The sequence below is a fragment of the Nycticebus coucang genome, chromosome 9 (genome assembly GCF_027406575.1).
Source record: "Nycticebus coucang isolate mNycCou1 chromosome 9, mNycCou1.pri, whole genome shotgun sequence".
Classification (NCBI taxonomy): domain Eukaryota; kingdom Metazoa; phylum Chordata; class Mammalia; order Primates; family Lorisidae; genus Nycticebus; species Nycticebus coucang.
Genome location: NC_069788.1, coordinates 46334757 through 46401758, shown reverse-complemented (window position 1 = coordinate 46401758; position 67002 = coordinate 46334757). Strand labels below are relative to the sequence as shown.

The 67002-nt window shown below is 51.6% G+C and overlaps 5 protein-coding genes and 1 pseudogene across 20 annotated transcripts; 4 read left to right on the top strand and 2 right to left on the bottom strand.

Annotated features, from left to right (window-relative positions):
• LOC128594679 (centrosomal protein CEP57L1-like) overlaps positions 1-158 on the top strand; it is a 957-nt pseudogene extending 799 nt beyond the window's left edge.
• Positions 159-11415: 11257 nt separating this feature from the next.
• On the bottom strand, positions 11416-40731 carry COL11A2 (collagen type XI alpha 2 chain). Of its 11 annotated transcripts, XM_053603208.1 has the most exons (66): positions 40440-40731; positions 37349-37498; positions 37005-37215; positions 36406-36568; positions 34710-34901; positions 33850-33927; positions 33143-33205; positions 32353-32532; positions 29835-29894; positions 29692-29733; positions 29218-29280; positions 28822-28896; positions 28173-28259; positions 27884-27940; positions 27659-27712; positions 27511-27564; positions 27365-27418; positions 27130-27183; positions 26912-26965; positions 26786-26830; positions 26606-26659; positions 26191-26235; positions 25920-25973; positions 25674-25718; positions 25485-25538; positions 25210-25254; positions 24986-25039; positions 24831-24875; positions 24572-24625; positions 24155-24262; positions 23191-23244; positions 22845-22898; positions 22695-22739; positions 22552-22605; positions 22393-22437; positions 22202-22255; positions 22051-22104; positions 21787-21840; positions 21272-21379; positions 21040-21129; positions 20838-20891; positions 20498-20605; positions 20253-20360; positions 20096-20149; positions 19946-19999; positions 19665-19772; positions 19391-19444; positions 19191-19244; positions 18915-18968; positions 18689-18742; positions 18270-18377; positions 17860-17913; positions 17596-17649; positions 17408-17461; positions 16823-16876; positions 16177-16284; positions 16015-16068; positions 15876-15929; positions 15583-15690; positions 15392-15445; positions 15078-15113; positions 14836-14889; positions 14453-14720; positions 13760-13872; positions 13174-13380; positions 11417-12765 (listed from the first exon to the last, which is right to left on the bottom strand). In XM_053603208.1, exons 1-66 carry the CDS (start codon positions 40519-40521, stop codon positions 12625-12627), a joined length of 5211 nt encoding a protein of 1736 aa, XP_053459183.1. In that variant the 5' UTR covers positions 40522-40731; the 3' UTR covers positions 11417-12624. The 11 variants fall into 11 exon arrangements, 7 of the variants coding, with proteins under 7 accessions (XP_053459182.1, XP_053459183.1, XP_053459184.1 ...); XM_053603207.1 differs by lacking the exons at positions 32353-32532; positions 33143-33205 and adding an exon at positions 33448-33699 and having other exon boundaries at positions 11416-12765; XM_053603209.1 differs by lacking the exons at positions 32353-32532; positions 33143-33205.
• A 1097-nt stretch (positions 40732-41828) lies between these two features.
• RXRB (retinoid X receptor beta) lies at positions 41829-49282 on the bottom strand. 4 transcript variants are annotated; one of them, XM_053602023.1, is made up of 10 exons: positions 48793-49282; positions 47842-48086; positions 47173-47329; positions 46532-46711; positions 45200-45372; positions 44121-44250; positions 43813-43945; positions 43607-43710; positions 43174-43279; positions 41829-43064 (listed from the first exon to the last, which is right to left on the bottom strand). In XM_053602023.1, the coding sequence occupies exons 1-10, from the start codon at positions 49019-49021 to the stop codon at positions 42917-42919; spliced, it is 1605 nt and encodes a 534-aa protein (XP_053457998.1). In that variant the 5' UTR covers positions 49022-49282; the 3' UTR covers positions 41829-42916. The 4 variants fall into 4 exon arrangements, with proteins under 4 accessions (XP_053457998.1, XP_053457999.1, XP_053458000.1 ...); XM_053602024.1 differs by having other exon boundaries at positions 43607-43698; XM_053602025.1 differs by lacking the exon at positions 47842-48086.
• A 63-nt stretch (positions 49283-49345) lies between these two features.
• Positions 49346-52995, top strand: SLC39A7 (solute carrier family 39 member 7). Of its 2 annotated transcripts, XM_053602028.1 has the most exons (8): positions 49346-49483; positions 49799-50213; positions 50303-50471; positions 50644-50697; positions 50824-50982; positions 51118-51258; positions 51450-51646; positions 52099-52995. In XM_053602028.1, the coding sequence occupies exons 2-8, from the start codon at positions 49803-49805 to the stop codon at positions 52369-52371; spliced, it is 1404 nt and encodes a 467-aa protein (XP_053458003.1). In that variant the 5' UTR covers positions 49346-49483; positions 49799-49802; the 3' UTR covers positions 52372-52995. The 2 variants fall into 2 exon arrangements, with proteins under 2 accessions (XP_053458003.1, XP_053458004.1); XM_053602029.1 differs by lacking the exon at positions 49346-49483 and having other exon boundaries at positions 49894-49945; positions 50319-50471; positions 52099-52779.
• HSD17B8 (hydroxysteroid 17-beta dehydrogenase 8) lies at positions 52989-55355 on the top strand. Of its 2 annotated transcripts, XM_053602030.1 has the most exons (9): positions 52989-53282; positions 53457-53674; positions 53773-53889; positions 53997-54089; positions 54182-54267; positions 54376-54460; positions 54668-54710; positions 54890-54964; positions 55163-55355. In XM_053602030.1, the coding sequence occupies exons 1-9, from the start codon at positions 52997-52999 to the stop codon at positions 55177-55179; spliced, it is 1020 nt and encodes a 339-aa protein (XP_053458005.1). In that variant the 5' UTR covers positions 52989-52996; the 3' UTR covers positions 55180-55355. The 2 variants fall into 2 exon arrangements, with proteins under 2 accessions (XP_053458005.1, XP_053458006.1); XM_053602031.1 differs by lacking the exon at positions 53997-54089.
• A 1285-nt stretch (positions 55356-56640) lies between these two features.
• RING1 (ring finger protein 1) lies at positions 56641-60931 on the top strand. The gene is made up of 7 exons (XM_053602022.1): positions 56641-57148; positions 57259-57390; positions 58163-58323; positions 58419-58634; positions 59369-59758; positions 59939-60212; positions 60520-60931. The coding sequence occupies exons 2-7, from the start codon at positions 57313-57315 to the stop codon at positions 60619-60621; spliced, it is 1221 nt and encodes a 406-aa protein (XP_053457997.1). The 5' UTR covers positions 56641-57148; positions 57259-57312; the 3' UTR covers positions 60622-60931.
• The last annotated feature ends 6071 nt before the right edge of the window (positions 60932-67002 follow it).

Sequence of the window (67002 nt, the reverse complement as noted above, 5' to 3'; positions counted from 1 at the left end):
GAAAAAGACTTACAACTCAGAAAACTGCTGAGGACAGGATTAAACATTTAGAGGAAAAACTCAAGGAAGAAGAACATCAGCATAAGCTATTTCAAAACAAAGCTTCTGAGCTTCAAACTGGACTTTGGCCTCCCAAAGTGCTGAGATTACAGATGTGAGCCTCTATGCCTGGCCTACATTTCTTTTTTCAAAACAGAAAAAAAAATTAACTTCTAGGTTGAAGAAAATATCTTAATATATAATATTGCTTGTATACCAATACAGTCATAAATATGATTTTGAAATGTTTTTGGAAGGAAAAAAATCCAGAAAGTCAGAAGTACACAGTGTTCACAGAAGTATAATGCAGCCCTGGATGTAACAGTCATGAAAGTTTATGTGCTGAACATCAAAGCATCAAAATGAAAAGTGGCAAAGATGCTGGCCTCCAAAGTTAAAGATCTCATGACATCATGGCCAAACAGCTGAGCATGCCTTTGGGTTGCCCATTAGGGAGGGGGTGAGTGGAGGAGAGCAAATGTGGTTATGAAGAGACTGGATGGATCAGGGGGGTCTAATGTATACAAAGAGGTCTGTTTAGAGGGAAAGGTTGCAGACACGTCCTGGGTGTCTCAGTGATCCCACATTATCTAGGCACAATGTTCCCAATACCCCTCAACTTCCTACATATCTGTTTATTGGCACACCGGGCCCTCAGCCATAAATAATTGGTTCTCAGGAGATAAATGACCCAACCTAGGCCAACCAGATTGTTGCTTCACAGGGCTGAACTGCGGAGCCCAGTGACATAAAGGTTGAGATCAGTGGTGTTCATGGTCACACTCTAGGGACAAAGTCCATGAACCCTTGAGGTCCCCAGAACTGGTCTTCCTATGAGGTCAACCCTTCCTTCAAATCCTGGGAAACCCCAATATTTTTACAATAAATTCTCTTGGGGGCCTAAACTGTTCTGAATCAGATTTTGATACTTGTAACAAAAAAAATTAAGCTACAGAGGCGGAGCAAGATGGCAGCCGAGTAACAGCTTCCTTGCATCTGGGCACCGTGAGTCTGGGGAGATAGGACTCCAGGCATCTCTGGCTGGTGGGAACTGCCTATCATCACTCCTATGAAGATACAGGGAGTCAGCGAGAGACTTCTGGACCCCAAGAGGAGGACTAAAACAGTGGAAAACCGGCAAGTGGTCGCGTGTGTTCAATCCGAAACCCGCCCACAACTGTAAGTTCAGTAGCAGCGAGACTGCAAACCAGAAAGGCCTTACCTGTGAACTGTTTTGATGTCCTTGGACTTGGCACTGAGTTGAACTGCCTTGGGGAAGGCCTGAGCGGGAGTGCGGAGAACTTTGGCTGTTGCCTAGGGCCCCAGTCTGAGCCGCTGAGCCAGACGGAGCTAATAGTGTTTGGCGGTGGGTCACACGGATCCACTGTCAGTGATCTGCCCCGGCAAGCTCCGCCCTCAGGGTCGCAGAGCTAGAAATGGGTGGGAGCTGGTAACCCAGCAACCAAGTAGCCTAAGGGTGGGGTTTGAGCCGCCTTGCAGCCCTAACCCTCAGGGGCAGAGTGAGACCGGTTTTGGCACACTGAGTAAGTGGATAGCCACTTCAGCAGCGATTCCAGCGAGAAATCTGGAAAAGCTTCTGCTCAGCAAGTTTACAAGTTCAAAGTGCCTTTTAAGTAGGCTGAAGAGAGATTTAGGGTGTCTACCTGCTGGGGTTTGAGAAATCAGGAGCCTCCAGTCGTATCAGAACTGGGACTAACATCTCATACCCCAGAAGACCACGTGTTGCCCAGACAATATTCAATAATATATACAAACTGCTTTGTTTTTGGTTGTGTATTTTTTTCTTCTTTTTTTTTTGGTTTGGTTGGTTTTTTTTGTTTGTTTATTTTGACGTTGCTGATGTTCTTTTGTTTTTTTAATTTCAATCTTTTCCACACAGATCCCTTTTTCTTTCTCAATTTTCCTAGTTTAATTATAATTTCCCATTGCTGCCTTTTTTAATAACTTCAACTTCATTTTTGCTAGTGTTTCTACCGATATAATTTGGTTTTTCACCCAATTTTATCCCCATAAAGTTTTCTGTTTGCTTCTTTTGGTTTGATTTATAGCATTTTTGTCTTTCCTCTCTACTTGGTGGAGGTGGGGTACTGTGTCTGATCAGGTTAGCAAAGAGCTGCTGACCTCAAGGGAACCACGCAACTGGGCACCCCCAGAAGGTGGGGTTTTTTAAGATTGTGTCAAAGTACCCTACTGTACACCTATATTGCCCTGTCTCCCTCTTTCTGTGCCTCTCTTCTTTTTGTCAATATTCCTTATACCCACCCCCTCTCCTTTCTCTATCTTTCTTTTTTTCTTATCACTCGGTCCCCCTTTCTTTCATCCCCTTTTTTTGCTCTTCAACCTTCTCACCCTTCTGGTCCTGTAACCCTTAGTCCACAGGCACAAGAACTTAAAGAGCAAGAGGAAGTGAAAGGAAAATTAGGGCAAGGAAACAGATAAAAGAAATCACTCATGAGGAAGAATCAGCAGAAAACTCCAGGCAACATGAAGAACCAGTCTAGAACAACCCCACCAAGGGACCATGAGGTAGCTACTGCAGATGATTCCACCAGTATAGAAATGTTAGGAATGACAGAAAGGGAATTTAGAATACACATGTTGAAAACAATGAAAGAAATGATGGAAACAATGAAGGAAATTGCTAATAAAGTGGAAAATAACCAAAAAGAAATCCAAAAACAGAATCAAATAAGAGATGAATGATATGAAGAATATAAAAAGGATATAGCAGACCTGAAGGAACTGAAACAGTCAATTAGGGAACTTAAAGATACAATGGAAAGTATCAGCAACAGGTTAGACCATGCAGAAGAAAGAATTTCAGAGGTAGAAGACAAAGTTCTTGAGATAACTCAGACAGTAAAAGAGGCAGAAAAGAAGAGAGAGAAAGCAGAACGTTCACTGTCAGAATTATGGGACTTTATGAAGCGTTCCAACATACGAGTTATAGGAATTCCAGAAGGGGAAGAAGAATGCCCCAGAGGAATGGAAGCCATACTAGAGAATATTATAAAAGAAAATTTCCCAAACATCACCAAAGAGTCTGACACACTGCTTTCAGAGGGATATCGGACCCCAGGTCGCCTCAACTCTAACCGAGCTTCTCCAAGACACATTGTGATGAACCTGTCCAAAGTCAAGACAAAAGAAAAGATTCTGCAAGCTGCCAGGAGTAAGCGCCAGTTGACCTACAGGGGCAAATCCATCAGAGTTACCGCAGACTTCTCTAATGAAACTTTCCAAGCAAGAAGACAATGGTCATCTACCTTTAATCTACTTAAACAGAACAATTTTCAGCCCAGAATTCTGTACCCTGCTAAGCTAAGCTTCAAAATTGACGGAGAAATCAAATCATTTACGGATATACAAACATTGAGGAAATTCGCCACAACAAGACCAGCTCTACAGGAAATACTTCAACCTGTTCTGCACACTGACCACCACAATGGATCAGCAGCAAAGTAAGAACTCAGAAATCAAAGGACAAAACCTAACCTCCACACTGATGCAAAAGATACAACTAAGCAATGGACTCTCACCAAATAAGACGAATAGAATACTACCACACTTATCAATCATCTCAATAAATGTTAATGGCTTGAATTCCCCACTGAAGAGACATAGATTGGCTGACTGGATTAAAAAACACAAGCCATCCATTTGCTGTCTGCAAGAAACACACCTGGCCTCAAAAGACAAATTAAAGCTCCGAGTCAAGGGTTGGAAGACAATTTTTCAGGCAAACGGAATTCAGAAGAAAAGAGGAGTTGCAATCTTATTTTCAGATACATGTGGATTTAAAGCAACTAAAGTCAAAAAAGACAAAGATGGTCACTTTATATTGGTCAAGGGAAAACTACAACAAGAAGACATTTCCATTCTAAATATTTATGCACCCAATTTAAAAGCTCCCAGATTCTTGAAGCACACCTTACTCAGTCTGAGCAATATGATATCTGATAATACCATCATAACAGGGGACTTTAACACACCTCTTACAGAGCTGGACAGATCCTCTAAACAGAAATTAAACAAAGATGTAAGTGATTTAAATGAGACCCTAGAACAACTATGCTTGATAGATGCATATAGAACACTCCACCCCAAAGATAAAGAATATACATTCTTCTCATCACCCCATGGAACATTCTCCAAAATTGATCATATCCTGGGACACAAAACAAATATCAACAGAATCAAAAGAATTGAAATTTTACCTTGTATCTTTTCAGACCATAAGGCACTAAAGGTGGAACTCAACTCTAACAAAAATGCTCAACCCCACCCAAAGGCATGGAAATTAAATAATCTTCTGTTGAATAACAGATGGGTGAAGGAAGAAATAAAACAGGAAATCACTAACTTCCTTGAGCATAACAACAATGAAGACACAAGCTACCAAAACCTGTGGGATACTGCAAAAGCAGTTTTGAGAGGAAAATTCATCGCTTTAGATGCCTACATTCGAAAAACAGAAAGAGAGCACATCAACAATCTCACAAGAGATCTTATGGAATTGGAAAAAGAAGAACAATCTAAGCCTAAACTCAGTAGAAGAAAAGAAATATCCAAAATCAAATCAGAGATCAATGAAATTGAAAACAAAAGAATCATTCAGAAAATTAATGAAACAAGGAGTTGGTTTTTTGAAAAAATAAATAAAATAGATAAACCATTAGCCAGACTAACTAGAAATAGAAAAGTAAAATCTCTAATAACCTCAATCAGAAACGATAAATAACAACTGATCCCACAGAGATACAAGAGATCATCTCTGAATACTACCAGAAACTCTATGCCCAGAAATTTGACAATGTGAAGGAAATGGATCAATATTTGGAATCACACCCTCTCCCTAGACTTAGCCAGGAAGAAATAGACCTCCTGAACAGACCAATTTCAAGCACTGAGATCAAAGAAACAATAAAAAAGCTTCCAACTAAAAAATGCCCTGGTCCAGATGGCTTCACTCCAGAATTCTATCAAACCTTCAAGGAAGAGCTTATTCCTGTACTGCAGAAATTATTCCAAAAAACTGAGGAAGAAGGAATCTTCCCCAACACATTCTATGAAGCAAACATCACCCTGATACCAAAACCAGGAAAAGACCCAAACAAAAAGGAGAATTTCAGACCAATCTCACTCATGAACATAGACGCAAAAATTCTCAACAAAATCCTAGCCAAAAGATTACAGCTTATCATCAAAAAAGTCATTCATCATGATCAAGTAGGCTTCATCCCAGGGATGCAAGGCTGGTTTAACATACGCAAGTCTATAAACGTTATCCACCATATTAACAGAGGCAAAAATAAAGATCACATGATCCTCTCAATAGATGCAGAAAAAGCATTTGATAAAATCCAGCATCCTTTTCTAATTAGAACTCTGAAGAGTATAGGCATAGGTGGCACATTTCTAAAACTGATTGAAGCTATCTATGACAAACCCACAGCCAATATTTTACTGAATGGAATAAAACTGAAAGCTTTTCCTCTTAGAACTGGAACCAGACAAGGTTGTCCTCTGTCACCTTTACTATTCAACGTAGTGCTGGAAGTTCTAGCCAATACAATTAGGCAAGACAAGGAAATAAAGGGAATCCAAATGGGAGCAGAGGAGGTCAAACTCTCCCTCTTTGCTGACGACATGATCTTATACTTAGAGAACCCCAAAGACTCAACCACAAGACTCCTAGAAGTCATCAAAAAATACAGTAATGTTTCAGGATATAAAATCAATGTCCACAAGTCAGTAGCCTTTGTATACACCAATAACAGTCAAGATGAGAAGCTAATTAAGGACACAACTCCCTTCACCATAGTTTCAAAGAAAATGAAATACCTAGGAATATACCTAACGAAGGAGGTGAAGGACCTCTATAAAGAAAACTATGAAATCCTCAGAAAGGAAATAGCAGAGGATATTAACAAATGGAAGAACATACCATGCTCATGGATGGGAAGAATCAACATTGTTAAAATGTCTATACTTCCCAAAGCTATCTATCTATTCAATGCCATTCCTATCAAAGTACCTACATCGTACTTTCAAGATTTGGAAAAAATGATTCTGCGTTTTGTATGGAACCGGAAAAAAACCCGTATAGCTAAGGCAGTTCTCTGTAACAAAAATAAAGCTGGGGGCATCAGCATACCAGATTTTAGTCTGTACTACAAAGCCATAGTGCTCAAGACAGCATGGTACTGGCACAAAAACAGAGACATAGACACTTGGAATGGAATTGAACACCAAGAAATGAAACTAACATCTTACAACCACCTAATCTTTGATAAACCAAACAAGAACATACCTTGGGGGAAAGACTCCCTATTCAATAAATGGTGTTGGGAGAACTGGATGTCTACATGTAAAAGACTGAAACTGGACCCACACCTTTCCCCACTCACAAAAATTGATTCAAGATGGATAAAGGACTTAAATTTAAGGCATGAAACAATAAAAATCCTCATAGAAAGCATAGGAAAAACACTGGAAGATATTGGCCTGGGGGAAGACTTCATGAAGAAGACTGCCATGGCAATTGCAACAACAACAAAAATAAACAAATGGGACTTCATTAAACTGAAAAGTTTCTGTACAGCTAAGGACACAATAACCAAAGCAAAGAGACAACCTACACAATGGGAAAGGATATTTGCATATTTTCAATCAGACAAAAGCTTGATAACCAGGATCTATAGAGAACTCAAATTAATCCACATGAAAAAAGCCAACAATCCCATATACCAATGGGCAAGAGAGATGAATAGAACTTTCTCTAAAGATGACAGACGAATGGCTAACAAACACATGAAAAAATGTTCATCATCTCTATATATTAGAGAAATGCAAATCAAAACAACCCTGAGATATCATCTAACCCCAGTGAGAATGGCCCACATCACAAAATCTCAAAACTGCAGATGCTGGCGTGGATGTGGAGAGAAGGGAACACTTTTACACTGCTGGTGGGACTGCAAACTAGTACAACCTTTCTGGAAGGAAGTATGGAGAAACCTCAAAGCACTCAAGCTAGACCTCCCATTCGATCCTGCAATCCCATTACTGGGCATCTACCCAGAAGGAAAAAAATCCTTTTATCATAAGGACACTTGTACTAGACTGTTTATGGCAGCTCAATTTACCATTGCCAAAATGTGGAAACAGCCTAAATGCCCACCAACCCAGGAATGGATTAACAAGCTGTGGTATATGTATACCATGGAATACTATTCAGCTATTAAAAAAAAATGGAGACTTTACATCCTTCATATTAACCTGGATGGAAGTGGAAGACATTATTCTTAGTAAAGCATCACAAAAATGGAGAAGCATGAATCCTATGTACTCAATCTTGATATGAGGACAATTAATGACAATTAAGTTTATGGGGGGGGGAAGCAGAAAGAGGGATGGAGGGAGGAGGGTGGGGCCTTAGTGTGTGTCACACTTTATGGGGGCAAGACATGATTGCAAGAGGGACTTTACCTAACAATTGCAATCAGTGTAACTGGCTTATTGTACCCTCAATGAATCCCCAACAATAAAAAAAAAAATTAAGCTACAAGAGGGACTCTACCTAACAAATTCAAATATTTTGACCTGGTTATTTGTACCTTCACATTAACCTAAAATTTAAAAAAAATAAGTATGAAATCTTGACAGCACTAAGATCAGAAGTGCAAAGTGAAAACAACTACTATGTCAACGCAAAGAGACAGAATCAAGGTGGCTGACTGGTCCCCTCCTCTCTCTTTGCAGAACAAAGGCTATGATTAAAGGGGGAATTAGTCCCTTAAGAGCAAGTAGTATCCCACTTTGCAGAAGAGGAAACTGATGCTGCAGTTAAATGTACAATCAGTTAGAAGCAAACACCCCAGGTAAGCTAAAGGAAGGAGGAGCCCTTGAAAGAACCAGAGAGGCCTCCTGCCAGCTGGCATACGTGCTACCCTTGGCCCTAAGTCTGCTCAAACTTAGACCACCTGCCACTCAGACTTTTTGTCTAGTCCCTCTGTCCACGAGGCCTCAATTAAACACAGTGCTATTTCCCATCTTCTCCCTAACCTAACATCTCTGAAACGCGTTTGCTGGTTTTCAGTTTTTGTTTGTTTGGTTTGTTTCCACAGATTTGCAGTTCTAAAAGTAAGAAAAACGTACAGGTATTACTAAAAATAGCCATAACTGAAAACTTGCAGAGTTATGAGAAATCTGTACCAACACTGGTATTAGGGGTATGCTTTATTTAGTGAGGAGAATTGGCCCACTACCTGATCCAGCAATCCTGCCCAGACCTTGACGAGATGTGAGCACATTGGAATACATCACCATGACATCATGGCCAAACAGCTGAACATGACTTTGGGTTGCCTATTAGGGAGGGGGTGAGTGGAAGAGACCAAATGTGGTTATGAAGAGACTGGATGGATCTGGGGGTCTAATGTATACAAAGAGGTTTGTTTAGAGGGACTGCCAGAGTCTCTGTGGAGTCCAAGCCCTTTACAGGTGAAGTGAGATGCCATAGTATCCAATATGGCTTTTATCTGTTTTACTTTGTAAAACCATCCACCTATGTCTTAAGAATCAAAAGACCTTTGACCTGGAAGGAAGATGTTACTAACCGAAAGAGAGGCCAGAGCAAAGTAAACCAAATTAAGTGACATGCTCCTACCTCCTCAGGGGAGGCGGTGTGGAGTGCCAGCTCTCACTGCAGCTGAGAAAGGCTGTCACTCTACTGTCCTGGCTGTTTGGCCGTGGCCCTAAAAGAGGAGCCCCTATAGATGTCCCTGGTTTTCATTCAAGGGCTGGTGGGACAGGGTCTTCACTACGGAGATGGCAGTCTGCTAGCAGCACCAGTTCCCATGAAACTACCCTGAACATGAGAAAAAAGATATCAGAAAGCAAACTGCAAGCACCCAAGGGTGACTTCAGGTTGGAGTTAAGAAATACAACCAGGCCTGTGTGAGTAACCCTCTGTGAACCGTACAGCTGGCCACAAAGAAGTTCAGGTGTGGCCCTGATACTCCCTGATAACCACACTCACCCTGCAGAAATGAGGCCTATACAACCACAAAAGTGGGTGGCCACCCCCTACTGCACTGGAACTTCTTTCTGAGGCAGCTAGAGCCTTATTTTGATGGACTCCCTTCTCTATCTCATCTTCACCCCTGGTCCTTCATAGCTACAGATCCCAAACACAACACAGTCAAGGGAGGGGAGAGAACAGACACAGCCTGTGGCCTTCTGGGACACATGGTGCTCCCACGTACAGTGATCTGAGCGGTCTCTAAGTTATTTTCATTTTATTCCACAAGTTATTTTTTGACCATAAATCACAGGTGCTAAAAAATATCAGCCGAAAGCTGAGAAGTCCAAGGGTGTGACAGGTCAGAGGACCCATCCCCACAGAATTTCCTCTGTGCATCACCTCACTGCCTTCCTGATCCCAAACCCTGTCCTCAGCCACCTAGCAAGAGCACAATTCCATCACATCACTTGCTTTCTGACACCATTAGTGACTCCCTCTTACTTCTGGTGTTCAAGTTAAACTCCTCCCAGAGGAGGTCAAAACTTTTCAGAACTTAACTCCTCCAACAAACCCAAAGTGTTCCCCAAAGCCCCTGCCTCTCTCTTCTTATCTCCCCCCTCCCATGCAGAAGCATCGGTTGCCCTCAGCCATTGGGCTTCGCCAGCGGCCACATGCCAGGGTACTGCCCACACCCAGTCCAGCTCGGGGGTGGGGGTGAGGGGGGTGGGGGGAGTGGGGGGGGGTGTAGTCAGCTGCAAGGAGACGGCTGTGGTCCTGCAATCCTCGGCAGCAGCTTGGCACAGAATCGTTCACAGAACTGTTAGTTAGGATGGCTACATGACACATGACATAGTTAAATAGGCTTTTGTGGATTGGCCTGGGGACCTAACCGCCGTATATAAGCGTTATTTGAATGACTGTATGGCATTGTTTCCATGGAGAAAAGCCCTCTGAGCTCAAAGCATCCGACCAAATAACCTTTGGGGAACTCCCCCTTGTGCTCTAGAGGGGCCTCTGTGGGTTTGGTTCCAACAGCAGAGGGAACACCTGAGAAAACCTTGGCGTGGCTGGGACTGGGTGCGGGCGAGGAGGGTGCGGAGCCTCTATTTAAGTCTGATCTTCTCTGGATGTGAAACCTGCGAGGGAGATAAGGGGTGTGTGAAGCTCTCGGGCCTCGGAAATTGATGTGAAGGGCATGGATGATCCCAGAGAGACGAGATCGGGGGCTTCCTCCTCCATTCGTCCTCCTTCTGGTGTGTGTGGGGGTGGTGGGCAGTGGGGTGTACGAGAGCTCAGCGGGTGACGAAGGAGAGGCAGCGCTGAGGCTGGTCTAAGGGGCCGGGGTGGCTCCGTCTGCGGGTGTCGCCAGGGTCTGGGCGCCGGCACCAGGGGGCAGCAGAGGCGGAGAGAAGCGCGGCCCCCAGCTGCCCTCGCGGGGGAGGCGTTCGCCTGCCAGCCGGCCGGGCGGAGCTGAGCTCCGAGAAGCCCAGGGGACGGCTTCCAGCGATGGAGAGTTAGCTCCGACGCCCAGGATTTTGTCCTTGGGGGGACTGTTAAGGCGGCGCCATCCGGGATCCGCCCAGAAAGAAGTACGGGAAGAAGGGCGTGGGCGCTGCCTACCCGGGCTGGGGGTGCGAGGGCAAGGCGGCCCCGGCGGGTCCCAGTAGCTCCAGGGGATTGCGGACGGGAAACCCGGACTCGGGTATAGCGGCCCCTCCTCGCCTCCGCAGCCAGGCGCCCTGCGAGGGAGGGGCGTCCCGGTTGGAATGAGGCCCTGGGACAAGTTTTCATCTACCGCTGGACGGGGGAGCCAGGCACTGCTGTGTGACGAGGCCAGCTAGGGAGGCCCGGATATCCTGCCGAGTCGAGGACAGAAGGCCTGACTGGGACACCCGACCTGGAGGGGAAGGGAGCGGCTGAGTAAGCCAGGAGAGAAGAAGCGTGGGACGCAGGGGGACTGAGCTTCCGACCCAACACAAAGCCTCCAAGTATATACACGCGACCACAGGCGTTATGGAGGGTCTAGCCACAGCCCTGGCATTTTACCACAGGACATCGCAAGCCTGGGAGAGGGATAAGATGATCAGGAGTACAGGTGGAGTAAACATTGTCTTGGAAGTGGGCCTCAGTTTCCAGATTTGCAAAGTGTACACTAGGCCATCTAAGGCTCCTTCCAGCTCTGAAATCCTAAAGTTGGGCGGGGGTAGGAGAGGTGAAGGCTGTATCCCAGGTGGAAGAGAGGGCAGGCACACCCACACCCAGAAGCAGTCCCACACCTGTGTTGGAATCCTGGACCAGAGGGGCACTAAGCCCCCACCTCATGTCCCTGGGGCATCTGCCTCTGCTTTCTTTTCTGTACTTTGTCACTCAGGCTTTATAAATTCTGGGCCCTGACACCCCACCTGAACAAGTCCTCCAGGGCATTGGGATTAAACCATCCATTTCTGGTTAACAGCTCAGCTGGGAAAATGGAGCACTGGATGAGGGTAAGAGCATTGAAATAACAACACAAGCACCAACACATATGCCCAGGGCAGAGACACCGCATTATTTAAACATCGGTCAGAATGGACACTGGGCATAGGATCCTGGGAGTCCCTTCCATCCAAATGCCAGAAATTAATCCTTTAATTGCAGGATCAAGGAAGGTGAGGGCACAAAGGAGAGGGACTGGAGTGGCCAGGATGGCAATGAGATAGATACTCGGGGGACTCAGGCCCATAGTGATTTATCAGCCAATATGGAAGAATTTTAATATTTCAACAATCTGCTGGATACAAGTCCTGCACACACTCCACACTGTTCCATTTCTTCCCTGGGGGAGAGGCCTGGTCCTCAAATAGCAGACAGCGCCTGCCAGACCCAGACCAAGTGAAAGATGACAGCAGTTATGTGGGCCAGGGAGCCAACACCTGGTAAGTAGAGGTGAGAAAGCCCCTCCCTGGGCAGAAAGAGTCAGAGCCCTGAGGCAAAGGAGACCATATGTTCTGACGTTCACAGTGGGTGCTACAGGTGGCCTGTGAGGGAGGTGGGGTTTAGCCTGGGATCCCCCACATATAGTCACTGAGGAAAGCCCTGAGGCAAGGCTGGGGTGCCCAGGCCCACCCCGGGAGACCTCTGTCTCCAACTTCTGCTGATTTTTATTGACATTTCTCTTTATCTTTCTTTGTCATTTTGTTTTCCACTCTTTAAATAATTAATATAATTACTTTTAAATACAAAATACACAGTGTCCTTTCTCTTCTCTTCCACTTGTTTGGGGTGATTGGGAGGTGAGTTTTAAATAAGGGTCTCCGGTCTCTAACAGGTCACAGGCTCCAGGTTGGAGGCCCAAAAGCCCCAGATGCCACCCCTCCCCTGGGGTGTCCTGGCACCCACTTCACCCATTCCCTGGCCTGCCCCTGACTGGGGGCTCTTGTCACCCAGGCCCATTGTCCCCTAGATGGTGAGGAGGCCTCTTGGGAGGTGGCAGAGATGGATGCTGGAGGATTCCAGGTGGGCCTGCTTCCGATGGACAGGATCAGACAGAGACAGTCCTAGCCCATGAAGCAGACAGGCCCAAGCAGCACTCCTCCCCGTCGTGGGGGGACCCCCAGGTCTGAGAAGGAGGCATCCAGCACTGGCAGCTGTTCCAGCACAGGTGTCCGCACCTCCAGCACCGTTCGGCCTTGCTGTGTCTTGAGGGGGAGACAGGAGAGGAAGGAGTGAGTGTGGTAGAGGCCTCACCTCTGAGTGCCTTGACTCCATCAGTGTGACTTGGGATGTATGTCACTCCATAAATGTGTGTGTTCATACTCCATGTATCTCTGCTGGGCACCTATGTGTCAATTTGTGCGTATGCCTATATGACTCACCCTGTGTGATGCTGGGGTAGGCACAGATGAACCCCACACAGCTCACATAAGTCTGGTTCCCATCCTTCCTAACCTCCTCACCTCTTTTGAGCGCCCTTGGGCATATCTGACACCAGAAGGCTGGAATCCTCCCTGCACTTCCTGGATGGGCTGCCCAAGGGGGTCTTCCCATGTCCTTCCTCTAGCCTGAGTCTGGGACCTGCCTGCCACCCAGCTCTTCCTGGTTCCTACCTGGCAGCCATCTCTGAACTCCTTGACATAGGGGCTGGTTTCTGGGCTCAGCTCATCCTCATTGGCTCCCCGGAGTCTCAGGGGACCATCACGAGCTGCTCCAGAGCATGGGTAGGACACATCCTGGTGTGCTGAGACACTCAGCAGCCGCAGGAAAGTGAGCTGGACCACACCCACTGGGGAGCCCTCTGAATCCACGTAAGAGAACTGGAAGGAGAGAGAGAGCTGGGGTCAGGGGGAGACAGACATGGGCGAGGAGCATCTATAGCACCAAGGCAGCTGAGGCAGGGCCATGTGCAGGGAATAGTAGGAAAGGGCTGAGGGATAGATGAGGGCCAAGTGTGAGCCAGGGAAATGGGTGTAAAGGAAGGCAAACTTTTGTTTTGGGTTGTCATGAGAAGGAGACAAAGTGAACATCAAAGGACTGGTGAGAAAGAAAGGAAGGAGCCAAGGAATGGAGAAGGGTCAGCAGACTCTGGGAGAGGGCGGAGCAGCCAGGGGACTTGTCACATACACTTAGAAACCATGGGTCTCTGAGGGCATACACTATGGGCCAGGGGAAGGGCAGTCAGGGGCCGGTTCTCACCTGTGTGATGTCATCCCTAGGAGTTACACAGGTTTCTCCTCCTGCGGTGAAGTTGCAGAATACCCGGAAGGCATCCCGAGCACAGCCCTGGTTGGGATCAACCCAGTACTCTCCTGTTAGATAAGGCAGAAGGAAAGTCAAGGCCACCAGGTCCCAGGTTCCAGGATGCTCTCCACCCTGACATTCCCTCTCTCCCACTCCAACGGTTCCACACCCCCAGCCCTCCCTACCATGCTCTCTGTCTCCCAGGCCTCCTCTTCTCCCACCCAGAGCACCATAACTCATTCCACCTTACTGCATCCCAGCCTGACTGTGTACCCTGGTCCCTACAGTAACCCCAGGCTCCTCTGACTGGAGGAGGTACGAGTGTGGACATCCCCACACTGGAGATAATGTGTGGTTGGAGGTGCTCATACAGATTCATCTGTGTAGATACCAATAAGTGTGTACACATGTGTATGTTTATCTGCTCCTGTAGACACTGGGCTGATAACAAGCTGGTACACACTGGCAGGCCCACATCACTTGCTAAAATATTGAAATTCTTCTGACCCAGTTGGTAAACAGCCACTGTTCCAAGCCCTCAACCCTTACCCCACACCCAACACCTTGTCTAAGACTCCCTTAGCACTCATATTGTTTGTTCAATGCCTATGCTGTGGGTAAGATTGTTATATCCCCTGAGGAGCTGACCATCAGGCAGCTCCGGGTGGCATAGCTTCAGGTCCTGGCAGGTGCGAGCAGGGCTGTCCTGGGTTCCTATTGGCCGCCTCATTTGTTCAATCTCCTCCCGAAGGGAGTCCAGTGAGCCAAAGATCTCCTCCAGACCTCCAGGACTGCCTGGGCCCCCCCTGGTTGGCACGGCCTCATCTTCCTGCATCAGGCGACTTCCATCCACAGAGCGTCGCGTCTTCTTAGGCATCTGGATGGGCAGTGGCTGGATCACCTCACCTGGCGGGCCCTGCATGGAGGGACAGGTAGAGAGGGCAAAAGATGATGTTGGTATGGGGGTGAAGCAGAGAAACACCAGAGCGGAAAGGGACTGTTAGAGAAGCAGGCCCTGTCTCTTAACTCACCGGGTGTCCTGGAGGACCCTGGACTCCCTTCTCTCCCTTGGGTCCAGCTGGGCCCTGAAAAAGGAGTAAATGCAGTCTTAGAGGGGTCAAGAGGTCAAGCATGGGATCAAGATCCCAGCATGGTCAAATCAGTCTCTTGGCTCAGAATGAGGGGCTCCACAGGGGGAGTCTATTCGCCCTGGAGAGACAGTGTCAAGTCCAGCTGGGGGAAGCAAAGGTCAGAACTGCTGGCAGTCACTCACTGTGGCTCCTTTGGCTCCTTTGGGGCCAGCTGGTCCCTATGAAATAAGGAACAAGAAGAAGATGGTCACTGCAGAGGAAAGATGGAATTCAAAGGAATGGAGAGGCAGGGTCTGGAGGGCAGGCATGAGGAAACATGGGGACATTTGGGAAGCCCTGGAAGTGTGGGGAGGAAACACTGGGGGTGGAGGATGAAAGAGGATACTGAAGACTATGTTTGTGAGTCTGGCAGTGGCCATAGAAGTCACTGGGAGGTCACAGGGTGGGGAGCAGTGGGGTTTATGGGACTTAGTGGAGGAACAGATGAGGTACTCACAGGGAGGCCGGGGGCCCCTCCAGGGCCAATGGGGCCTGATGCCCCAGGGATACCCTAGGAAAGGAAGGGACCTGTTTAACTGGGTCATCCTCCCCACCCCTCCCAAGCATCTATTCCCTCTTCCACAGCTGAGTCAGAATCTACCCCTCCCCACCCCAAGATGAACCCTCACCCTCAGGCTCTCTACTCACCGTCTCCCCCTTCTGCCCAGGGGAACCCTGAGGGCCAGGAAGTCCCCGATCTCCCTTCTCTCCCTGCTCCCCTGGAGGTCCAATCAGTCCTATGAGACCTGGGTGACCCTAGAGAAGGGAACAGGTGGTCAGGTGCAGAGAGGAGTCACAGGGGTGGGGATAAGGGCTAAGGTCTGTGAGTGCCTCTCACTGAGCAAGGACCAGAGGCCTGAGCAGACCCCAGGCCTGGGGTCCCCACAGGTTTCTGGGAGTGAGGGTGATAGAAGTTGCCTGGCCTCATGTCTGTCACTCACCTTCTCTCCCTTGGCTCCAGCATCGCCCCGGAGACCAAGAAGCCCTGGGGGTCCCTGTAAGGAGATAGGAAGTCATTCTGTCCAAGTGAAGAGGTACTAAGTTCTCAACCTGTCAACCAGCCCAATCCTAGTCACTCACCATAGGACCTGGGGGTCCAGCCTGGCCTGTGGCTCCAGGACGGCCTTGCTGACCCTGCATATTGGAAGGGACCACAGGGGTCAGGAGGTATATCCCCACACCACACCCTTTCTGTCCCTTCAACCCCCACTCCAATCACAGCCCTTCCCTGCCATGACTCACCACTGAGCCTGGAAGGCCCCTCAGACCATCAGGGCCAGGTTTCCCCGCTGGGCCTGCAGGACCCACAGGGCCTGTCTTCCCCGGGGCACCCACAGCACCAGGGTCCCCCTGAAACACACATAAGGATCATGTCCTGGCTCCGCCCCCGTAGCACAGTGGTTATAGCATCAACCACATACACGGAGGCTGGCAGGTTCGAACCCAGCCCAGGCCAGCTAAACAACAATGACAACTGCAACAAAAAAATAGCTGGGCGTTGTGGCGGGCGCCTGTAGTCCCAGCTACTTGGGAGGCTGAGGCAAGAGAATCGCTTAAGCCCCAGAGTTTGAGGTTGCTGTGAGCTGTGAAGCCATAGCACTCTACTGAGGGCGACATAGTGAGACTGTCTCAAAAAAAAAAAAGGATCATGTCCTAAAGGGCAGAGCAGGAGCATGGCTGGGAGCATAGGGTCAAAGGTGGCAGGGGTAAGGCAGGGAGGAGGGGCCAAACCCTAGGAGCCCCTGGAGCAGGAATAAGTATAGGGTACCTTGTGCCCCAAACGGGCTGAACATGGGAATAGTGTCCATGGGGTAGGCATCTAGAGAGGGAGGAATCTGAGGGGCGGGATAATGGAAGAAGGCGGTACCCAGGGCAGCCTCTCCCTCACCTTCACTCCTTTCTCTCCCTGTCGCCCCTCTGGACCTGGTGCACCAGCAGGACCCTGCAGAGGCAGAAAGCAAGAGAAGATGAGGCAGTGGACAGTCAGGCTCAACTCTCCCCCCTACCCCATCCTCCAGTAGACACACACACAAGTGCACACACAGACGCAGAAACATTAAGGACAGGTACAGCTGGACCAGTTATTGAAATATTGAGTAGTTTTGTACATTTAGTGAAGAACCACTTGGCCACACCCCACCTAGCAGCACACCTCCTGCCACAGCAACTAAAAGGTTAACCCTGGTCCAGCAGGGGCCCTCCAGAAAGACCAGCCAGCCCCCTCCTGCAGTGTCCACTCTGGTAGGTAAACATCACCACCTCTGGCAAGAACATGCATTCCAAAACCCAGGAACAAGCATCCCCTAGATACACTGCACACTTACAAACCCACCTGCTCCTACACACAAAAACCCCATCCAAGGACAACACAGACATCAGGCATCTCCCTCCCTATGCCACCAGCCATTGCCAAATCTCCCACCACACTGCCCAGCAAGTGCCTCCCAAGGTTCCTGGTGTCTGCTTTACTTACCCGCTTTCCAAGTGGCCCAGGGGGTCCATTCTCCCCAGTAGGACCAGGGGATCCCTGGAAAGAGGAATTGGGATGACTGGGTGTTTAGCCTCCAGACAAGGGACCCCCCTTCAGGAGTGGGGCACAGATGCAGTATAGGGTCTCAAGGTTTGGGTTCAGTGGGAGCAGCAAAGTCCCTGGTCACTCACAGGCTGTCCTGGCTCACCATCCTCTCCACGATCACCCTTAGCACCATCCTGACCCTGTAGGGATGAAACAAGGTCAGAAGTTGGCCCCCAATCTGAGTGGCATCACCCCTAAAACTCCCAATCTTTCGATCCTCCTGCAGCCCTGCCATACCCGCAGCTTCCCAGCACCCAAGCCCACCAGCCACACAGTGTATACCTCTGTCCAGAGGTCCTCCACAGACACCCCACCCTCTTTGCTGCTTCTCCTTCCTGGGTAAGACTCACCCGAGGGCCACTTTCTCCAGGGGGTCCAGGGTCACCAGGAAAACCGACAGGACCCTGATCCAGAGGGGGAACAAAGGTTACAGTCAGAGCCCCCTAAATCTACCCAACAGACTCCCACAGGCACATGTCACACTCTCCCTCTCTACAGACAGTGCCCACTGGCACCTCCGAGGAAGAGGGTCTCTTGCAACTCTACTCCCCCACCCCCGCCTTGAGCACTCGCTCATGTTCTCTCTGGATCATAGACCCCATGCATCCCTGCCAGGAGACCCCATTCCCAGAGCCTCCCTCCCAGGTATCCCCCACCCAGGGGTTCCCCACACTCCAAGATTCTCCCTCACACACACCCATATTCCCAGGTATCTCATTCCCAGGACCCTCCTCAGCTCCCCCAAACCCTGTAAACTCACAGGATTCCCTTTAGGGCCATCATCACCCGTGGGGCCTTTAGGCCCTGGTGGTCCCGCCTCTCCTGGCTGTCCCGACTCTCCTTTCTCCCCACGCTCCCCACGAGGACCCTGCAGAACAAGTGGAGGATATAAATGGTCCTGGGGGGTCTTGAAGATCAGGATGCAGCCTCTGCTTCCAAGACACCTTCAGCCTCCCCCACTCCTCTCAGGGACAATGGGATACACACAGAAAGTCAATCTATGGAGGAGTCCCCTGGCCCCTCTGCCCTTCAAGGAGAGCGTAAGGCTCACTCAGACACAGCAATCAGGTGTTGCAGAGACTCCTGGCTGCAGAGGAATTTCAGCTCAAGGAGGTCCCAGGAGGTGGGATGAGAGGAGTGAAAGGGATTAGGGGCTAGGGTCTCAGAGCTGTCACTCACTTTGACACCTGGCTCGCCCTGGACCCCTGGAGATCCTGACTCTCCTGGCTCCCCCTGCAAAAAGATTAAGGTCAAATACTTCCTTCTTTAAAAAAAAGAAACACACAACAAAAACCCCTGTATTCCACACATCTCATTCTCTTTTGTACCCTCAACCAAAATTTGCAGAAATCCAACCCTCATCCCCTACCCCCAAGACTGGCCCATTCACCCCCTTTCCAGTTACCTTCTCTCCAGGGGGACCCAGGTTCCCAACACCTCCTGGGGGACCTTGTGGGCCCTGGAAGAGGAACAAAAATAGGGTCATTGCTTGTGAGAAGGGGCCATTCCAGGTGCAGAGGCCTGGATGAGGACCCAAGGCCACAGCAGTGAGACAGTAGGAGGCCTTCCAGGGGCTGCTCTTGACACCTGAGATGAGACTGGAGTTTATGGTCTGGGAAAAGGGAGGCAAAGGGTTAGACACATAGACCTAAAGGGAAGGACAAGGGCTGAGATGACTCACATCAGCACCATTGGGTCCAGCTGGGCCTCGAGGTCCTGGGGGGCCAGGTGGTCCCTGGGGAAAACAGATACATCAGATATGAGGAAGGGAAAGGAGAGACTGAAAGAGCGCTATGGATAGACATGAATGGTGGAGGGAGGAGCAGCAGTGGTCTGGGGTGTGGGTTGGAGGCTGGCTGAGGGCAGTAGGGTCACACTCACCATAGGACCCACATCTCCTGTTTCTCCCTTTTCCCCAGAGGGGCCCGGCAAACCCTGTATAAGTATACAAAGCACAGATCCTGATGACCAACTCACCCAAAGAATGGCCCCAGGCAGACAAAGCCCCACATCCCCTCTCCTGAGACCCAGAAACTCCCCGGTCCTCTACCTCCTCCTCCCCAGGCCTCATCACTAGGCTGCTGGCAAGATTTGGAGCAAACAGCAGCCCACCCTGAACCCACCTCTCAGCCCCTGTCTTCGCCTCCTAACTCACCTGTAGGCCAATGGGTCCTGGAGGCCCATTGAATCCTCTTGTTCCTTCATCACCTTTGGCTCCAAAGTGTCCCTGGGGCCCCCGAGCTCCGGGCTCCCCATCTGCTCCCTGGAGGGAGGAAGCAGGGACAAGGACACAGAAATGGATCATGAATCAGGTGTTCTCTACCCACAAGCACCAGGCCCAGAGCCCCTACTTCCACCCTCAACCCCAAGGGCAGAGGGGAACTGAAGTCAGACTAGCGCCACCAGAGCCTCAATGTGGGCAGAGGGGTCACTCACCGCTGCTCCAGGCTGCCCCACAGGACCAATGGGTCCAGGGGGTCCAGGAGGACCCTGAGAGAGAAAGGAGAGTCAGAGACACCAAGACAAAGAGATACCATGTGAAAACGAGGTTAAAGGCCAGATGACATGAAGGTCATGGGCACTTACATGTTCTCCTTTGTTCCCTTTGGTGCCCTTCTGTCCAGGGTCCCCCACTTCACCCTAGGAGGAGAAGGTAGATGAGATATGACAGGAGCCAGGCTCATTCCCAGATAAGCCACCTCTTTCTGGAGAGAAGATTGCTCAGGGCATGTGGGTCCCTCACCTTGTCTCCATCCTCTCCGGCCACACCTGGGGGCCCAGCAGGACCAGGAAGTCCCACAGGACCCTGTACCCCATCACGGCCAGTTGGACCAATGGGGCCCTTCTCACCCTGTGGGATATGATAAAGGAGTCATGGCCTGGAGACAACCCTCACGCTCAGACACCAAGCCAGAAATCCTTAGTAGCTCATCACCTTGGTTCACAGAGTCCTCCCCAGTATCCCTTCCCTAGAGCCCCCATACTCACAGGTACACCTTTCTCTCCAGCTGCTCCAGGAGGACCCTGAGGGCCTGGGCGCCCTGGGGGTCCAATGGGTCCCCCGGATCCCGCTGTACCTCGCTCCCCAGGGGAGCCCTGAGAGAAGAGATGGAGTCAGACTCCCAGGGAGGATACCCCAGCCCACCGTACCACCCCTAACCACAATTCCCAGGAGAAGAGCCCCCAATCAAATGCATTATGGCTGACCCTAGACTCCCTCTGCCAGTCCCCATCCCTGCCTAATCTGGATGCCATGCCCACACTTCCTTTCCCAACCTCTTTCCCCGTTCTTTCCTACTACCACCCCAGACAGGGAACCCAGACTCACTGCGGGGCCTGGAGGGCCAGCTGGACCTTCATTCCCCTTCAAACCAGGTCCACCCTGGGAACCAGAGATTTGGGAAACATGGGACTTCACAGGTACAAGAAGGATGATGGGAGATGAGCTCAGAGAGGGCAATTGGGGGTGACACAGAGGAGGCCAGGATGCTTGGTGACTTGTTACAGGCAGGGGTTTGGGAGTCACTCACAGCAGTGCCTGGCAGGCCTCTCTCCCCGGGGAAGCCCCTCAGACCAGCAGGCCCATCCTTTCCTGGGGCCCCAGAGGGACCAGGGTCACCCTGAAAGGAGAGGAAGGGTGATGAGTCACAACCATGCTCCCAAATTGGAGATGCCTAGTCCTCCTCAAATCCCCAACTACCCACTCTTTCAGCACCCCAACCCCAGTTCCCCAAGTCCCCCTCTGCCCAGCCCCTTACTGACCTTTGTTCCTTCTTTTCCAGCTGGCCCGGTCAGTCCCTGCTCTCCAGGGGGGCCTGGGGGGCCCGGGTGACCTCTCTCCCCCATAGGGCCGGTTTCTCCTGCTGCTCCCTAGAAAAAGGCAGAGGCCTCACTCTCGGACCCTTCATCCCACTTTCTGCCAAAAGAGCCCTAAAATTTTGGCCATCCTAAAATACCCATCTTGAACCCCTTTATCCCTGCCCCAAAATGCCTGGATGCTCTCCTGGCTGTCACTGGGTTTCTCCTCCCCAGTGTACGGTAACTGCACCACCTTGTGTCCCTGTGGGAACTGCCTCTTCTTGGAAACAAGACAGTGAGAGAGGGCCCAGGAAATAGACTGACCCCTTTTCAGGACCCCTGTCCCAAATCCAGCTGCCACCATTGACCCCAGCCCCAGGGGTCTGAGTCAGGCAAAACAGGGCAGGGAAAAGAGAAAAGAGGGGCAGACAGCATAACTCCAGGGTCTGGGGTCCATTCTCTTCTGGCGATAGACCTACCTGAGGTCCCACCACTCCTGGGGGGCCAGGGGGGCCAGTCTTCCCTTGGAAACCCTGAGAGAAGAAGAGAGGAGAATGCAGTGAGAGCAGGCTGGACACTGTGGGCAGATCTCATACTCCTAGAGGAGGGGGCAGGTCACACTGAGCCCTGGGCTATAGAACTGAGCAGCTCCCCTGTCAGGATGCCCCCGTGGGCCTTCCATGCAGTTCTAGAGTTTGAGGGAATGGGTAGCCCAAGAATGAATAGCCAGGGGTCTCACTTACCACTTCTCCTCTTTGGCCTGGGTGTCCCGGAAGTCCATCCTTCCCAGGGGGGCCCTATGAGAAGTACAGATGTCAGGAGAACTCTAGGCTGGAAAGGGGCATAGGGAAGGACTCAGAACCAGAGTGGCTCAGATCTCAGAGGTCAACTTACCGGGGGTCCTTTGGGGCCAGGAAATCCATTGGGACCCTGAGGTCCAGGGAGACCCTAAGGACAGAGATGAGTTGAGTGAGGGGAATGGGCCAGTGCTGGGCAGGGGACACAGCCTCCTCCCTGAGGTGAGACGGGAGATGCCTCCACCCAGGCTCCCTGGGGAGCACTAAGGGGAGACTTGCCACACTCACCCTTTCTCCAGGGGGCCCATGGGGTCCATCACCACCAGATGTTCCCTGTGGGAGGAAACAGAGTCAAAGAGTAGGGGGAGCTGCCTTCTAGCTATCCCCAAGGTCAGAGGGGTGAAAGGGAGCTCAGCAAGCAGATGGAGTCATGCAGAGGCCACTAACCTTAGCTCCAGACTTTCCTGTGGCACCTCGGGGTCCTCGCTGACCCCGTGGACCCTAGAGAGAGAGAGGAGGGGAGTGGTCAGAAAAACCTAAATGCACCCCTTTAGATTTTAGCCTCCTCTTTCACTACCCCTTGCACTCACCGTGGGACCCCGTTCTCCTCGAGGCCCTGGTTTTCCTGACAGGCCCTGGTGGAAAGGAAATAGAGAATGTCATCTAGGGCTTCACTCCCCACAGAGACCCTCCAGAGCCCCCAGCTCTTCCCTCCACCAGATGCTCCCTTCCCAGCTTACCCGGGCTCCTTTCTCTCCACTGGCTCCAGGAAAGCCAGGAAATCCCAGAGACCCCTGGTGTGGATAGGGAAGGATGGAAATTGAGAAGTCATGAAAGAGGAGGGGTCAGGAAGGGCCAACGGGGATCAGAAGGAATCACGGACGCAGTGGCTTGGGTGGCATGGGCTCTGTCAATAACTAGATGGACAAACTACTGCTGCTCTCTTAGCCTCTGCTTCCTGGTCTGTAGAATGGGGGTCAGCTAAATTCTCTTTAGGGTCTTCTACTGCTCTACTAGCCTGTGTTCCTGGAATCAGGAGTCAGGAAAGGGGAAAGGAGGAGGAGCACCAACAGAACATCGCATCACCTTGGGACCTTGGCGTCCAGGGTAGCCAGGCAGACCAGGAACACCCAGCTTGCCCTGTGGAGACAGGGAGCCATCAGGAGAGAGGAGAGCCACTGTTACCATTCCATCCCTAGAGATCCTTGGCCTCAGAGATAACAGCAACATGCCCCACAAACCCCAGCCTCTGACCTCCTCTACACCCAGGATGTCTGGCTTTCATAGTCTCTCCTTAACGGTGGAATTCCCCAACTCTAGTGCTGGGATATCACCTCCTTCATGTCTGTAGCTCCATCTATTCCTTCAAAGTGAATATGATCCTGCTGCTGCCCACCTGTCAACCTCAGCATGGCCCCCCACTCCACTAAGACCAGTGCCCCTGCAGCACACCACCCCAATCCCACGCATGCGCCCTCCTCCTGGCGCTCCCAGGCAGCTATGCAGCCATGCTGGAAGCAAAGACTTTGCAGCTGGACCGCCTGGGCTCGAACCCCGACCCTGCCCTTCACTGGCTATGTGATTAACATGCATCTTGACATCCTCAGGCCTCTGCAAAACCTCACCTGCAAAACAGGACAATTATATGCCCGCCTCACAGCCCTGATAGAAGGAATTAGTGTCCGGCACATGCCACGCACTTGGTGAGAGTCAACTCTGGAGATTGCAGACCTCACTGGCTTAGACTCTCTCCCTTCTCAGAACTCCTGCTCCTCTCAGTCTGGACACAGTTTCACTCTGCCTCACACCCACAATTACCTTACATGCTTCTTCTCTACCAAACACTTCATGACAGGGAATTTTCCTTGACTGTTTACATATCCCCTGGCAATCTGTCAGCAGCCAGGAGATGCTGCATACAGAGAGGAGCATAATGAATGCACGCTGTCTTTGACTGACTCTGACTTCAGTAGTGGGCATCCCCATGCCCACTCTGACCCCAGTGTCTACGTCTCCTGGGACCCAGGCACAGATTCCCCCATTCCATCACCTTCTCACCCATGAGCCCAGGGGGCCCAGGGTCTCCAGTGGGTCCAGTGCGTCCCTTTGGCCCCTCAGGACCATCTTCTCCCCTAGACCCAGGAACTCCAATCTCGCCCTGAGTGAAAGTGTAGGAGAAGTAAGTTTTGGGGACTGAATACAGAGTCTGGGCCAGAGGAGAAGCAGGCATCAGTGAGGCTAAGTAGAGATGTCAGGGTCCCAGAAGCTACTACAGGACAGAGAGCCCACAGGGGCAGTGTGGGACAGGCAGTGGGGCTGTTATCCTGCTGGGATCAGGCTCCCAATGGAGCACAGCACCAGAGTTGGGGAGTCCAGGGTCTCAGGGCAATAAGCTGGCAATTGGGGGCTCCAAAGTAAAGGATCATTAAGAAGCAGAGCTGGGAACCAGTATGGGGTTTCTACTCACCCTGTCACCTTTCACGCCTATGTCACCTTTGAACCCAGGAAAGCCATCCTCGCCCTGAGAAAGACGGAGGTAAGAGAACACCACAGATGACAGAATGTTGGGCTTTCAAAGGAAGGGTTTCAGAGAACATGGGTAAGGGTGGGCTGGGGATCTGAAGGGCAGCATGGGTAGGCTGGAGGGAAGTGTGTGAGAAGAGGAGATGGCAGGAAGGTCATGCAGGCAGGATGGAGGTGCTGGGATGCAGGGGCACGGTGCTCACCTTCTCACCCTTATGACCCTTTAGACCCCGAATTCCATCCACACCCTAGAATGATAGGGGGACAGAGGCAGAGTGATCAGGGGGTGGAGTGGTGGGAGGACAGAACTCCCAAGACCTCATCTTGCTCGCTGGACCACAGCCTAGTAGTTGGTTACCTTGACACCTCGAGGTCCTGGGTATCCTAGAGGACCCTGAGGTCCAGACGGACCCTGGGAGAAGAAATAGAGTGTCAGTGTGGAGGGCCCCAGAGTGAAGAAATGGAAGTAATGACACTGGAGTCTGGGTAGGGTTACAGGGCACAGGGATTGAGAGTATTACGGTAAGGAAATCCCAAGGACTCAGAGGCCGCAGAGTCTGGGGGAGATGTGGGAGATCTCACCTGATTTCCTTTGGTTCCAGGGGGACCTTCCTTCCCGGGGTGACCCTAGGGGTAGGCGACAGAGAAAGTGACTACTTGCCCCTACACCCCTCCCTACACTTCTCCAACTCAAATTCCCTGTGACCTAATAAAGCTAACTGAACATGGGCAGACACCACCAGTGAACTTTTAGTGCCAGGGACACAGTGGATGAATGGTCATTGAGGGAGCTTAGAGGCTGTGCATAGGGGTAGAGGACTGAGGGGAACTGGATTAAGAAGTAGGGACTCACTCACCGGGGGTCCATCTGAGCCAGGCATGCCAGGGAGCCCTGGTTTCCCTCGAGGACCCTACAGGAAGATGAGGAGGCTCCAGGTCACCAGAGGGGTCATGTCTGGACACAGCTGAGGTCCCAGCAGACATTTAGGGCGCTCCCTACACCCACCACCCAAGCCCCTTGTCTCTCAAACCACTTACTCACTTACCTTCTCTCCATGAGGACCGATGGCACCCTGGGGCCCCGGAAGACCCTACACATAGAGAGAAAGGTCTCAGGAGCCTCCATTCTGTCCCATAGAGAGAGTACGTGAACCATCCCCTTCTGCCCATTCAGAGCATGAGCAATGAGAACCTGAGATCCTTAATTTCCTGATGCCGTCTGGGGTCTGACCCATTGTGGAAGCCCAGGGGAAGTCACTAAAGTTGGGGAGGGGGTGGGCAGGACCACTTACCTGGGTCCCAGGAGTGCCCTGTTGTCCAGGAGGTCCTGGCTCTCCTTGGGGTCCCTAGAAACAAGTGGCCAGGCAGGGGTCAGAGGAGATGGGGGCAGGTGTGATGGGAGTAGATCTGTGGAGTGAGGGGAGGACAGAGAGTGAAGTCCCAGTAGATCAGCCAAGAGGGTAAAGTGGAAAGTAGGCAAACGGTTAACATGGTGGTGGACAGGACCCTGGCAGGGACCTTAGGGATGGAGATCAGGGTGGAGTCTCTATTCCCATCACTCACCAAGCTCCCTTTGGGGCCTTGAGGACCATCCATGCCTCGGACGCCCTGAAACATGAGAGGGGTGTGAGCAATCCCTGGAGGGACTTATGGTTCTGAGAGTCCCAGCTATTTCAGAAGTGGGATGATCAGACCTCCAGTTCATCCCAAACCAAACCTAAGCAAACATAGCCAGCCCAGATCTGCAGGGTGTGGGTTTATAGGGTTTTGTTTTGTTTTCCTTGAGGATTTTATTTTTCTTTTGGCTATGTTTAGGGCCTTTGGTGCACTGCACCACATGGCCCTCCCAGTGCATCTGGGGGCAAAGGCCGAGCAAGGCAGGGCTACATGGAGACCAGGGAGGGGGGCAGGTGAGGAGGGAAGACAGTTGGGGAGGTCAAGCAGTCACATCAGGGTTGGAAGTCAGGAAGTCACTTACTGGGGGTCCAGGAATACCAGGTGGGCCTTTCGGGCCAAGGAGACCTCGAGGACCCTGCATTCAGGGTAAGCAGAGAAGATAACATGGATGGGTTAGAGAAAAATGTGTCCCTTTAATGTCCACAAACCACTACTGCTTCTCCAGAGCCCACTCCTCCAAACCAACCCCCTGGACACTCACCGACTCTCCAGGCAGCCCACGAGGCCCAATCTCTCCATCGTCTCCCTGGAGGAGAAAGACATGGTGAAATGGCTTTGCCTTCTACACTTCTCTTGCACCCAGCCCTGTGCTTGCCACAACACTTACCCGTGCTCCATCCTCACCAGGGGGCCCTGGAAGGCCCTGGGCACCAGTATCCCCCTGGAAAATAGGGAACAGGGAAGAGGGGCCTCAGAGCCTCCCAACACAGGCAGACACAGGCCCTCTTCAATTCACAGAGCTCCTACAGACCCCCAAGCCTCCCTTCCTTGCTTCACCTTCCTCCACAGATCTACTCCCATCACATCTGCTCCCAATCTACTTACTCTGTGTCCCTTCTCCCCAGGTAGCCCTGGGAGTCCATCAAAACCTCGGTCACCCTAGGAGGAAAAGGGGAAACCAGAGTGAAGGCCTGGCCCCTTCCCACCTCAGCCCTCCCTACAGAGTTCTGAATGGAAAGGGAATGCATCCTGGGTGATCCCAGGGAACATCATCATTCTCAGGCAACAAATGAGCACAGGTGGGACTGAGAGACACAGGTATCAGAGAGGGGCCTACTACCTTCACTCCAGGTTCTCCAGGCATCCCTCGGGCTCCATCAGCACCTGCTCTGCCCTGGAAGTGCAAGGGAAGCAAGGGAGAGCCAGAAAGAGGTGAAGTCTTCCATGTTCCATGCCCCTCTCCCTCAATACCCCTAGAGGACTCACCCTTTGCCCAGCTTTGCCAGGAGGGCCTGCAAGGCCCTGAGGTCCTCTGGGCCCCTGTGAGGGAAAAGTCAGGCAGGGTTAATGGGCATAGACAACAGGAGGCACTGGGCAGTGGATTGAGAATGGGGCTGGGGAAGGGGGTGGTCACCTGAGGTCCTAGGTCTCCAGATTCTCCTTTCAGGCCAGGGCTTCCAGGTTGTCCCTAGTGGAAAGAAGAGAGGATGGCCATGGTGAAAGACACTCCCAACAGTGACCTCAGAGACCTCCCCCAAAGAAGCAAAACAACTTTCATTTTGGCCCCTTTCCGGAAATATCCATACCTATTCCCCCATACAAATAAAGGATCCTCTGCCCCAATACCCTACACACTCACCAAGGGTCCAGGGCGACCTGTGTATCCCATGGGGCCAGGGGGTCCACGGAGTGCCAGCTAGGGCATCAGGGAAACAGTAGAGCTGAGGGAGAGACAGCCAGAAAGGCCCCAGGCCCAGCACACCCTCCGAACTTGCCCTTCAGTTCCTGATGCTTATCCACCACTCTGTGGTCTCCTCAACCTCCATCGCAGCCCTATATTCACTCCAACTGATCCTTCCACCCCTCCTGGAGCCCTTGTTTCCCACAACACCCCTCCCTCCACCAAGACCCCCTCCAGCCCCACTCACCCGCGCCTGCTGCAGGATTGCCTGGGCCTGAGCCTCCTGGGCTGCCACCACAGGGCCCTTGTCACCCCCACCACTGCCAAACCGGAACTGAGGGGCAAGGAGAGAAGGTCCAAGTTCTCCTCCAGGAAATCCCTGGGACCTTCCCAGCCAGAGGCTTCATCCAGCATCTCTTCCCCACCCCTAGGTTCTTCCCCATCCAGCACCTCCCATGGGTTCCAGACAACTACCCAGAGGTTTTCAGAAACTCAACTCCTGCCTGCCTCCCCTGCTTTCTAGCCTCTGCCTCCCAAATGATTCTTTCGGTTTGAGGTTGCTGTAAGCTGGGCTGTCATAGCACTCTAGCCTGGACAACAGAGTGAGACTCTTCTTCAAAAAAAAAAAAAAAAAAAAACTTCCCTTTGGTTCCAGACCCCCTGAAATATAGGAGTTTCTGTCTGGTTCTAGATGATTCATTTGGTTCTAGAAGATCCATGTTTGATTCTAGGTCATCTAATGAAGCTCCAACTCCCTCACCCCAAAGACCCATCCTTCAGGTTGATGGTCTTTATAGACTTCTGCATAGCTTCACTGACCTTCTGGTTCTTGGTGATAGAACACAATTCCCCTGTCCTCTCCCTCATCCCATTCCAAATCCCAGAAGACAACTCACTGGGAGCATGAGAGACGTGCCAGGAGGGCCAGGGGCCCCATCTGATCCAGGGAGCCCTGCTCGGCCTGGGGGACCCTGGAGTGGGGAGAGAATGATAAAGACACAGTGACAGATGGGAGGTGCCAAGGGCTCAGCATCATGTTGAAACCCTCCTCAAAGAATAGACCCTCCCTAGATCTTTCCCAGGCCCCCCATCTCCATGGAGAAAAATGAAGGTGAGATACCTGATTGCTCCCCTCCCCAACTAGAAACTTCCCTCCTTTCTGGGTCTGGGAAGTATGCTGCCCCTTCATTCATCAGTCAGAAAGTTAACAAGGAATACTGAGCTTGGTAGCCCCTGCTGGGTATAGATGTCACCACTCTACTGCCACCACCCCCCACAGGACACTCCCTTACCCTCTCGCCAGGGTCTCCAACTGGTCCTGGGTTCCCTTGGATGCCAGGGGGACCAATCAATCCCTGAGGAACAGAAGAGCAGAGGATCAAGTGTGGCTGAAGAGTGACCTTACAGAAGAGGTCTGGGAATTTGGGAAGCTTTGATTAGAAGGACTCTCCAGGGACCACACCTACGGTTCATCTTACAAGGGTACATGTGAAATTTACTAGGTGTAGAATATAAATGTCTTAACACAATAACTAAGAAAATTCCATGAAAGCTATGGTAACCAGTTTGATGAAAACATTTCAAATTGTATAGAAAACCAGCACATTGTACCCCATGATTGCATTAATGTATACAGCTATGATTTAATTAAAAAAAAAGAAAAAGAAAAAGAAGGTCCCTCCAGAGCGCTGAGAAGGAGGACTAGGCATATGGGTGAAGGGTCTCTAAGAAAAGAATGAAGGCTAACAAATCACAGCCAGACTCACCGCAGGGCCTTCTGGGCCAGGGGGCCCCTCCACAAGCATACCCTGTGGAATCAAAGGTTAGAAGGCAGATAGGACAAGGTTAGGTCCCCATCCCCACTTACTTCTCTTTCCACCACCTCAGCCCAGTGACCAGTGTAACTTACAGGTTCCAGTACTGCCGGCTCCCCCTTCTCTCCCTTCAGCCCCCGGGGTCCATGGGCAGCCTGAGGGAGACACACATGTAACCCCCAGTGGGGCCTGTGAGCATCTAGGACACCAGGACTTCCCCCAGCCCAAATCCAACCTTGATTCTTAGGTCCTAAAGAGACCTCCTTGACCCTACCCTCCTAAATTCCCTAGCTCTCCCCCAATACCCTTTCTTCACAGACCTTCCTGACCTGCCAAGAAGACCTCAGGGCTCCCTGCTCACCAGTTCCCAACCCCACTTCAACAAACACAACTTCTCCATCTCCCTGACAGCCTCTTTCAGGAAAGTTCTCAGACCCTTCCTGGAATTTCAAACCCCTAACCTTCCCAAACCCTCTAAAGGATCCCACCCTGTTCCCCAAATTCCCTCTTGACCCCAGGAATGCTTAGAATCTTATAATAAATAAATAAATAAATAAATAAATAAATAAATAAAAACTACTTCCTTACCCTCAACCCAACTCATCAAATAACTATCTCTCTAAGATTGTGGACAGATTTTTATGTGGGGGGGAGAGAGAGGGCATATATCCATGTGAAAATCTGATAAAAGCAATAGTTTTTTTCTCCAGAAAAGAAAAAGTACATGCCCTTGAGCATAGAATTTTACTTATATTTCAAGGGGTACACAAATTTAAAAACTTCCCACAGGTGGCTGGGCATGGTGGCTCACATCTGTAACCTTAGCATTCTGAGAAGCCAAGGCCAGAGGATTACTTAAACTCAGGAGGTCGAGACCAGCCTAAGCAAGAGTGAGACTGTAGTCCCAGCACTTGGGGAGGCTGAAGCAGGAGGATCACTTGAACCTAGGAATTTGAGGTTGCTGTGAGCTAGGCTGATGCTAGCCCAGGCAACAGAGTGAGACTCTGTCTCAAAAATTAAAATAAAATAACAAAAACTCCCCACAGGTTAAGCATCCATATTTTAAGTAAATTTGGAGGATGGTCTCCATTGATAACGTCCAACTCAGTCCTCATAACTGGCTTTTGGAAAAATATAGTTTAAGCTCAGTTTCCCAAGCTCAAGAGCACCCCCTGTTATAAGTCCCCTAGTTCCTCATAGCAAGAGGCTATGCCTTTCCTCTGGCCCTCATTTATAATCCAAGACTACCCGTTCCCTCCCTTTCATGCTTCCACTCAGATAGCTCTTCCCAATTCTAGGACCAGAACCAAGATAAGGACAGGGAGAATGGAGGACATTCATCACCACCCTCAAATCTCCAACAGAGATCTTCAGAATGGTCCCCTCCCCTCCATCCTGACCAAACAGAAGCGATCAGTTTCCAAACTCTCCCCAATCCCAGATTAACCCCAAAGATGCAAAGAGTAGCATAAGAGAAAGGCAGAGAGGATACAGGGTGGCAATAGTAGAGAAAGGAGGTAGAAGAGGCAGCAGGGTAGAAGAAGCAACAACAACTGCAGGGCAAGCAAAAGATGAAGCAGAGGAGATAGGAAATACTCCGCTGACAGGGAGAGGTTGAAGACATGGGGAACAATCAAGACAGACAGGACAAAATGACAAACACTTGGAAGCAAGAATGATGCCAGGGCCAAGAAAAATTAAACATGGCCAAGATGGCTAGAAACCAAACTGGAAAAACAGGAAGAGGTTGGACAGACAGGAAGCAGCCTAGAGAAGAGGATCCAAGAGGTGAACCTTCAACAACAACATGGCTACCTTGACCAGGAGAGAAAAGAAATTCACAAAACAGACAGAAAGTGACTCCTGCAAAGGGAATTATGACAATGAAAGGTAATTCTTCTAGAAAACACAAACACCAAGGCTACGACACACAGGAAGTGGCCGTGATAAATATCTAGGCCCACAATGGAAACTTTATGATTTAGATGGCCTAAGACACACACAAAATGGCTTATTGTCAAAGGATTTTCACAAGACAACATGAAAAACTGGGGCCAGATCACACAGGTAACAAATCCCTTTCTGTCAGTCTGATACTAAGCTGGACACCATGGCTGAAGAAGGCAGGAAGGGACAAACAAGAAGTGGCAGGTAGTTTAAAAAATGTGACATAGGAAATTAGATCATTTGACAACAATATGAACAAAATATTGTTTTAACCAAGAAAAAATGATAGAGACAGACTGAAAAGGGACACAAGGTAGGGGCTTATTAACCAAAAGCTATATGAAACCCAGCTTGATTGATTTTAACAGAAAGTGGCCAAGAAAGACAGAAATTAAAAGTGGTCAGGAATTAAAAATCCTGGCCACAGGATTTTTTTTTTTTTTTCAATCCTAATGCCCTGGGCAGAAGGATCCACAAAGAGGGTAAGACATTTGGCAAGGGAAGGCAGGATATCTTTTCAAGCAACATATACATCTTATGTGAAGAGAAAATAGCACACCACCAACAGGAAGTAATGCACAGCCAACAATGACCAAAACCAACAAGAGACAGTTCTTGTAGCTCCCACTGGTGGTCACAGATGGAAGAGGAGCTCTTTTCACTTACGGCTCCTGAGTGGGCTGTCTCCGCAGAGAGGGCAGGGCCAAGCTCCGTCTCCTCACGATAATCGTCCCCATAGCCATAGGTGTAATCGTAGGGCCCTGATGGGGGGTCCGTGCCACCCTCCCCATAGTCCTTTGCCTGGAACCTGTCAGCTGTTGGGGGGACCTGGAGATCTGTCTGCTCCTTCCCAGGTGGAAAGGGAGAAGGGGTAGACGAGGGCATTAGGGCAAACAAGAGGCTTTCCCTGGACCCGGGGTGTGACAACTTCTAGCCCAAAGGATTCTGAGGAGAATGGTTGTATAGAAATGGAGGCCATCGAAAGACAAAACTGGGGAGGGATGTCCCAAAAATGGGACTGGTGGGAAGAAATGGTGGATAATAAGAAGAGTGGCCAGAGGGCTGTGGACATAGAGTGGACAGTCCTTGGACATAATATTAGACAAAGGAGTACAGGGCATGACCAAAGAGAGACTGGGAGAAAGGAAAAAATGATAGCATTGGACAGAAAATGCCTCCTGGGAATGGAAATATGACACACAAAGTAAGACTGGCACTAACATGGATAGGAGGTTACTCTGAAATCAAAGAATAATGGGAGGAGACAGAGACATACTTAGAGAGCTAAGCTGACTGATAAATCTGGAGTAATCAGAAGACAGAGACCATAAACAGAAATGACAATGAGCCCTCTGGCCAGAAGAAGGGCTAGTTCATCAAGATGGCATGGGGCAAGGGGACTGGGTCACAGATGCCCATTGCCCTCAGATGGGGTGAGGGCAGGAAATGGAGTTACCTCCTCAGGGGGTGGCAAGGGGCTGGACTCCAGGATTTCTTCCTCTTCACCTGGGGTGGGGTCCTAACCCCAAGGAGAGGGGGAGAAGAGTAGCACAGGGTGGGAGGGAAAGTGAGAGGAGGTCAGCGGAAAGAGAGGCAAAGCAGCACCTATACCCCACCACTACCAAGAGCAGTGTCTGTCTGTGCTGGGGGATGGGGGAAATCTCAGATCTTGCAGCCCCTTTGGAGAGGGAACAATTGGGGAGACTGAATCTCCAAGGTCATAGAGGTTTAAGGGCAGAGATCTGGATGCCCCAGCTCTACCTTCCGGTAACCGCTGCCTCTGGTCCTGGGGGGGGCCCGGGCATTGGGGGAAGCTGCCTGCTGAGCTGGGCGTCGGGAGGGGGTAGGCTGGCCCCGTGCTTGGCCGGAGTCTCCAGTTGGAGAGGGCCTCTGGCCTGGTGAGGGGGATGCCTGCCGGGCCGCTGACCTCTTGGCAGGTGGGGTGGGCTTTCGGAAAGGGGTCCGATGGCCCCTAGGGGAAGGGAGAGCCCTGTGGTGGGGGCTCAGAGGCAGCTGCAGCAAAGAGATATGGAGGGAGCAGTGAGTGAGTAAACCCCCATAATCTAAATACATGGTGTCTCTCCCAAAAAACTAAGGAGGGAGGAGGTATCATAGGAGATTCTGGGGAGGAAGGGAAGGAATGAAGTGATCCCTCAAGTTTACCTGATAATCAGGGGTTGTCCCCGAAGTCATCACATCGTAATAGGGGGGCTCGTAGTCATAGTAGAGAGACTCAATGGGCTGGGATGCAGGGAATAGGAAGGAAGGGGGTGGGACAATTGGAGAGTGGGGTGAAGATGGAGACAAGGAGATAAGGAGATGGTTTGGAAGTTGGGAAACAGGGGAAGCATGGAGTCAGGAAGCAGAGAGTTGAGGATGGACAGAAAAGTCAGGGTCAGGACAGAGGTTGGGAGATGTGGGAAAGGTGGAAGGGGCCCCCGCATATGGGACAAAAGCAGACATGATTAAGAGATTGATCATCCAAACTTCAGATCACTGACCCAGACCATATCTACACTGGTCCAGACCCCGCCCCATCCAGTCTCTCTTCCCCCCACCACTGTGCCTAATCTTGCCCCTGCACAGAGGGGGCAAAGACTGGGCTTCCCACTCCTGCACTTCAGCAGACCCCACTTCTTTGGGATACCTCTTTCCCTATTTCTTCCCGATTTCTCCTCTTCGGTCTCACCATCTCAACTCCTTTCTCCCAGTTTCTGTCTCCTCTACTCTGCTCCCCTACTCTCTCCCAATCTCTTAATTCCAGGAAGGAATAGGAAACCCAAGGACACAGTTCCAGGAAGACTGGCAGAGGAGACACAAGCAGGGAACACAGCTCCCAGCCACAAATTCTTCATAACAGCTCTTTTTATTTTTAAATGAAAATAAAAAGATTAATGAATGAGAACCTGGGAGGAAGGGGTGATGGGAACAGGGAGGTATGGCTGGAGAGGGATCTAAGGAAGGGTGAGGTCTCTTCCCTCTTTGGGATGTGCTGCAGTTGGTGGTTCACTCAGCTCCCTCACCTGTCGCTGTGGTTCTTGATTTTGTGGCCTATGAAGTCTCGATGGTTGCTGTTTTGGTGATCTCTGGGTTCTGTGAGGCTGTTGGTTCTGAGGTCTTTCTCTCTGGCTCCCATCACACTCCAGCTCCTTCTGTTCACAAGATTCATAGGCAGCTTGGACCCCCGGAACAATGACAAGCTCTTGGATATCACCCTGCAAAGACAGGAGGAAAGAACACTGATGGAGGGGTGGGCAGCAAGAGAGACAGAGGGAATAGTCTGGGACAAATGGGAGGAGGCCAAACCTAGGTAAAACTATATAATGGGAGAAAGTTTCCCATGGGCATAGCCCTTCTCATAAGGATCTCATAGGACCTTCATAACAACCGGGAAAATCAGTAGGAAAGAGATCTTCATGTCCATTGTTCAGATACATTCCATTCAGAAAACTCAAAAAGGCAAGGACTGGCCCAAGATCACTCAGAGTGGCAGGATCAGGACTAGAACCCAGCTCTTCCAGGACTAAAACCTCTATCCACTGCCCCTTGTGGCAATGCATGGGCCTTTTCACAATGGCATCTGGAGATAGTGACCCAAGCCTTAGTTGCCTTGTCCTTCCGATAGTAGTGATGTTGAGAATTCTGAGGACCTCTAAAAACAGGGAAAGGGAACCACTTCTGGATCCAATGGCATTTATTTGTGCCAACACATCGTGCTTAGCACACCCTCCCTTGCACTTTAATTTGAAGATATTATCTCATTTTCAAAGACAAACTGGGAGCTCCTTGGGATGATAAGAGACTATACTATTCTTCTGTGTTCCCTTGGCCAGCAAGTATTCAGAAAATGTTGACTGGCTGGGTGGGTGGAGGGTGGATGGGTAGATGGAGGATCACTTGACTGAATGGCAGTGTTGGTAGATGGTGAATGAATGTGTATATGGGTGGATTGGTGGGCAGATGGATAGGAGGTACAAAGTAGATGGAAACAGGTGAATAAGGTTGATGGGTGGATTTGAATATGTGGGTGAATGAATGGTTGAATGAGGAGTGCGTGTGAGGCAATAGGTAGGTGAGTGTATTGAAGGAGGGAGAGGTTGAGCTGGTGGAAGGATAGGTGGGTGAATGGGTAGGTGAATGGATGCACGCATGCATGCATCCTTGTATGCTTGGTAGATGGTGTGGGTGGTGGATGGGCGAGTGAGTAGATAGCTGGATGGGTTTAAGAGGATAGATGGACAGAACGATAGATGGATAGTCAGGTGGTTTGAAGGGGGGAGTGGTTAAGCAGGAGGAGGATGGGCAGATAGGTAGATATAAGCCTAAATACATATGTATGTGGGTAAGTGTGTGAATGGATGGGGGGATAAATGGATGAGTGAGTGGGTCTTGGAGGCAAACATGTATGCATACATGGGCCAGCGGGTGAGTAGATGAATGCATGGGTGGTGAAGAGAAAGATGAGTTGAAGGAATGGACAGATGGGTAGACTGATGAAGAATGAATGACACTTTAAGTGGCTATGGACAGTCCTGCCACATATGTGGGCATCTAGTTCTTCTACAAGGAAAATTAGCCCTGAAGATAGAAAATAGAAATAATTCATGGGAGTAAAAATGAAGGCCTAGGGAATCAGAAGATGGAGTGCTATAGCCAGAAGGGGAGTGAGCACAATCAATGAGACCAGAAATCACTTCCTTCTCTGATTACTCTGGTTACCTCAAAGACTTCTTCATCCAGGATGCGGGCACCAAAGATTATCACTCCATGAGTATCCAACACTGGATGAGCACTTCGGGGGAGTGGCCGGGTGACTCGTTTCTTGCAGTCAATAATAAGAGTGACAGATTGGCCCTTCACAGCCACAGCTACACGGTGCCACCTGGTTATGGGAGGAGAGGTTCAAGTGACTGACTGAAGTCCACCAGGCTGGAGAACAGTTTATGGAAGAGCTGAAGCCACTGAAGATAGTAGTAACAACACAAAAGCTACCATTTATTGAGAGCTTACAATGCACCACGCACCGTGAAGTCATTTTCTCCTTTGATCATGATGATCATATTATCTCCATTTTACAGAAACTGAGGCTCAAAAAAGTTAAGTAACATGTCCAGGATACAGGCTAACACAACATCTAATGAAGGATGCAAACTCTAAAGCCCAAACTCCAGGCTAGAAGTGACTGAAGTTTAGGCAGTTCAGTAGGTCTGGTGTGATCAAAAGGGTTGGTAGCATTTCCCGGTTTAGGAAGTAGGGACTCTGGGGCACTTTTTCTTAAAAGTGTGGGCCAGGCAGACCAGAGGAGCAAACTGACTTACTTGCCGTCTGCTAGGCTGAGACCTCGGAAAACTGGCTGAGCTGGAGGTTGAGGCCGTCCAGTCTGGTCCTCATACAGGAAGCGGATGGGCCGGCCAAGCTCTAGGCCTAGCTGTCGGACACCCTGAGCACTGTAGAGAGTCAGGAGGGGAGCCTGGAGACCAGGCCGGGTCCGGACAACAGTCAGCAGAGAGAAATCTTTGGGAAAGCCTCCTAGTATCCAAGAGAGATACACACAAGTAGAGTAAGAGGCAAAGAGAGCCACAACCCCTCCCATCTTGCTGTCTGATCCCAGACCCCGTCCTATCACTTCCCCCAGGTCTCACACCCCACATGTCACCTATACCTGGGAAAAACTGGCGGGTGGGTGCACTAAGCTGAGCAGGTCGTGACACTCGGTAGGCCACATCAGCTGGACAGATGCCTCTTGTCCTCCGGACACCATCAGGGATGGAGGGGAACCTCAGGGCCTGGAGCACATCCACAGGGGGTGCACCTGGGACAGTCCATGAAGGTCAGGGGAAGAGATGTGTTCTCAGGAGGGCATAAATAGGGGACATTTGGGATCAAGGATTCAGCTGCCTAGGGCTCAAACTCCCTGGAAAAGAAAGGTTACCTTTCCCTCACTTATTTCTGAATGGGGCCTGAATGGATGAAAAACACAAAGTTACCTGGAGGCTCAGGGCAGCACTGACAGTATCGAACTCCCTGCCTGCTCCTGCTGTTCCCTCCCAGCATCTATCTGTCTTTCCTACTCTCCCTACCTGTGTTTCAGCTTATTCTCCCTCAATCTCTCTCTTAACTCTCCATGTCTCCCTTTCTCTCACACTCTCTTACCCTCTTTGTCTCTGTCTCTGTTGGTCTCTCTGTCTCCCTGGCTCTTGTCTTCCTCTATTTTCCTCACATTCTGTCTATCTTTTTCTTTCCCTGTCTTTCTCCCTCACTCTCACTCCCTTTCCATATCTCTCGCTCTCTGGGTCTTTGGCATCTGTCCCGTCTCCAGTACAAACAACATCTGGACAATCAATTATTCTGGGCATGAAAGGTGCAGGGGGGCCACCAGGGAGAGAGCAGGCGGCGGTTCTATGGGAGGGAGCTTTGAGCTGCTACAGATCCCAGGTTCATGGGGCAGGGGGAGTACAATTCAGAACATACTGAGGAAGAAGATGCAAGAAAGGGCCCTCCCAAGAGTTTATGCCCCCTGGCTTGGGAGATGAGCTTGGCCTGGGGTGCAGTTTGAAGCTGCCACGCAGAGCCAGAGCAGATCCAGGGCCCCAAGCCACACATCTGTGGATCCCATCAGAGTTCTGCCCAAAACCCAGGCAAGCTTCCCACACCTGGAACCTCAATCCTGCCTTGCCACCCCACCACCACTCCCACCTTCTGGGATCTAAAGATTCAAGACCCAAGCCACCAGCCCTGTCTACCTAAAACTCAGCTTCCTAGGGCGTAAACTACCTGGAAGACAGAGGTCACCTGTCTTTCACTTGCTCCTTAATACACACACTCCTTACACCATCAGCTACAAATTGGAAAAATCCCAAAAAGAGTTCCAGCAAAACTTTCATACAAGTGTGGGGCAGTGCAGAGGCCAGAGCAATCAGGAGAGGAGAGCTGGGTTGGGTGGGTGAGGTGGGGCAGGCAGACAGGCAGAGAAAAGGCCCTTTGAGTCCAGGAGCCGAGAAACCACAGCCTCCCCCCACCCATCCCCCTACCTGATCCTGGCCCCTGAGCATGTGGCAGCTCCACAAACACCAACACACAAGGGCCGCTTTGAGAGACCAAGGGTGAGTGAGACAGAAACACAGAGAATCACAGAGACCCTAGGCCAAGAAGACCTCGGAGGTCTCCGCCCTCCATCAAACCCCAGGAGAATACAGCTCAGTCCTATAGACAACCTACCCACAGGTCCACCCACCATCTTCCCACATCAAGCCACATACTTGACCCAGTGTCTCCAGCCTCATTTGCCCCAAAGCTCCCCAATGGGTAGCCCCATCACCCTCCACCACTCTACCTCTGCCCCTCCAAATGCCTTGCTCTGTAATCTTAGAAATTCCACAGTAACCCATTTCCCTAGAGTCCCACCTCTACCCGCTCAGGCCTGAAATGAGACAGTCATAGTGGCCAACCACTTGCCTCCATACCAGAGGGTCCTTTTTCACTCCAAGAAAGACTCCTAGAGGCTACAGACACCATACACTTCAATTTCCTGTCCCTGAGCCTCACGCTCCTCACATTTTGTAAGTTTTTTCTTCCATATCAAATCTAAATCCTTTATGCTGTCCTTTTTTTCTTTCTTTTCTTTTCTTTTTTTTTTTTGGCAGTTTTAGGCCCGGGGCCGGGTTTGAACCCACCACCTCCAGTATATGGGGCCAGGACCCTACTCCTTTGAGCAACAGGCTCTGCCCTCTTTTCTTTTTTCTTTTCTTTCCTTTTTGTTTGTTTGATTGTTTGTTGTTTGTTGTTAAGGATTCATTGAGGGTACAGAGAATGAGGCTACAGTGATTGCATTTGTTAGGTAAAGTCTCTCATTCTGACCATTTTGTCTCCAAAGCAGAGAAGACATGAATAGTCAAGTTATTTACAAATCTACCCCCAATGTTTCCAGGAGTGGGGGCTTGCTCCAACCTGCCAAGGGCCCACTGCTCCCAACCCCCTCCTATCTGACATCAAATCCCCTTTCCTAGGAGCCAGGAATTCTGGGTCCTGGGAAAAAGAAGGAAAAGACTGGGGTTGTGGACACCAGGGTCCCAGGGGAGCCTAGCTGGCCAGAGGAGGAGGGGCCGGGCAGGAATGCAAAGAGTTGGCTCTGGTCTCAGACACCTGATCCGTGCCTGTCCAGCGGCCGTCCTGTTGGCAGCCAGCCCCAGTGCTCCCCAGAGCCAGCCGCGTGGCAGCATCGAGGGCACAGGGAGGGGGAGGGGGGCCCTGTCAGAGAAGCCAACAGGACAGATAGTTAAGGCATCCCTTCTCCCCGGGCTTACTAGGACCCTTCATTCCAAAGATATAGATAGAAAGCCCAAAAGACATACACACACCTCACCTCTCAGCACTGACTGCTACCACCCCCCACACCGGCAACAGTTGGACCAGACTGACCCTGGCCATCTTCAGCTCTTCCTGAGGACCCAAGATAGGCATGCAGCCCTGTTTAGGGCTCTCTAAAGTGGTTCTCCACCTTTCAGTCCTGCCTGCCTTCTCCCAATCTCCTTGAAGTGATTGGCCGGGTGAGTCCCGCCCAATCACTTCAAGGAGAGATCCCTACTCTCGCTCCAAGGAACCCAGGTGTCTTGCCCTCCAGTCTGGACCCTTAACTCCCACAGCCCCCTTTTTAGACTCAGAGAAGCTCCTGCCCTAGGTATCAGCTGTCTCCTCCCCAGGGATAGTCAGAGCTGCAGCGATTCCAACCACCCAAGCATCCAGACTCCTCTTACCGGCCCAGCCCGGGGCCCCGCTCAGCACCAGCACCAGAGGTAGGAGCAGGAGGAGGCGACAGCAGCGGCTGCATCGCTCCATAGCTGAGTTACTGGAACGCTGGGTCCCAGCGACCCAGGTCGTCCTGAGGCGCTGACGCCCTGAGGCTGACAGAAGACGACTAGCAGGTTGTGAGCCTCGGACGCCGAGGTCCCGGGGAGGCGACAGCTTTCAGCGGCCCAGCTCCATGTGGCGAGGCGCCGTCGGGGCTCCGGCACTGCTCCCTCCTCGGTGACGGCCGCTCCTGTGTGTCCCCGGCCACCCCAGCGGCCTAGAGCCCCCACTTCGCCCCCGCCCCCGGCCCGGCCCCCGGTCTCAAGCCGCCCGCCCACAGCCACCGAGGGGAAACCCCACCCTCGATCTCTACCTGGGGAGGGAGGTGGGAGCCCTCCCTTTCCCCTTCCCTCCCTCACAGACCCTCGGACTGTTTTCCTTTGCTCCTTGCAGGGACCCGATAGCCTGTACTCTGATTCTCTTTTCGGGAACCCCAATATATCTCCCCCACCCCCTTCCTTTTCTAGGACGCAAATGTTCAGTCAACCCCCCTCCCTTCCCCCTTTAGGGGCCCAGAGCCCCCTTTCAGCAAAATCTGTGGCAGGATCGAGGGCACAGTGAGGGGAGAGGCGGGTCTGGGGGTCGCCACATTTACTTTCCTCGTCCCGCCCTGCCCCGCGTAATTACAGAGCCGGGCCTGGGGCAAGAGGGCGGTGGTATTTATAGACCAGGCTATAGATAGCGACCAATTGGGGAGGGCCGGCTCTACAGAGCAGAAGGAGCCTACTTTGGGGTAGAGACAGGCCACAGACTGTGACGGACGAACAGACTAGTCAGGTCTAAGGAGAGAAAAATGAGGGTTGAGGTAAAAGAGCCCAGGTGCAAAGAGCAGTGGTGAGATGAGAGAGGGCTGACTGTCCTAGCAAGGGTCTGGGGAAATGGGGTCACTCAGGGACATAGGGCGCCTCCGGGTGAGCAGCGCCTGAGGCTTCCGCGCCGGGCGCCCAGCGCGCCCCCACGACCGGGCACCGCGCCGGGTCTGCCCGGAGCCCGCGGTGTGGCCGGATCGAGCCGAGGCGCCGCCGCCCGCTGGCGCTGGGAAGGCACAAGCGAACAAGGCGCCTTTGAGAATCAGCCTCCCCCCCTTTCCTCCTCCGGCCCGCCCCGCCCCCAGCCTGGCACACCCTCTTTCCCCCTCCCCGACAAAGCGCGCCTTGTGTCCCCCACCCTGCGCCTGCCTCTAGGGCCCCAGGGAGCCTCGGCAGCGGGTGTCCAGGGAACAGTCCAGAGCTCCCAACCGGATACCGCCTCCAAGCCCGATGGCGATGGCGCGGCCCATCCCCGTGGCACCTCAGTCCAGAAAACAACTTTAATTTGAAAGCGATTTTATGTGTGAATGAGAGAGGAAAGGAACCCTAAAGAGAAGAGACGCAGGGCAAAAATCATGCAGCCCCAATACCCCATCTCTTCGGGCCGGCCACCTCCCCTCAATTCTCAGGCCAGGATCATGTGTCCCCAGCCTAATGCTGTGAGTCCAGGGCTGGAGAACTGTGAAGGGAAGGACTGGGGACCGCACTCACCAATCCATCCCCTGCAAAGCCCTGTCATCACAGCCTAGGCCCCTTCCACAAATTAGACAGTAAGAGATGGGAGAGAATTGGGAAGGGGAGGTGCTTGGAGAGCCCCAGAGAAGGACCATCTCAGGGGCCTGCTTCTCCCAACACCCACCTCCACCACTGGCATTTCTTAGTCAACCAAGGAAAATACAGTACTTCTTTGAGTCTAACTGCAAGTCTCTATCCTCAGAGGAAATTAAAAATAGATTATTCCTACATGTCCCACCAGCCCTTCACCACCACCACCATTTTTATTTTCAGTCTGACTGCAGGAGGTGAAGTGTTGGGGACATTAGTCAGGAGACAGTGATAAGGCCTTCCCTCTTCCAGAGAGGCACATATCTGCCAGGTTTGGGAAGAGAGAGGCCTATAAGATCTCTATTCCCATGTCCATCAATTTGGGGGGCCTGCCCCCCAATAACCATCTCTGGGGGAGTTCCCTATTTCTATTCTTCAGATAGGGAACAAAGTGAGGCAAAATGAAAAGGAAACAAGGTCCCAGGAGCAGGGCCAGTGCTTTGTGCTGGATGGACAGTGGGTGACAAATCACCCCAAATCATGAGACCCCAACAAATTCAGAGACTCAAGGCCACTGAAGGGAGACATCCAGTCCTCACAGGGATCTGGGATCCCCTCTGACTTGGTATATGAAGCAAACCCCTTGGAAGGTTTGTAAATTCCCTTGGAGGTCTCAGTCAGTTTTGCCCTGTACTTCTTAACCCACCAAGGTTCTGAAAACAAGGCCCTTCCCACCCTGCCCCAGGGTTTGGAGTCCCTCTTGGATGTGTGCTCCTCAAGTGTGAGAAGCACCATGTTCAGGTCTAAGCTCAGGCCAGCTGATGGGGAGCCTCAAGCATCTCCATGAGGAAGGTATCGATGGGGGTGTCACCAATGAGCTTGAAAAAAAACAGATGTTCTAGACATTTAAGGCCGATGGACCGTAGGGCAGGAAGACGGAGCAGCAACTTGGCAAACCTAGGGTGGAGGTGGAAGGAGTGAGAGCGGGAAGTACACAGGACCTGAACACAACCTCATGGCACTCCCCACTCCCATGGCAGCCTCAGGCCCCATGACTCCATCTCACCGTCCCTGCTGCTCAGGGTACTTCTGCTTGCAGTAGGTCTCCAGTGATGCATACACTTTCTCCCGCAGGACCTCCACCTCGCTGGGGTTAGAAAGGCCCTTGGCATCTAGAATCGGAAGGAAGAGAGGAGGAAGAAGAAGAAGACAAATCAAATCAGAAGAGACATGGAAGTGTGGCCCACAGAATGTTCCTTTTGGCCCCCACCTGCTTGCCTTTTACCAGATGCCTGGCAAGGGAAGCAGGGCCCACTGTGTTTGTAGGATAGGGTCAGAAGGGAATGTATCAGTGGATGGGGGTTTTTCCTTGGTCAGTTGGGAGGTCTCCAGGTTGAGGGTCTTACTGAGGGGATAGCTGGGTAACTTAGGAGTCTCTGGAGAAGAGGAGGCTCCAAGGTTGCCTTGGCCTTGAGAGACAAGGGTAATCCTCCTCTTACCTGGATTAAACAGAATGATTGCCCTCAGGCAGCCAAGCTCTGTCTTGTCCATCCTCATGTCACGCATTTTGGACACTAGCTCTGTCAGCACCCTGGAGAGGGACCTGCAGGTCACTCAAAGGTCACAGCTCAGCCAGCCTTGGACACGGACCAGCCTATAGCCCCACCCCTCTACCAACATGCCAACCCAGCCGAGGGCCACTAACCGATCAAAGATGGCTCCAACGCCTGCAGAATGGGCTGAGTTGCGGTGCACATGAAGACCTGTGGCGAGGAGGATGCCATCTCGAACATCAATGGATCGGTGGGAGAAGGAGGCAATGAGGAGCTCATTCCAGCCTGAGTGGGGTGGCAAAGGTAAGGAGCCAGAGATAAGGCCATATGATTCAAAGCACATCAGTAGAAGAGAAGGTAAGAGGTGGTGAGGTCAGCTAGCTTGGCTCCCTCAGTATATAAGGTATGGCAAGTGGGGTCTCTAAAGGTCCCGAGGTCAAAGAGATCCAAGGTCACTGACCTGCCCGCAGCAATATGACCTGGTCATCCAGAGGCAAGGAGGAAAAGTGTGGGATCCTCTTCGCCCACTCAACAAGTGTGAATAGTTGCTTGTCAGCAGCCTGACAGATGTTAGTCACAGGGTCATTTGGCTGCAAGGGACGAGGGTGGGGGTAAGAGTTATGGAAGATTTGGAGGTATACTAGGAACCCCTTGTGAGAAATACTTTTTTTTTTTTTTTGAGACAGAGTCTCACTTTGCCACCTTCCCTAGAGTGTCATGGCATCAGAGCTCACAGCAACCTTAAACTCTTGGGTTCAAGTGAGTCTCATGTCTCAGCCTTCCAAGTAGCTGGGACTATAGGTGCTCACCACAATGCCTGGCTATTTTTAGAGACAAGGTCTTGCCCTTGCTCCAACTCTTGAGCTCAAGCAATCCACCTGCCTCTGCCTTCTAGAGTACTGGGATTACAGGCGTAAGCCACCACGCCTAGGTTGTGAGAAGTTCTTGACACCCCCTCTTTTTGTTTTTCTTTTTGGAGACAGAGTCTCACCATATCACCCTCAGTAGAGTACCGTGGCATCACAGCTCATAGCAACCTCTCTTGGGCTTAAGCGATTCTCTTGCCTCAGCCTCCCAAGTAGCTGGGACTACAGGCACCTGCCACAACCCAGCTATTTTTTGGTCGTAGTTGTCATTGTTTGGTAGGCCCAGGCTGGGTTGGAACCCGCTAGCTCAGGTGTATGTGGTTGGCACCCTAGCCGCTGAGCTACAGGCGCTGAGCCTACCACCTTCTTTTTATACAGTCTTCCTTCAAGCCCCATCTAAACCAATCCATGTAAGTGAGGCTTCCCATCTGACATTCATGTTAATGATTTAGGACTTGCCTATGGTTATGTCAGTGGGGTGTTTTAGGATTGAGGATGGAAGAGCTATCACACCCATCTCAGATGTTTGAAAGACCTGTTTGCCCACACTTCCAGTCCCAAGCAGTGTTGGGAGGGTTGTAAGGGGAAGGGAGGGGGAGGTGATATAGAACAGACCTAGATTCCCTCCCCAACCCCCGATCATGAAGAAGGTTGGATTGACCCCATCACTCACGCTGCTGCCGCTACCCCCTGTTCCCCCAGGACTTTCAACACCCTGGTCACTCTTCTGCTCCACAGCAAGCTCTGCCTCCAGGATCCTGTCAACAGGCATCTCCTCAGGGGCTCCCCCAGCCCCCTCCCCATCTGCATCCTTGTCCTTTCCCCGCTGACGCTCTTCTTGTACCGCTGCAGGGGATAAAAGGGAGAAAAAAATGAAAAGTCAGCAGCCAGCTATGAAGGGGTCCCGCAAATATCCTTAGGGCCTTATCAGGGTGTCATGGCCCTTGGGTGATATTTATAGGAATTGGGGAAGTCACTAGAAACAGTAGATTGGAGGCGACTTGGAAGCAGGGATTATAAAAGGGCAGATAAGTCAAGAAGAAAGGAAGAAACTGGTAAAGGAATTAGGGAAGAATTTAAATAGAGGCCTACTACATGCTAAAAAACATACTGACAGACATATTAAGCATGGTTTAACATTCACTCAATTATCACAACACTTTGAGCTCATTCCCATTTTTAAAGATGAAGAACTTGGGACTCAAAGAATTAAATATTTCGCTTATATTCACACAACACATGGCATGTATGTGTATGCGTATGCCTGACTGCAACTCTTATGTGCTCTTCTGACTCAATAAACAGGCAGTAAAAGAAGCACTGGTCTGGGTCTTCAGAGATATGGTTTCTATTCCCAGCCCTGCCATTCTTTTGTGCATAACCTTGGGAGAGCCAGGCCTCAGGCTCATCATCTCTAAATTGAGGGATTTCACCAACTCTAGAGTATGATTTCACCATACTCTAAAGTGTCTCTCTTAGAACTTTAGGAATCAGCTTAAGTAGACAAGATGTAAATAAAGAAGAGGTAAAGAAAGCCCTGAGATCTTCAGTCAAGCCTATAGCTTGTAAAAGCATAGAGTTCCAGAAGTCAGAAAAACGATCACAGATAATTTACTAGATGGAGATCAGAGAAGGTGCATGGCACCAAGGAAAGGAGGGACTAACCAGACTAGAGGAGAGATGAAAAATCGTATTATGAGTGAGGAAAAGTTATCCTACCCTAGGACCAGACTGGGGAAGGGTCACAGGTACAGGCTACACAGGCAATACCACAACTAAGGAAACTCAAAGGCCAGAGCAGGGTACCAGGAGAAAGGCTGATGAGGAGGGGGGAGACAAAGTCAAATACCGCCCTCTAGAGGGGAAGAAAGAACAGTTTGCCTTCCTGAGAGAGAGCGTATGTGATTTTCTTCAGTCTTCCCTTTCTCTCCTCATTTCTCTCTCATTGAGTAGGGTGGGAGAGAAAGGGCCTGTGTCTAGGAAGCCTGGGCAGACAAGTCCTTACCCTCCCTCTTCATGCCTGTGGCCAGACACTTCTGATAGCGGCAATACTGACAGCGGTTTCGCTGGCGCTTGTCCACTGTGCAGTCTTTGTTGTCCCGGCAAGAGTATGTAAGGTCTTTACGGATGGTGCGTTTAAAGAAGCCCTTGCAGCCCTCACAGCTGTAAACCCCGTAGTGTTTTCCTAAACAAGGAGAAGAAGAGAATTAAGAAAATTGCCTGGATGGGCGACGCCTGTGGCTCAAGGAGTAGGGCACCAGTCCCATATGCCGTAGGTGGCGGGTTCAAACCCAGCCCCAGCCAAAAACCACAAAAAAAAAAAGAAGAAAATTGCCTGGAGATCCCTTCACCATTAAGTCTCTTGCCAATCTTCCCCAAGCAAAACTTAAGTCTTCCCCATGTTTGTCAAATACAGAGATGGGGAGCCAGGAAGTGAGAAATGAACCAGTCCCTCTTTCCTCACTGTACAGACCTTTCCCTTCTGACCAACCCCCTACCCCATCCCACATCTGAGCCTCAGGTTCCTTATTCTCTTCAGGTCTCCGCCAGATAACCTGCTCTAACTCAACCCCATTAAGTCACATAGGTGATGGTAAATGTCCCAGACTTTCTTTCTTCCTCTCTGCTGAGCCTCTGAACTCATACCTGAGCTTCTGTCCCCGCAGATTGCACAAAGCCGTTTGCCAGCCCCAGGGCCACCTGGAGGGGGTGGACAGTGCAGGCCCCGGACCCCTAAGACAGGTGGCTTCACATCTTCAGGGGGGCCAGACCCACCCCCAGGGAGCGACACTGTTGAGTTAATCTGGGATGGGGGAAATACGGAAGTCACAGGAAGACTCGTTGGGAGGGAGAATCTCACAGAAGAGACAGAAATCATACCCTTACCACTAGGCAGGGCCCTGCATTGCACATTCCAGAGGGAATTATTTACACTACAGTCTATGTGAAGAGCCATCCCCAGAACACCACCCAAAAGAGAACAGATATAAACAGTTCCCCCCTGAAACTGCAACACAGTGGCTCAGAAGAGCATGTGTCTCAGAAGAGCAGACAGAACCAAAAGGGCAGAAAATCACCAATAGATGGAAAGGATGTCAAGAATATCGGGGTTCTTTTATAGAATTGGGAAGAAGCATGCACTGAAAGATCAGTCACCTCAGGAAGGGCAAGGGGTCTTACAAGGACCACAGGCCTGCCAAGATTAGAGGACTGGAAAGTCAGTGGGCCATGGGTAAGTTCACACAAGGATCTGGGATTACAAGGAAAACAAGGAAATGAAAGCGGAGAGGTAGTAAGTGGGTCACAACCTCTCACCTGGGGGCTGCTGACAGGACCGGAGAATCCTGGGGGAGCTGGAGGGGGCAGACCAGGGGACCCCATGGAAGAACTGATGACTGGGAAAGGGGAGCCCAGTGGGGGTGGTGGCATAGGGGGTGGGGGTGGGGCCCCAGAGCCTCCAAGGGATGAGGCTGCTGAAGGAAGTAGGGGTGGCCCAGGAGAAGGGGGACGGATCCCCTGGGGAAGGGGATTCGGGGAGGAGCTGTCTGGACTTCGAGAGTCTGAGAGAGGGGTACAAACAGGCACAGAGACACACAGAGACAGGAGAGACAAAAAGAGAAAATGAGTCTTTGATCATCCAACTGGAGATTTTAATTCTCTAATCCCCCACCCTGCCCCTGTTCAGCCCTCCCCATCCACCCATCCCCAAATGTAGAGACACCTTGCTGTCAAAAAACAGTGTAATTCCTAATAGTGCTCAGACGTGGAGGCTGACAGAGAGGATAGTTCAGGTAGGGAAAAATTTTCAGCAATGCATCTGAATGAACGCCAGGTCACCCCAAGCCAGATGCGTTTCGTGGGTGGGGCAGCACGTGGGCAGGACTATTCAACTCCTCCAGTCCCAGCATATAGCCAGGCAGCCCGAGCGTGCAGTGGAAAGAGATAAAGAGGACGAGACCCCTCCTAGGACGCAGGATGTGCCCTCAAAGGTCCAAAGCAGTCAAACTCAAGGAGAATCGTGTCCTTTCCGCGCCCAGGGCCTGTGGTGCTGCAGGGCCTCAAGAGGCCTCGATTAGGAGGGCGGAAGCTCCCCCGCCCCGCCCCGCCCCGGGGAGGAGGGAGCTAAAGCCCTCGGGAGGGAGGCGATGCGTGTTTACAAACAAGGGGGCGGGAGCGCCAAGGAAAGAGCACCAGGGGACGGTGCGGGGGGAGGGGTTGCAGATAACACGGTCAGCGGCTTGCCTGCCGGTCTGCTAGGACACTCACCCCGCCCGCTGTCGCCCATCCCGTCCCGTCCAGCCTCCCCCGGCTCCGGCTCCGGGGTTTGTTGTTCTCCCGCTGCCGCCGCCGCCGCCGCTGCGGGATCCAGCCAGGGCCGTCGCCGCCGCCACCGGGACGCGACCCCACAATGCATTTCTTTTCGCACCCCCACCGGCCCACACTGCCCTGCGGCATGCCGCTGGGGGAGGAAGGGCGGGCGAGCGGCCCAAGACATGATCCCTGGATGAGTGTAGGGGTACCGAAGAGGTGCAAGGGATTCCCAAGTATTGATCGGAGGACTAGATGAGCACGAGGAAGCCCCTGAGAAAAAGAATCTGGCCTGGATCGGGTCGAATTAAGCTCTTCACTCTGCTCTGTACCAAAATGACAGCGCCGATGTGGCAGCCATCTTTGTACAAACGGGAAGTCTCTGCGCTAGTTCCCGCCCCCTCGTCTACTTGGAAACTGAGGAGGCGGTCTCCTTAGGCCTGTTAGCCCGCCTCGCCCACCCTCCCCTCAAATAACCTTTACGCTTGCGCACGCGCACCAGGGCTTGGTGGCTTTGCTGCTACAGGAGTGCGGCCATATTGGTAAAGGTATCCTGGCCAAGGTAGAACCGCACTTCCTGTTCTCGCGGGAGCTTAAGGCGGGACTGCCACGTCCGAGCAAACCGGGAAAGGACTGGATCCCGGAGCCGGTGAGAATTCCCTGTTTTTCTTAGGTTCTTTTCCAGGCCTTTTCCCCACCTAATGGGCCATAGATTCAGGTCCCAGAAAGTCCCGTAAAGTGGCGGGTCAAAGCCTAAAGTGGTGTTCCAGGGGCCCAACATCTGGGAGGGGGTTTGGGATAAAAAAAAAAAAAACAAGTCTTGGGAACAATGTGGGTGGGAACATAATGGAATGGGGGCGCGGCCCATAGAAATGGACGGAGGGCGCTATTGGAATAAAGCGGACCCTGCATAGGTATAGAGTTAAGGGTTAAGTGGAATCACTGTCTCTGTCCCTCTGGTCAGCGTGATGGCCAGAGGCCTGGGGGCCCCCCACTGGGTGGCCGTGGGACTGCTGACCTGGGCAGCCTTGGGGCTGCTGGTGGCCGGACACGGGGGTCATGGAGACCCGCACGAGGACCTGCAAGAAGACTTCCATAGCCATAGCCACAGGCACTCACATCAAGATTTCCACCATGGACACAGCCATGCCCATGGCCATGGCCACACCCATGAGAGCATCTGGCATGGGCCTACCCACGGTCACGACCATGGACATTCACATGAGGATTTGCACCATGGCCATAGCCATGGCCACGCCAATAAAAGAGTCTATTACCAAGGACATGGACATGACCATGAGCATAGCCATGGAGGCTATAGGGAGTCTGGGGCTCCACGTATGAAGCAGGACCTGGACACTGTCACTCTCTGGTCCTATGTGAGTCTCCAGGGGATGGGGGAGAGAGGAGCTTGTTCTGGATTGTTGGAAAACTGCACACTATTTGACCCCTGACTCTCCCTCATTAGGCACTGGGGGCCACAGTGCTGATCTCTGCAGCTCCATTTTTTGTCCTCTTTCTAATCCCTGTGGAGTCAAACTCCCCAAGGCATCGATCTCTGCTCCAGATCTTGCTCAGTTTTGCTTCTGGTGGTCTCCTAGGAGATGCCTTCCTGCACCTTATCCCTCATGCTCTGGGTAAGTAACCTCTTATTTCTACACAAATCTTAACCTACTTTATTCTTTGGGGAAAAAGGGATGTTTTTCCTTTGTAATCCCTGACCTTCCAATACTCCCCCAAATATACACCCTATGGAACAGATACACCCTGATCTGCTTTTTTTTTTTTTTTTTCTCTCTTTTTTTCCAGAACCTCATTCTCACCACACTCTGGAGCAGCCCGGACATGGTCATTCCCACAGTGGTGAGAAAGACACAGATGGGAACAGGAGTTGGGTTGCTTTCTCTTCCTATTCTTCACCTCCTGCACTTGAGGAGGAGGAGTCTGGAATCCACATCTCCTTTAATGTCTCAATGGCTCCATTTCCAGGCCAGGGCCCCATTCTATCTGTGGGACTGTGGGTTCTCAGTGGAATTGTCGCCTTTCTTGTGGTGGAGAAATTTGTGAGGCATGTGAAAGGAGGACATGGACACAGTCATGGACATGCTCATGGTCACACTCGTGGAAGTCATGGACATGGAAGACAGGGTGAGCCTAAAAAAAGAAAACTCTCCTGAAAGCCACCTTGCCTGCCTCAGAATCCCCTCATACGGCTCTCTAGAGGGAGAAGATATGTCAGAAAATCTCTTTTTCCCATTTTGACCAACTCCTTTCTTCCCTCAGAGCATTCTTCAAAGGAGAAACAGAGCTCGGAGGAAGAAGAAAAGGAAGCAGGGGGGTTGCGGAAGAGGAGAGGAGGGAGCACAGTACCCAAAGATGGACCTGTGCGATCTCAGAATCCTGAAGAAGAAAAAACAGGCTCAGGTGAGGGCCAAGAGATTGGTGAGCATCATCTTCAATCACATGAAATATGACCCATGGGTAATGAAAAATGTCTGGGTAACGCCAAGAGGTAAGGTGGGAAGTGCACTCTGACGGGAGATGTGAGAATGGCCAAGACTGGGACTGGTGGTAGTGGATGCCTCTGATCACTTTGTCTTCTTGTCCTGTATAAGACCTACGTGTATCTGGGTACCTGAATCTGGCTGCTGACTTGGCACACAACTTCACAGATGGTCTGGCCATTGGTGCTTCCTTTCGAGGGGGCCAGGGGTTGGGGATTCTGACCACAATGACTGTCCTGCTACATGAAGTGCCCCATGAGGTCGGAGACTTTGCCATCTTGGTCCAGTCTGGCTGCAGCAAACAGCAGGTTGGTGCTGATGTTTACCAAACGTGGTTACCTCAAATCCTTTATTCCTGCTCACTTACACAAAACCCAAAACTGCCTGCATTGGTTCAAACAAATTATACTATCATTTGTAACAAATCCTCTAGAGACGAAGAGGAAGTTCTGTTTTCTTTGTCCCATAGGCTTGGTATTTCTTAAACTGTGGTCTGTAAACCATCTGAATGGTTTTATTTGGGTCTTAACACACACACAAACACAAGCAGTCATATAGGCCTACTGTATCAGAAAGTCTATGGAAAGGACCTCTTTGATCTCTAAAATATCTCAGAAATTATCTCGCCTAATCCCCCCTTTTTTATTTTCCAAAGATGTATACCCTACACCTATACACTTCTATCCCACCAGCCACTTCTAAACCACAAATAATCTTTAGCTGTTGGTGAATGCCTCTCTCTTTCTTTTCTGCCCACCAGGCGATGCGTCTACAACTACTGACAGCAGTAGGGGCACTGGCAGGCACAGCCTGTGCCCTTCTAACTGAAGGAGGGGCTATAGGCAGTGAAGTTGCAGGTGGTACAGGTCCTGGCTGGGTCCTGCCATTCACTGCAGGTGGCTTTATCTACGTAGCAACTGTGTCTGTATTGCCTGAGCTATTGAGAGAGGCATCACCATTGCAGTCACTTCTGGAGGTGCTGGGGCTGCTGGGAGGAGTCATCATGATGGTGCTGATTGCCCATCTCGAGTGAGAGGTGGATGAACCACCCCTACCCCATCCCAAATCCCCTATCTCCAGATCAGGGGTCTGTGAAAGTTGGAGGCCCTGGCCAGGGATATCTGCCAAAGGAAAGAACTGTAACTTAGGAGAATGGTAACTTTGGCATTAGGGCCTTCAACGTTTGGCAGTCTTACTGGGGCTGTAGAGGTGAGAATGAGAAGCCAGAGGGACCATAGTATTGGGCACTGCCTGACCATGTTTGGTTTGGAGGGCTACATGGGGCCATGAAGAAGGCTGGAAGGGAGAGGGGTGATGGCAACCTACCTGGGGTCCCCTACTCCACCTGTTCTCTGAGGACCAAGCTGCTGCACAGAAAGTTCTCCAAGGTCCACCTTCATCTTCTTCTACCAGTTGTGGAGGCTCCAGGAAAGAGCCCTAGACAGGGAGGGCAACAGAAGTTGGGGATAAACATCAATTAAACATCAATCGTGTGTCCTGATTTGGGGAATGATTGGAGGGATGGGGAGAGGGTTAGTTGGTAATTTCATGGCCTAATTTTTTTTGTTGTTTTGTTTCTGTTCTTTTTATATCACTGTGTTTGAATTGAGGGGAAGGGGTGGTGACCAGAAATAAAGTCCTCGGATCTTCTGCCCCACATGCAGTCTTTGTTTTCTTTGGTGGTGGTGGTGGTGGGGGGTGTCTTCCCACTCTCTAGGCCCCCAAACGGTAAAGTCTGGCCACGCCCCTGCAGTGCGAGGTCGGCCTGCGCTGGTGACCACAGATGGCCTAAGGCTAGCCGGGCTTCGATTGGCCCTGGTTTTGCCTTCGCCTTGCCCTCTCTGCACTCGGATTGGCTCGATGCAGAGGTGCCCGCCTTCCCGCAGCCCGCTATGGCGACACAGCTCCAGCTCAGGCTCCGCTCCGCGCTGGCCCTGGTCACAGGTTGAGGGGGTGCTTTCCCAAGGCGGGTTCGGGTACCGGAGTGATGTCAGTGGACGCGCCTTCGGACTCCACCGCCACTGTGACCTCTGGCCCCTTATCCAAGTTGTACTAACTCTGCGCCCTGTGACACCTGACCCTACCTAGTCCCACCCCTCGTGTTCTCTCCTACCTCAGGTGCGGGTAGCGGCATCGGCCGGGCGGTCAGTGCGCGCCTGGCCAGAGAGGGGGCCGCCGTGGCCGTCTGTGACCTGGACGGGGCAGCGGCACAGGAGACGGTGCGGCTGCTAGGCCGACCAGGGAGCAAGGAGGGGGCGCCCGGAGGGAACCACGCTGCCTTCCAGGCTGATGTGTCTGAGGCCAGGACCGCCAGGCGCCTGCTGGAAGAAGTGCAGGTGAACGCCAGGCAACCTTGCCCGCTTTAAAGCTATGTTGTGTCCACTGCCCCCAGCTCTTTGTGGGTTTTTTTGGTATGTAACCTCCCCTCCTATAGGCCTGCTTCTCTCGACCGCCATCTGTCGTTGTGTCCTGTGCGGGCATCACCCGGGATGAGTTTCTGCTCCACATGACCGAGGATGACTGGGACAAAGTCATAGCTGTCAACCTCAAGGTGGTGACCTCTGAACCTGCGATTTCCAGTATCCCCTAGCCTGGGTAGGGAGTTGAAGGGCTGTCACCCCAGCTGATCTTTTCTGTCTTACTACCCATTCCTACCAGGGCATCTTCCTAGTCACTCAGGCCGCAGCCCAAGCCCTGGTGTCCACTGGTTGTCATGGTTCCATCATCAACATCAGTAGCATCGTAGGAAAGGTCGGGTTGAGGGGATGAGGTCACCAGCTAAGTGAGCATACAGAGGAGAGCCTCTCCTTGAGATTCATCCCAGGTTTCTGACTCACCTACAGGTGGGGAACATGGGGCAGACAAACTATGCTGCATCCAAGGCTGGAGTAATTGGGCTGACCCAGACTGCAGCCCGGGAGCTTGCACGGTGGGTCACATGTTTGAGGGTGCTGGGGAGTTTTGCTAAGGCATGTGTGAGTCTGAGGGAGGGGTCAGTGTTTGGTCCTTTCCAGAGCAGCCACTCTCCTTCCCACAGACATGGGATCCGCTGTAATGCTGTCCTCCCAGGGTTCATTGCAACACCCATGACACAGAAAGTGCCACAGAAAGTGCTGGACAAGGTAGGAGGCTGTGGCTACAAGGTGGAATCATTCAAAAACCCCAATTCTTTGGGCTTCAAAAAGAGAATGCTAGTCACGGTGCCTGGCAAACAGTAGATACTCAATAAATGTATAAGGCATGAAGACAAAAGAAAAACGGGTCCCAGATAAGGTTTTCAAAAACTCCATAAAAGTAACTTACACCCATATATGAGTGTTTCCTTACAGGTGACCAGAATGATCCCGATGGGACACTTGGGGGACCCTGAGGGTGAGCACTGAGTGGGGAGGGGTCCTGAATGAAGGGATCTCAAAGTTTGTGGTATTTTTGAGAAGACTGGTGATTGGGGTATGTGTGCTTGGGGAGGGAGTGTCTTTGGTGGGAGATGATGGCTACTTTGGGTCTATGGGAGTGAGTAGGGTTCTACCCTCTCCCCTCCATTTCCATAGATGTGGCAGATGTGGTCACATTCCTGGCATCTGAAGACAGTGGATACATCACAGGGGCCTCAGTGGAAGTCACTGGTATGAGGCCAACATGGGAAGAGAGAGGGCAAAGAACTAGAACCCATACTATATGAGAAAGCAAGTGAGGGGAGACTAGAGCCACTGTGGGAAGGACAGAGGTTCCTGAGACCAGGAACAGAAATGGGCTCCCCACCCCCACCCTGCCCATTTGTCTCTCCACCCATGCATCTGTCCAAATGTTTCTGCCCCTTCCAGGAGGTCTTTTCATGTAACTGCCTCGAGGACCCTGGATTCTGCTTACTCCCCAGCACTCTGCCCGGTCTCCTACTGATGAGGACTCTAAGTTCCCAGGCTACAAAAAGGGTGGCAGTGTATGGCTCAGGAATGCTGAATATGGGAGGCAGGGGTGCTTGTGACCCTAATAAATTCCAAATCCTCTTCCCTGCCACCTCCGGTTCTTCTTGTGTCCAAGCTCTCAGACCCTTCCCCACCTCCCCCTCCTTTCCCTTTCCCAAAGGATTGTTCCCTTTCACTGCCTGGTCTCCCAGGGCAACCCCCGCCACCGGGTGTGAGAGGAAAGTGTGTGTCACTGTGTATTCGTGACACTCTGGGTCTTTTTGGAGAAAGGGGTTTCTACATCACCCCTTTCCACTGATCCTGCATCACCACTCCTCACCCCCCAACTCCCTGGGTCCTCAGTGGTCCCCAAAGATTATCTGTTCACAGCCCCATCCTGGTGTCCAGTCTGGCCTTGAGAGGGGGTCTTGGAACAGGTGGCCCTCCCCCACCCCTCTCTTTTCTTTGAGTCCCCCCTCCCCTTTCTCTCCACCTTACAATAGCTGCAGCCAGCTTGGGGTCGATGGGGGGGATTAGGGGAGGGGGCCAGGATTAGGGGAATGAACCAGCCGATGAAAGGGGCTGGAGGAGAGCAGAAAGGAGGGGGTTGGGAGGAGGAGGAGGAAAGGGAGGGGGTCTGCGCTAATCGACTCTGGCGCCCACATAAGGACTGGCCACGGACTGAAGGAGAGGACAGGGAAGTAGGGGGGAACTGGGGTGGGGGGCAAAGGGATCCATGGCTGCCTTGTTCCAGAGACAGGCCACCCCCTGGCAGCCGCAGCCCAAGTCCGGGAGCCCCAACTTGGACTGGTGGGGACAGGACTCCCATCACGATCTCTTTCCCCACCCCACCCTCTGACCCCATTCCCTGCTTTCAAAGAGGATCGCTCTGCCCTTCCTCTTCTCTTTCCTCCTTTTCCCCTTCCTTTACTCGAGGGTCCTGGAAGAGGCTTCTGCCCACCTCTCACTCCAGACATTCTGCCCCTGTGTCCCCCACCTATATGCACACACCCACTCCATGGGGGCCCCATCTGTGTGTCTCTGCTTCCGCGTGGTGTCTATTCCTTCGTTCCTCCCGTGCACCTCCCTCCGGAGCCCCGGGCCGTGGCTCTTGATTGTCCAAACGCAATTCTCGAGTCTTTGGCTCCGGCCGAGAGTTGAGTCTGGACGTCCAGAGCCGCCGCCCCCAAACCTCGAGGGGGAGAGCGGGTCGGAGGGTCTAGGGAGACCCAAAGCAGAAGGTGGAGCAAGTCTCCAGAGTGATAAGGGGAATCCTGGGTACATCTGGATCTGGTCGCGTTCACAGGACAGTAGGGCTAAAGCGGCAGAGGATCTTTTGTAGCTTTTCCCCCCCGGGGATCCTGGCTGGGGTTTCGAAGTTGTGTGTGTCGAAGGATGGGGAAGGGTGGAGGGGTGATGCCCAGGGCTGCCAGAGTCAGGGAGGTGGCCTCTTTCTACAGCCCTCGGTCCTCTCCTGGGGTCCGGGAGATCCCAGGCCCCGCCCTCGAAGCGGAGGCCCCGCATCGGGTAGGGAACTGTGGCTAAAGTTGTTGGCCGAGCAACGGTTCTGGGCTGGGGGTGGAGACTGTAGTCCCCACGTGGTTCGGGACTCCCCGGACGTCGGCTCTTCACGCGGGAAAGGCGCGTCTCGTGAGTGGGGAAAGCCCTGCATCCACGTCCCATCCCACCAGTTCTGCGAGTGGAGAATGACGTCTCCACCAGCGGGGGGGTAGAGTGGAGGGACAGGCGGAAGTGACGTAGGACCCCAGCGCCGGGGCCATGGCGGCGGCGGCGGCGGCGGGAGCTGCTGTCTGAACGGTAGCTGCGGACCGAGCGAACTCGGCCCAGGAGCCCGGGCCTCGAGAGAGGCGCGGCCGCTGCGGGAGCGCCGACTGCCAGAGCCGGGTAAGGGGTAGAGCCGGCGCGCGGCAGGGGGCGGAGAGGGGCGCTTCTGGAGGGGCGGGGTCTGCGCGGTGGTTGGCCCCCCTAACACCCTCCCTTCCCCACCTCCCCAGCCTTCTCCTCCTCCACGACTGCAGAGTCCTGGTGGGTGTCTGTGCCCGGTCACCATGACGACGCCGGCGAATGCCCAGAATGCCAGCAAAACGTGGGAACTGAGTCTGTATGAGCTGCATCGGACCCCGCAGGTGACAGAGATTCTCCCTTCCCAGCTTACCCCCTCCCCCAAACCCCTGAATCCACAGACCCCATCACACAACCTGTTTTTCATTCTTTACTCTACGAAGCCCTGTTCGATTGCAGACTTTCTGGCGCTACCTTTGAATCGGCTTAATCTTTTCAAAGCACTTTCACATTTAACTTATTTTATCTCACTTAATCCTCAAAACAACCCTGCCAGAGAAGTAGAGCAAGTATTACTATTTTCATTTGAGATATAATAAACAGACACAGAAATTACCTTTCCTGTTCCTCAGTTCAATGTCATAGGTCATCAGTTCATATAAGATTCACCTTGGGAGTTTATTAAAAATAGAGCTTCATGCCCCCTCATATTTTGATTCAGTAGCCAGATGGAGCTTCAGAATATGCTATTCTGAACAGGCATCTTAGGGGATTCTAATATAAGTAGTACCAGGACCACACTTTAAGAAATTCTGTTGACAAATCTTCAAATCACAAATCTGTCTCCATCTCTAGGCCTCTCACCAAACCTCAGGTGCTCCTATTCCAAAGCTACTCTTAGTTAATGGACACTAATGCTTTTTGTTCTCCATTCTCTCCAAATTAATATCCCCCCTCCTCTTTCTTTGAATTCCCATCTTCTTCTAGTGGCCAACATGGGTACCCAGATTCTGCCATCTCACTCTGTTTCACAAAACACTTATTTCATGGACTGCTGCTTTCTAAAACTCCTTTCCTCCCACCCCATACTACCTTCCCACTCACTGGTACCTCCAGGAAGCCATCATGGATGGCACAGAGATTGCGGTTTCCCCTCGGTCTCTGCATTCGGAACTCATGTGCCCTATCTGCCTGGACATGCTGAAGAATACAATGACCACCAAGGAGTGCCTCCACCGATTCTGCTCTGACTGCATTGTCACAGCCCTGCGGAGCGGGTAAATGGCTTTTGGGGCCTTCTCTCTGATCTTGGTTCAGCCTTCACTTCACTTCCCTAGACTGACAACTCAGACCTTCCTTTCTCCTACCCCAGGAACAAGGAGTGCCCTACCTGTCGTAAAAAGCTGGTATCCAAGCGATCCCTACGGCCAGACCCAAATTTTGATGCCCTGATCTCTAAGATCTATCCCAGCCGGGAAGAATATGAAGCCCATCAGGACCGAGTGCTCATCCGCCTCAGCCGCCTGCACAACCAGCAGGCACTGAGCTCCAGCATCGAGGAGGGGCTGCGCATGCAGGCCATGCACAGGTGCAGGGGTCAGGAGAGAGGTTGAAACAGGACTAGTGGGACTGATCTGTGGGTCAGATTCCTAGTACTGTCTTTGCTGCCTGCCAACAGCAAAGCCTCAGCATCCTAGGAGCTTACTACATCTTGATCATTAGGCTTGGAAATCATGGATGTAAACTGGGCTTGTTTGTAAGCAATGGGCACTGCTATTCTTAAGAAAAAAAATAGTTTATCTCCTGACTTTTTAAAAGTTAGAACAGTAGAGCAATTTTGAGAATAAGCTCTGGATTCGTACCACTGGGGATTATATCACCTCCTAGGCAAGCATTTCTCAGTCTTTAATATGTATGCAAATTACTTGTTGGTCTTGTTAAAAAATGCAAACTCTGATTCAGTAGGTCTAGAGCTGGGTCCAAGAGTTTGCATTTCACAAACTCCCAGGTGCTGCTATGCTAATAGTTCTTGGATCACACTTTGACAATAGAGGCCCTATGATCTCAAACAAGTTACTTAGCCTCCATAAGCCTCAGTTTCCTCAGCCATAAAATTAAAATAATTACCTACATCATTGGAGTTTGTTGTTTTAGGTGAGGGAATTGGTATAAAACACCTAACAGAGTGCTTTGCACATAGTTAATGTTTAATAAATGTTAGGTATTATCATTAGGATTTCTCTGATCTCTTAATTCTCTGAAGCTTAAAGTCTAAGTCCCTTATCCCTAATGCTTTCTAACCTTAACCACTTGCTTTTACAGGGCCCAGCGTGTGAGGCGGCCGATGCCTGGGTCAGATCAGACCACAACGATGAGTGGGGGGGAGGGAGAGGCCGGGGAGGGAGAGGGGGATGGAGAGGATGTGAGCTCAGACTCTGCCCCTGATTCTGCTCCAGGCCCTGCTCCCAAGCGACCTCGTGGAGGGGGTGCAGGGGGGAGCAGTATAGGGACAGGAGGAGGTGGCACTGGTGGGGTGGGTGGGGGCGCTGGTTCTGAAGACTCTGGTGACCGGGGAGGGACCTTGGGAGGGGGAACCCTGGGCCCCCCAAGCCCTCCTGGGGCCCCCAGTCCCCCAGAGCCAGGTGGAGAAATTGAGCTCGTGTTCCGGCCTCACCCCCTGCTCGTGGAGAAGGGAGAATACTGCCAGACTAGGTGAGGAGCCCTGTGTTTCCCCAGACCACTGAGAAACCAAAGATCTCAGAGATTTCTCTCAGAAGTGGGCTTTTCCCAAACCCAAAAAGAAACCCTAACCCAGAGGTCCTTTGGGAAAGCCCGTACCTCCCTTCCCTTGAGGCTTCCTGTACTCTAAACCTGCCTTCCTTCCCACTCCAGGTATGTGAAGACGACTGGGAATGCCACAGTAGACCATCTCTCCAAGTACTTAGCCCTCCGCATTGCCCTTGAGCGGCGGCAGCAGCAAGAAGCAGGAGAGCCAGGAGGGCCTGGCGGGGGTGCCTCTGATACTGGGGGACCTGATGGGGGTGGTGGGGAGGGTGGAGGTGCCGGAGGAGGTGATGGTCCTGAGGAACCTGCTTTGCCAAGCCTGGAGGGTGTCAGTGAAAAGCAGTACACCATCTACATCGCACCTGGAGGTGGAGCATTCACGGTGAGAGCCTCTGAACACGGTGGTATAAGTGGGGAAAGAAAGGAAGGGTAGCCTGGGACTATACAAACGTGGACCCCAACCTCTGAGATCATGGGCTCTCTTCTCTCCTTCTGCATCCTCCATCTCCTTCTCTCCCTCCTCTCCCATCACTCCTTGTGCTCCTACTTTGCCCCATCCCTTTTATTATTCCCTTTTCCTTCCCCTCTCCCTTGGTCACCTTTTGCCTTTCTTTCATTCATTCATTTCTTTCATCTTCTCCAACTTTGTTCTCTCTTCCCCCTCCCTTTCCCTTTTATACTCTCCCTAGACACTGAATGGCTCGCTGACCCTGGAGTTGGTGAATGAGAAGTTCTGGAAGGTGTCACGGCCCCTGGAGCTCTGCTATGCCCCCACCAAGGATCCAAAGTGACCCCAGAAGGGGACAACCAGAGGATGGGACCATAGGATGTCCCTATATCCTGCTCCATCATCCCAGCTTTTTTGTCCCCCACTACCCCCCAGCCCTGCCAGCCAGCAAGAGGACACAAATGAGAACAAGTGGCTTTTATACAAAGTATCTATATCAGATTCTTCTATATTGTACAGAGTGGAGTATATGCCTCCATCTGCTGCCTTTTCTATTGCCCCCCAACCTCTCATCTATACAAGGTGTTGGGGAAGGTGAAGAGCCCACACCTTCACTCCAGCAACAACAAATGTGCTTTTTTTCCTCTTTGAAACCTGCAGTTCTGTGTCTCTGTTTATCAGGGGTGTATTAGAAAAAAAAAGATTGAGGAGGGGGACCTAGACATCATGTGGGGTTAGTCTTGGAAATGGGAAGAAAATGTCTGAGGTTATTCACTACGTTCCTTCAGAACCTCCAAATTGGAACATATATAGGAGAATAGGATCTGTGAAGCTGGGAGAGAGGATGGAAGAACAGAGAGGTGTGAAGTCAGATCCCAAACTTGGCCCCTAAAACCTGAATCGCCCTGCCTGAAATCCATGGTTTCAATGCCAAAGAGAAAACAGGAAAGTTGTTCAACAGACAAAGGCATGTTTGTAGACACAGACAAGACAGTGTTGATCGGAAGAGAAATAATTCCTCATCACTTTGAGAAGAGGGGAGGGTGAAGGTCGCTGTTCCACATCCTGGGCTGCCACTCAAAGAAGGGCAGGAAGGGCTGGGGACTACAGTTCCTGGGAGCTTGCAGCCTATGCCCGCTGGCGGGGCCGAGAGAAGGGACGCCCCTAGGGAATTGCAGTTCTGCGCCGGTCCAGGCAGCGGCTGAGAGCAGAGCAGTGGGGGCGTCGAAGAAAGCCGCGGCTGGAGCTGGGCCTCAAGTTCCAGGCTGGGGCACAGGAACGCACGACTGCACTCTGTCCAGAGCAGTGCAGGGGCCAGGGGAAGACAAATTGCTTCTCCAGGTGGGACTGACGCTACCTTCCACCCCAAGCCTCTCTGCCGCTCGCTTCCTGTTTCTGCTGCCCTAGTCGCCCTCACCCCCAGCAGTTTCACATTCCTCCCCCCTCGCTAATTTCTCTCTGGGGCAAAGGAGCCAGCAGTGCAGGTAAAGCCCGTTAGGCCCTCCCAGTTCCTCACACTTGGCAGCCGACCCCAGGGCACCCTACTCCACCCTTGGGATTTCTCGTTTGTTCCCCTTGTCCCTGGTACTGTCAATACCGCAGATGCGGGCAGGCATCCTCCAGCCCCAGCAAGTACTGCAAACCTGGTGATCTGGTTGGAGACCCCTGGCCTGGTGAAGTAGACAAAATCTACCCTCGTAGGAACCCTTTCTACACTCGCCTCTCTAGGATCCAAGATCCTGACTCCCCTTCTCTGGGATCCCAACTGCCCAGGGGTTGCAACGCTCCTGGGAGGTTGGGGCAGAAGGCAGGTGGGCGTTGCTCCTGGAGCTTCAAAGCAGAGAAGCAGATGGGGAGGCGACGGGTGAGGCACTCAGGTGGAAGCTGAAGAGTACGGAATTAACCCAGCTTCTCTTCTGGTTCCATGGGCTAGAGCATCTCCCCTCACTCTCCTCGTTTTCCCCAGCCCTGACCGACCTTGCAGCCTCTTCTCTTGCCAGTCCCTCTTCCCTCTGAAACAGCCTGCTGCCTCCCTGGTCGCGCTCTCAGCTCCGCAGGGGCCACCTTCGCAGGCCCTCCCCTGCTCTCCACTTGTGGCGTTTTGCCTCATGCCCCCTCTCTGCCGAGAGTACTCTCGCCCCCCCACCCCTCCTAACTGTGAACTTCTCAGACTTGGCTGTTTAGATCACGCCACTTGGAAGACATAGAGGAACCCATTGCCCTGCGTATTATGTCTCCCCTACCTACTCCCCAAGAAAAAATAACCACTCCAGCCTGACCAGGCATCGCCTTTCCCCAGTGCTGAAAAGAAGGAAGTATCTGAGTCTCAAGGTAGGGTGGGCTCCAATTCTGTTCCCCTTTCCACTGGGGTATTTCCTTCAAATCCTTCAGTCCCTCTCAGTCAAGTCTGCATTACTGAGCCAGATGAGAGATACAAAGTATACAAAAGAGAAGATTATTTTTTTCTTTTTCATTTTATTTTGATTAAGGCAAAGTAGGAGCACAAAGAGTGATGGGAGAGGAGGGAGAGGAGGAGATGGAGGATGCAGAAGGAGAGAAGAGAGCCCATGAGCTCAGAGGTTGGGGTCCAGGTTTGGGCAGTCCCAGGCTACCCTTCCTTTCTTTCCCCACTTATACCACTGTATGCAGGACACACTACAACAGGGACTTTACCTAACAGATGAAAACATTGTAACCTCATCATTTGTGCCCTCATATTAATCTGAAAAAAAAAAAATTTTTTTTTTTGAGACAGTTTCAAGTTGTTGCCCTCGGGGGAATGCTATGGCATCACAGCTCACAGCAACCTCAAACTCTTAGGCTTAAGTGATTCTCTTGCCTCAGCCTCCCAAGTAGCTGGGACTACAGGTGCCCACCACAATGCCAGGCTATTTCTTTGTTGCAATTGTCGTTGTTTAGCAGGCCCGGCTGGGCTCAAACCGTGCTAGCGCCGGTGTACGTGGCTGGTGCTATAACCACTGAGCTATGGGTGCTGAGCCTAATTAAATCATTTTTGAAAGAAGTTCAAAGCACAGTGTTTTTTACTTTTTTTTTTTTTTTTAGATGGAGTCTCACTTTATTGCCCTTGGTAGAGTGCCATGGCATCACAGCTCACAGCAACCTCAAACTCTTGGACTTAAGCAATTCTCTTGCCTCAGCCTCCCAAGTAGCTGGGACTATAGGCGTCCACCACAACACCCGGCTATTTTTGTTGTTGTTGTTGCAGTTGTTGTTTTAGCTGGCCCAGGCCGGATTCAAACCTGCCTGCCTCAGAGTATGTGGCCGGCGCCCTACCCACTGAGCTGCAGCAGGCCACCCCATCTGAACATTTTTTTAAAAGATGAAACTCAGGGGGCGGTGTCTGTGGCTCAGTGGGTAGGGTGCTGGCCCCATATACCAAGGGTGTTGGGTTTGAACCCGGCCCTGGCCAAACTGCAACAAAAAAATAGCCAGGCGTTGTGGCAGACACCTGTAGTCCCAGCTACTTGGGAGGCTGAGGCAAGAGAATCACCTAAGCCCAGGAGTTAGAAGTTGCTGTGAGCTGTGACGCCACAGCACTCTACTGAGAGCAATAAAATGAGACTCTGTTTCTAAAGAAAAAAAAAAAAAAGATGAAACTCAATGACGTGTCAACTCCTTTCCTTTAGCCTGAATGGCAGGTAGCTCAAGCAGGGAGGTGGCTGTAGGCCAGAAGGGTAGTCAGGAGGTAAGACTGGGCTGGAGAAGGAAAGAGAAGAGGCTTTCTGCAAGGGGTAGAGGAGATGTAGGAAGGAGCCTCTCTTCCCCTTACCCTCCCCACCACTCATCCACCCCATCTCCTGCCACTTTATCTCTCTCACTTTACCCCAGACCAGAGCAGATGATATATCTGAATGCAGAAGCTGAGCCCTGGAGCCCTTTCCCGGCCTCAAATGTGGAAAAGACTTCAGCTAAGGGGCCCGCCTGACCCAGTACCTATACTTCCACAGCTCTTTCCATAGCGCACACCTGGCCCAGCCCCACTGCACACACCTGTCACTGCAGCCAGGGTGACAACGGCTTCCCCCATGAGTGCTAGCCTGCGGCAGCATGCCACTACACACACAGGCAATCAGCCCTACACCTTACATCTATGCTGCCTGTGGATGGGGTTTAGGCTACCACTCCAGCCTCGTCTATCACAAGAAGGCTCACTTAGTGAGAGCCCCTTCCTCTGCCTAGAATGTAGTAAGCACTTCACCCAGAATGGCAGCCTGGTGGGGCACGTAGGGAAGATGCCCTACCTGTGCAGTGAGGGTGGCTGTGGCTTCCACCAGCACCTCTGGTTCATGGTCCACCACTTGGTAGCCCTGCTGTCCACTTGTTCTGCTGAGCTAGAACTCTGGTCCGCTCTGCTGTGCTACTGTGCAGCACGGCACACAGTAAGAAGCCTTTCCCCTGCTCCAGTGTGGTGAGGGAACAGGCTGCCACTCCAGCCCGCAGGACCTCAGTGGGAGTAGCCCCACAACTCCAGCCAGTGCAGCAAGGGTTTGGGTAGAGCTCAGGGCTGGTACAGCACCAGAAAGACCACAGGGGCGAGGCTGCAAGACATGGCTTCTGATACAACTCCAACATGGCACCACACCATGACAGGCCCTGCTGCCCGTGGCTGTAGCTTTACTGAGATTACCCGTCTGCCAGGCGTCACACAGTGGGGAGAGAGGGGAGCCAGAGCCCCTGAGGCAGTACCCCCCAACAACCCTGCAGCACTTGAGGGGTGACAGGACAGCCTTGGTGACAGACTCCCTCCACCTATAGGAGGTATAACAGAGCATAGCTCCCACCCCTCCCCCAGCCAGAGTGACTTTTAGAGCAACGACACAGGGTGGCAAGAGTGTCTCACCTGAACACACTTAAAGCTGGAATGGCCAGCTCCACCTCACTCTAGACCGAAATGCTGATCTCTGAGAGAGCGATCAGGCCTGGAAAAGAATTCTCCCTGTTTCTTAGAAAAGAACCTCTTTTACGGCTTGGCACCTGTAGTTCAGCGGCTAGGACACCAGCCACATATACCAGAGCTGGCGGGTTTGAACCCAGCCCAGGCCTACCAAACAATGACAACTACAACAAATAAATAGCCCAACATTGTGGCGGGCACCTGTAGTCCCAGCTACTTGGGAGGCTGAGACAAGAGAATCCCTTAAGCCCAAGAGTTTGAGGTTGCTGTGAGCTGTAACGCCACAGCACTCTACCAAGGATGACATAGTGAGTCTCTGTCTCAAAAAAAAAAGAAAGAAAAGAAAAGAACTTCTTTTAAAAATTTTTGTTGTTGTTGTTTAACTAAATAAAAGATCCCTACACACTTTCCTCTCTCCTGTCCTCATTCTGAGACATTTAACCTGGCTGTCTCAGGGCTGCTGTTGTCATGGATTCAGATCCCATGGGATTGTCTTGAAGGAGTCATTGTGAAGAGATAACTTAATCTTCAGAGATCCATGACAAACCCCATCACCAAACCCTAGTCCCCCCACTAATCTCACCAACACATCACTTCTCCCCAGAAGCTTCTGGGTCCTTCTTGCCTCCAGTGCTAAAGCTGCACCCTGTACCCCATCTGATGAGTCCCTCTCCCTGTCCATTCCTGGCCTCAATGGGCCCTATTCTTTAGGACTCCAGGACTTTCTAAAACCCTGTGCAATAAAACCTAAGCCCAGCTGGAAGCTGCTCTTTCCAGCTACACAGGTGGCCTCGTATTGAAAGGTGAAAACAGGCCGAGGCATGTGGCCAAGAGAAAGGAGGGCAGTGGAGGAGGTGGGAACCAGAGGAAGAAGCCAGAGGAGTTGGAGGAGAGGGTGGGGAAAGGAGGACAGGGCTGAGTGAGGCATGACGCATAAGAAACACCTCAGGAAGACTTAGAAACACCTTCAGTTACAGACAGCCCCCAAAGGACCATTTCTTCAATTTACAACTTTCCCCCAGTGCTATCAAGGTACTAAGTTTCCACCAGAAGCGCTACATTTCCTGCCATGTGTACGTCTTCTGCAAAATTGCTCGTTTATGTCCTCTTCATGTGTTGAAGCCAGGAACCCTATAAGACAATCCCCTACAAACTGGCATTTTCCAACCCAGCCTGGCAAGTGAAGAGGAATCTTTCATCATTCTTTTTTTTTTTGAGACAGAGCCTCAAGATGTCGCCCTGGGTAGAGTGCTTTGGCATCACAGCTCACAGCAACCTCCAGCTCCTGGGCTCAAGGGATTCTCCTGCCTCCACCTCCCAAGTAGCTGGAACTACAGGCGCCAGCTACAACACTCGGCTATTTCTTTTCTTTTTTTTTTTTTTTTTGGTTGCAGCTGTCGTTGTTTGGCGAGCCCGGGCTGGATTCAAACCCGCCAGCTCAGGTGTATGTGGCTGGCGCCTTAGCCGCTTGAGCCACAGGCGCCCAGCCGATCATTCACTTTTGCATAAAGTTCCTTTGGGGGAGTTACTCCCTTGGACAACACTTGCAACATGAACTTACTGTTCACGTTATAGAATAAATGAAACCTTATTCTTAGATTAACTTGCCTCAAAGTATGCTCTTTGGTAATTGACATTACTCCCCATGATATATCATGAAGGTTGATTATGGACAGATACAAGAAGGAATTAAATACCTTTACAGGTAGAGGATCATTGGAGAGAGTGCTAATCAGTTTCACGCTTTCAGGAAATGTGTATTGAGTCTACCCCATGGCAGGGGCTATATACTGGGACCCAGATATCAGA

Excerpts from the sequence above, each read along its gene's own strand:
- COL11A2 (XM_053603207.1), bottom strand. The coding sequence starts at position 40,521 with ATGGAGCGATGCAGCCGCTGCTGTCGCCTCCTCCTGCTCCTACCTCTG. Across the intron at positions 37,499-40,439 it reads CGGGGCCCCGGGCTGGGCCG|GTGCACCCCCTGTGGATGTG; the intron begins GTAAGAGGAGTC and ends GGACTGTCCCAG. Across the intron at positions 12,766-13,173 it reads AGTTCAGAGATGGCTGCCAG|ACACAGCAAGGCCGAACGGT; the intron begins GTAGGAACCAGG and ends CTCCCCCTCAAG.
- RXRB (XM_053602023.1), bottom strand. The coding sequence starts at position 49,021 with ATGTCTTGGGCCGCTCGCCCGCCCTTCCTCCCCCAGCGGCATGCCGCA. Across the intron at positions 48,087-48,792 it reads GATGGGCGACAGCGGGCGGG|ACTCTCGAAGTCCAGACAGC; the intron begins GTGAGTGTCCTA and ends CCCCTCTCTCAG. Across the intron at positions 43,946-44,120 it reads GGTCATATTGCTGCGGGCAG|GCTGGAATGAGCTCCTCATT; the intron begins GTCAGTGACCTT and ends CACCCCACTCAG.
- SLC39A7 (XM_053602028.1), top strand. The coding sequence starts at position 49,803 with ATGGCCAGAGGCCTGGGGGCCCCCCACTGGGTGGCCGTGGGACTGCTG. Across the intron at positions 50,472-50,643 it reads CCTTATCCCTCATGCTCTGG|AACCTCATTCTCACCACACT; the intron begins GTAAGTAACCTC and ends CTTTTTTTCCAG. Across the intron at positions 51,259-51,449 it reads AGAAGAAAAAACAGGCTCAG|ACCTACGTGTATCTGGGTAC; the intron begins GTGAGGGCCAAG and ends GTCCTGTATAAG.
- HSD17B8 (XM_053602030.1), top strand. The coding sequence starts at position 52,997 with ATGCAGTCTTTGTTTTCTTTGGTGGTGGTGGTGGTGGGGGGTGTCTTC. Across the intron at positions 53,890-53,996 it reads TCATAGCTGTCAACCTCAAG|GGCATCTTCCTAGTCACTCA; the intron begins GTGGTGACCTCT and ends CATTCCTACCAG. Across the intron at positions 54,268-54,375 it reads GCAGCCCGGGAGCTTGCACG|ACATGGGATCCGCTGTAATG; the intron begins GTGGGTCACATG and ends TCCTTCCCACAG.
- RING1 (XM_053602022.1), top strand. The coding sequence starts at position 57,313 with ATGACGACGCCGGCGAATGCCCAGAATGCCAGCAAAACGTGGGAACTG. Across the intron at positions 58,635-59,368 it reads CGCATGCAGGCCATGCACAG|GGCCCAGCGTGTGAGGCGGC; the intron begins GTGCAGGGGTCA and ends TTGCTTTTACAG. Across the intron at positions 59,759-59,938 it reads GGAGAATACTGCCAGACTAG|GTATGTGAAGACGACTGGGA; the intron begins GTGAGGAGCCCT and ends TTCCCACTCCAG.